This window comes from Trifolium pratense, linkage group LG3 (genome assembly GCF_020283565.1).
Source record: "Trifolium pratense cultivar HEN17-A07 linkage group LG3, ARS_RC_1.1, whole genome shotgun sequence".
Lineage (NCBI taxonomy): Eukaryota > Viridiplantae > Streptophyta > Magnoliopsida > Fabales > Fabaceae > Trifolium > Trifolium pratense.
Genome location: NC_060061.1, coordinates 25,536,785 through 25,608,873, shown reverse-complemented (window position 1 = coordinate 25,608,873; position 72,089 = coordinate 25,536,785). Strand labels below are relative to the sequence as shown.

Here is a 72,089-nt window from a genome sequence, read left to right as displayed (position 1 = left end):
TCCTCGGCTATTGAGAACGCCGTTTGCCCTAGTATAGTGGGCGCGAATTTGTCGCGCCCACTCAAGATAACCAGGAGAAGAGGCAGAAATTCTCCCCTCATTCTCATCTAACTCCCTCAAGATAACCATTTTCTAAACCTAAGAATTAGGGTTTCTCCTCAGGACAGACCTAATTAATGAAAGAAGGAAGGGTATGAAATAAAATACCTTACGGGTGAAGACTTCAAAGCAAGGAGATAAAGTCGTCTTAAAACGGAGACCGTTGAGAACCTTTATCAGAAGAATGAAGAAGCGAGCGTAACTGGATCGCGACGGGAGTAGAAGATTTTGTAGAAGAAGTAAAGGAAAAAGAAAGAGTAAAACCCCTATTTATAAGACTTTAGTCCTAACAGTTAATTTGAAGTTGTAAGGTTTGAACGAGTAGTACCGTATGCATCGTCGGATCGCATACGTGTCAAAGCGCGTATCTCGAGAGTAAACTATAGAAGATCTATCGTCAGATAATTAACTATAACGCCTACAGGCGGGGTGAGAGGCGCCTTTAAAGAAATCGCCGGAGAAAAGTTTGATTCGCCTTCTAGGGCGCAACAAAAATAGCCGGAACAGCGCCCAAAGAAAAGAAGTCAAAGACAAGGAAAAAGCAAAACACAAAAATAAAACATTCAACTCAAAACGGGAAAGGAAATCTTTATTAATGGCAGAAGATAAAAGTACAACGATGGGAAACCGAAGCTACAAAGAAAGGACTAATCCTAAATCCTATCAATCAGACTCCGAATCCTTCTGCGCAGGCGCAGGAAAAGTCATCTTGGACTCTGCAGTAGCGCGGGATCCCTCTTCCTCGCTCGATGAAGAAGCACGAAGCTCAGGAGGGATATAGGTCTCCAAGAACGAAGCATAATCCCTGTCTGTGCTATCAGAATCAGAGGTATCCGAAGAAAGAATGATAACCTCCACTTCCTTGACCTCTTTCGACCGACGGGAGCGAGTGGAGTTAGAGGTAGAGACCTCAACCCTTTTCTTCCTCCGCTGAGGTTAAGCCCTCTCTGCAACAGGTTTTTTCGCGTTGTTGTTTTCCATCGTAAGGATTCAAAATGAGTTGGTGAAAAGACGAGTGCTAACAGGTGATATTTATAGTCAAATTTTAACCTTAACATCGTTATTAACGATGGTAATTAATGCTTGGACGGTCGTAACCACCATGTTTTGATTGTCTTGAGAAAGAGCCACCTTTATGTTTCCGAGGAGTCAAAATTTGACCCATCGTAGCTATTGAAAACAGCAAAGGAAGGCGATACTAAAGGAAATAAAAGAACAACACATAAGAAAAGGAAATTGCTTAGAATTCAAAAGTTCATCAAGAAAATACAACGGAAACAAACGCACGAAAAGAAAATAACAAAAATCCCAAAGTACACAAGCAAATTACAAACATCGGAAACAAGACATAAACGGAAAGGTGAGCAAGTAAAGACTTCATGGTATAGTACAACTTCCTAATCCATCAGCATCAGCAACGGCGATACGATGCATCTCCTCCAATGCACGTTTCACCCTCTTCGCCTTCATCATGTTCTCCTCAATAGGCTTCAAATCCTCTTTCAGCTCGCCCTGCTTGTCCAAAAGGTCCACCAAAGAATGGCGCCTGGAAATTAACTTAGCAACATCATCCCTAATCTCGCCTTGAAGAGCCCTCTTCCTCTTCACAAGCGGCTTCATCTCCTTGTTCAGCATCGCCAAACGATCGTCCACTCTCCGCTCCTCATTAAAGCATATTCCTAAGATTTCCTCCTGCACACCCATGGTTTCCTTCGTGATCTCTATCTGGCTATCAACAGCTTCAGTAACTTCGGTATGACATTCCTTGACGTTTTCCACAGCAATCACAAAGGATGCACTATCCTTCAACTCTTTCTCCAGACGCAACACACTGTCAAGAAAACGCTTCTCCTCCTTGGTCAACCTCCAGCAATAATCATTCAGTTCTTTGACGAATTCCGAGAACTCACCAAAATCGTCCATTAAGTCCTCCGTACTCAGGGTCAACATACGCCGGAGCCGCTTGATGACGGGGGAAGCAGGGGATTGACCACATTCGAAGGGAGGATTTTTAGGAGACATACTGCGGAAACAGGACTTTCAAGCAAGCAGATGAGAAGTGATGGGTTGATCCTCTCATCGAATGCTTCATTTTATAGAGGAAAAATCCCATCGTGGCTGCAGGAAGTGGAGAGACGGTTATTAGATATGGAGCGTAAATAGACGAACGTGCACCAGAAAATGGGTAAGGACGTGACGAGATTTATCTCGCGCCAAAAAATTCTAGAGGGAAAATTTGAATCATATTCAAGCATTTCATTCCTACGGATTTCATGCTTGGGGGGCTGTGGACTGGGCAATGGGCTTAGAGGCAAATCCAACTAGCCCAATTAATATAAGAAAGAATATTAGGCCCAAATCCAGAAAGATCTAAAACGCCCCATTAGGCGATACGAGGCCAAGGCGTGATCAATAATCACGTGTCAATATCCAGAAAATAGATTTAGTATTATTGTAAATATCTCCTTCTTCCCTGTGTGAACAACTGACTTGAGAAGGAAGAAACCAACTTCCCATAACCGCCATAGCTTGGAGACCAAGGTTCTCATCCCTACTTTCACGCTGTGACACCAAAGAAGGCGCTGTAGACCGGATTTCTAGGAATCTTTGCTTGGAGAAGAAGACTAGATGCTCTATAAATAGCTCCATACTTTCATTTGTAAAGGGGGATTGGAATCTGACTTATAAAACTCCCAGGGTTGTTGGGATTGAACCAAGTGTAATCACACCATTTAATCAAAAATACAACCCCCCTTGTTTTTTACCAGAACACTTATTTACCATTTAACCATTAATACATATATTTATCAAATTACATTCATTCTATTTCTAAAAAAAACTTATAAATTTTAACATGTGTATATATTTTAGTGTAATATTGTTAATTTTTAAAAATTCATAATATTTTATAGGGTTAAATAAATTTTTCATTTATGAAAAATTACTAAATTTATTTATTCGTTTTCATAAAATAAATGTCATGTTTTCGTCCCTACAAAATCTTTATGAATGGTTGAACAAAAAAAAAATTTTATGAATCCAATTTTGCTCGTTTGTTAATTACTCATTTGGTAGCTAGGGAGGACCACGGTTCGATTAGACAGTTCAGTGAGCAGAATACTGGTGGTGAAAACAAAACAAAACAAAAAATATTTTTAGGTCAAAATATTTGTTAGTTTTCTCTCTTGATATTTTGAATTTAGAAAAATTCATATTTAATTCATCTCATTTTAAAAAATACTAAAGTTTTATAAAGGAATTTTTTATATTATTCTAGACATGCCTGAAAAGAGTTATTCAAAAATTTAAAAGTTTGAGGAAAATTAAATAATGTTTTTTAAAAAATCAACAAGGATTGCAAGTAATAATATTTTTATGAGATCGAAAAAGAGAATTTGAATTAATTACTTATACATAGTCGGTAAAAGTAGTTGGATATTTTCATTTAAACTAGGTTTCTTAATCACAATTAGTCTAGCCAGGTGATATTGAAATGTTTGATTGTCGAAATTTAAATTCATAACTATATATTGTTAGTATAATTAGGTGATATTGAACCACTTGATTTAGAAAAATTGAATTCCTTAATTAAAGTAGGCATAATTAGTTAGGTTTGCATATGAACTATGTTTCAAGTTGAAGGGTTTAATCTATAAATTTTGATTTCTCAGTCACAACCAACATAATTAGTTGAGACTTAATAGCTAGGTTTCATAGTCACAATCTAACCGGTCGATGTTGAACTTTTTTATTGTCGAAATAAAAATTCTTAAGTGTTTCCCATTTCAGTTTGGTCAAGTTCAACAGACTAGTTGAGAATATATGATCTCCTTAGTCTATTTCAATCTAGTTGGTTGAGACTTCACAATCCTTAGTCTCATTTCATTTTAATTACGTTTATTGAGTCATAATTAATCTAATACAATACACAATAAACAAAATAAATGTTAAGTCTCAACTAATTTTCCTAACTATGATTAAGGGAATCAATTCATCTTAGTCAATTTGTTCAACTTGACCTAATTGAAATGATAAACACTTAAGAAGTTGAATTTCCACAATCTAATGGTTAAATATCATATTGTTGGACTAACAATTACTCAGGAAACCTAATTATTAAGAAAAAAATTGTTAAGTTACAACCAACTATACTGAAAGGGACTATAAGAAGATCAAACGTTTCAATTTAGTTGTTCAATTTGACCAAATTGAAATGAGAAACACTTAAAAATTCAAACTTTCACAATCAAACAGTTAAATCTTAACTAGTTGGATTAACTATGACTTAAAAAACCTAATCCATATGAAATTACTATTAAGTCTCAACTAATAATGTCGAATGTGACTAATAAATCAAAATTTCTAGATCAAACCCTACAACTTGAAACATATATAGTTGATATCCAAACATAATTAATTATACTTACTTTCATTAAGGAATACAATTTTTCTCTATCAAGTCGTTCAATATCACCCAATTGAACTAAGAATAACTTATGAATTTAAATTTCGACGATCTAACACGTCTAGAACAATATAAAAAGTTCATTTACAAAACTTCAGTATTTTTTAAAATGAGATGAATTAATTATTAATTTTATAAATCAAAATATCAAGAGAAAACTATTGAATATTTTGACATAAAATTCAAATTTTGAGATTCTTATTTTTGGACAAATTTTTTATATTGCTCTATACATACGGATACTTGCAAAATCATCGTAAATACACATCGACTTAACAACATGACTAAAATTGCACGCATACAAATTTTGTAGGGATGAATAAATGACATTTTTTATGAAGACAAAAAATTAAATTTAATAATTTTGAAGAGACAAACAACTTATTTAACCCTATTAAATGTTACGAATCACTAAAAATTAACAATATTACAATAAAATATATATAAATATTAAGAATTATAAGTTTTTTTTTTTTTACAAAATAATAAATGTAAAAGCATAGTTAGATACAATAATAATAAAAACGTTAAAATCATGCGTTTTTTTTTTAAGAATATATCATATATGTTGTTAAAATACTACTAAAATAATATTATTTTATAGAATATTGTAATAATATTAAAATATTTGTTTTTTTTTGGCCTTCACCACCAGTTTAATCTGGTTCGGGGGTCAGTTCTGGCATCAAGTAGTTTCAGGCCCCTCCCGATCGCAGTTGCGGGGGATCAAACTGTGGTCCTCCCTACCAAATTCGACGTCAATAACCACTGAACCAACTAACGATTGGTAAAAAATATAAGTTGAAAATTGTTAAAACAAATAAAATTATAAGTTAAAAGATTTGATGCTGATTTGATTTTTATTGTGGAACATGATTGAAGATTATATATTATTTTTGAAGGAAAAAATAATAGTGAAAGATACTTTTGCAAAATATTTAAATATAGTGTTTAATTTGTAAAAACAAAAAGTAGTGTTTAATATAGAAAACTAAATAAAGAAACAAAATTTGCTTTAAATGCTTGACACTTGGTGACCACCTCAACAATGTACCGGTACACATCCACATAATATGTGTACCGAAGTGTTCACCTATGTTTTATTAGTGTAAATTAATTTTACACTAACATCCAATATGAATCAAACAATTATTTATGTCATCATACATTTAAAGTGGAATGTATTAAGTGATGGTGAACACTTCGGTACACATATTATGTGGATGTGTACCGATACACTGATGTGGTTAACAAATGGCAATCATTTATTGCAGATTTTATTTCTTTATTAGGTTTTCTACATATATTTTTTTTACACAAAATTTCTATATTAAACATTACTTTTTAATATTTACAAATGTATCCTTCACATAAATATAATCATCAATCATCTTCCACAATAAATCAAAGTATGCATCAAATCTTTCAACCTAGATTTTTCAACTTTTTTTTAACAAGATTCAAATAATGTAATATTATAATAATATTATAATATGATTTTAGTATTTTAAAAACATATGGTATTTTCTTAAAAAAAAATAACGTATGATTTTTTTTGTCAAGTATTATAATTATTGGATCTAACTAATGTTTTAATATTCTATAAAAAAAAAATATGATTTTAATATTTTAACTTGTTTAAAAGTTGTGCATTCGTATGAACTTTTTGATTTTTACTATGATTTTAATATGTTAATAAATTTAACTTATTGATTTTTGATAATTATATGTCTCGTGTTTGATTTTGTTAATAAATTATAATTATTAATGATAAATATTTATTCAATTTTTTTATGTATCAGTGATAAATATTTGTCTTGTGTGTTTTTTTATATTTATAATCACTAAGAACTTCTTCTTTTTTTCTTTTTTTTGTTATAAATTAAATGATTCTATATATCAAGGTAGGAATAGATATCCCAACAATGTTGGCACCCCTATCATTTTCTGTCTTCCACTTATAGCTCATTTTATTATTAAAAAGAAGAAAAATAAGATAATTACAAGTGGGGACTAGGTCTTACCCTAAGTAAATAAACGTAGAACAATGAAGCATACAAACTCTTATTGTAAGACCCCGCAGTTTCGAGGACGAAACTATTTGAGGTGGGTAGAATGTAAGACCCCGATGTTTTACTCTATTTTTATAATTAAGTATTTTATTGGTATTTGAAATGAAATTATTTTATAATTTTTATTACACGATAGAAATGATTAGGTAAGGATTAAGTTAACCTTGCTTAACAAGTATCAAAAGAAAAGAAAATAAAATAACGGTGCTTTGTTGCTATGAGAGTAGTGCAACATATAATTAGCTAGAATTTAGCAACTGCAAATAATATTAAGGGATTAGTGAGTCATAACCATAAGTATAGAGAAACAAGGCACGTAGTAAGTTTACTCCACTAGTGCTATTATTTAGGTAAAGAGGTTATTATTATAAGGATTATTGGTAATCGGTTCTCTCATTCGGTTTTCTCATTCTAATTTTCACGCTCGTAGAAAAATATATATAGAGAGAATACCCTAGGGAGAGAAAAAGGAAATTACATAAGGAGAATGAAGAAGAGATGAGAACAAAAGATCAACCTTAAAGAATTAGCAAATAGATTATGTCACCGGTAAGAATACTTAACTCTTGCTATTCATTCTTTTCCAATCACTATGTTGTTATTAGAAATCAGTTTTCTTCAATGAAAAAAATGAGGGGGATTGTAAACAAATTTTTGAAACTAGCATTAGCCTAGAATTGAATTAGACTATTGATATTGAAACTTAAGGAAAAACGAGGATATGATTCTAGAATTAGAATCAATATTTGATCATCTTAAAAGAAATTTTAGTTCTTGGAGTTCTTTCTTTTCTTGGTCTTTTGATCGATGGAAAATGTTGTGTTACGCCTTGTTCTAGTGTTTATTTCTAAAAGTATATTCATAGTTTCAAATAAAATTTGATTAGGATTGCTTATCTATCTAGCTTTCTTATGAACTTCTATTTTCTTAATGTGTCTGATTTTTATAGAAGGTTAACAATGAGACAAATTGGTCTATTACTTTTTAATAATCTTCAATTAATTAAATCTGCCCTTTTAAGATGTTAAACTAACATATTTAGTAAAATAAATTGCTCCTTTTGACGAACCGAAACCGATAATAGTAGAGTTGTTTTATAAGGTCTTATTTTTATAATAAAATGATTAAGTAGGATCTGGTTGTGAGTCATACTTTAATCAAACTCAAACCTTGGAGTAAGAATTAAGAGTAAGTAAAATTTGAAATCTAAAGATCAATAATTATTTCTCTGTGAAGGTGTGAGCTTTACATTGGACAAAGACTTTTGTTTGTGTGTTGATTAGGAGTTGCCGCTGCTAAGGTAAGAGGGTCCTCCGTTGTATGTTTATTTTAATTATACATATGCTTTTGTGATCTTTATGGTGTGCGTAAATGATATATGAATTCTTGTGATGCATGAGTTCCCTATTGTTAACCGTTGAGTTTAATTTCCTTGTTAACTGTTGATTTATTATGCCGTTGGATTTGATGATTGGGGTTAGCAATGGTGTCTTGGGTTTGTGATTGGGGTTATCATTGGGGAGATCTTATCTCTAAACCGGAGTTAGAATAAGATCGTTTTGATTAGTTACTCGGTGTGAGTAATTTCTGGTGTTGACTAACTTAGCGGTGATAGGACATTCATACATTTTTGGTGTGGTTTGGAATAATACCCAACGGTGGGGTACCGAACCTTAATACCCAATGGTGGGGTATTGTGTCCAATGGTGGGACACTGTCCAATGGTGGGACAATTTACTCTCCGGAGAGGTGATATCCGGATCATATAGGGTGCATTAAAATATCGTATAGACTAATCTTTAGGATTTGGTGAAACATCAGAGAGTGTAACTATGGTGTCGTGTGGTAAGTGGTTGATAACCACTTATTTTATTGTTGGTAATTTATGAGTTTTCCATATGTCTATATGCATGCTTAATTGATGTTTTCCTATTTTTTGGAGCGACCCTCATGTATAAATTTGGCCAGGTTACTAAATCAGTAGATCAGAGTTGCGCAGCAGAAACGTGGTGACATGTAGTTGAGGCTCCGAAATTCGTGGACATCGGTGCTAGTCTTGTCGAGAGAGATTCTCACAAGCCTCCGGAGTTATGACCAGCTATAGATTGAGTGTTTGGGTAGTAAAAGGGCAATAGTCTTGGTTTAGAAATTTATTTTGAGTTAAAGAGAACTTCAATCTTTGGAAATTTACATTACTCTAAATTATTAATTTGGAGAGATCTATTATTATAATATTTAATGTTTAGCATTATGAGTCTACTTTTATTCTTTAAAAAAAAATGGTTCATCGTTTCGGTTAAAATTTGGTTAATTAACGTCCCGAAAATTTGGGATGTTACACTTATCTAATCCTATAAGACAAAATAGAAGTCCCTAGTATCTATTAAGGCGATGAACCAACCGTCAGCATGGAACGACACACGTACCCACTACTCCCTACTACAAGCAACAAGTGATGATGACTTTTTCAAACTAAATAGTTTGAAATCATGAAATGATACAATTATTGAGATAGACCCGACAAAGTGGGAACTTTGCATCAACCTCTGACAAATCAAATATTGTTAAAGTAACCCAGAACTAATTGAACGCCGGATCAAGGGATGATCAGTCAATGGGGCCGAGTCCCACAAGCATAGGAAAGACCAAAAACACCAGCAACTACTACCATAAACACGGGGTATCTACGTACCTAATCCTTTCAAGTATATCAGACCAAATTGGGTCTTGATGAGTCTAGCTCGTGAGTAGCTTCAAACAAAACAGCGCATACATAAATGACATTAGGGAATAAAGTTAGGACGTTGTTTTAATATTAGGTTTTATGTTTTATTAAACAATATAAAACAAAACATTAATATAATATAAAGACAAACATATGTGATTAACAAGATGATCATTTTTCTTGTTGGTAAGATGTATGCTTTGTTAATGTATGACCATGGTTTCTAATCACTCATGGGCCAATTTTTATTTTACTTTTTATTTTTTCATAAATTTTTAATCTTTAGAAAATTTCGATCTTTTAAGGGCCTATTTAAATTAACTTATTTTTTTAGTTTATAAAAAATAACTCTTTTTTTTGTTTGTTTTTGAAACAAAATAAAAAATAACTTGTACAAATAAATAATGGTCAAATCTCAACCAACTGAACTAACCATTACTTAAGAATACCTCATGGACCAAATTTTATTTTGCTTTTATTTTTTAGCTTATAACAAATATTTTATACAAATAAGTAAACTTTTATATTAATTTATAAGTTTTACCTAACAAAAATTGTATCTTCATAAGTTATTTTTTCATAAATACTTTGACAAGCTTGTGAATAATACATAAGAGTTTATTTATTTGCGTAAGTGGTTCAACTTGACCTAATTGAAATAATACAAAAAGTTCATTTACAAAACTTTTGTATTTTTCAAAATGAGATGAATTAAATATGAATTTTCTAAATCAAAATATCAAAATAAAAGTAAAGAATATTTAATTTGACCTAAAAATCAAATTTTGAGCTCCTTATTTTTGGACAAACTTTTTATAATACTCTATATATAAATTTGTAAAATCATCATAACTATACATCAACTTAACAACATGACTAAAATTGCATGCATAGATATTTTGTAGGGATAAAAACATGATATTCATTTATGAAGAAGAAAAATTAAATTTAGTAATTTTGCAGAGACAAAAAACAATTATATACCTGCTAATCCGAATCTGATGCCCATATAGAGTATTACAAATGACTAAATATTAATAGTATTCCAATAAAATATATACACATTATAAATTATAAATTTTTTTGTGCAAAAAAAATAAATAAATGCATTTTAATAATTATATGTATTAATAACCAATAACATTAAAACAAAAATTGAAAGTTAATAATATTGAAATATATTAAAATCATAGTTGGATCCAACAACAACAACCACAACAACAACAACAATAATAATAATAATAATAATAATAATAATAATAATAATAATAATAATAATAATAATAATAATAATAATAATAAGTTGTTAAAATCTTACATGTTTTTGAAAAGAAAATAATACCATATGTTGTTAAAATACTAATATCATATTATTTGATAGGATATTATAATAATTTCAAAATATTTTAATCTTGTTAAAATAATTGTTTTAAAAAACGTGAAAATCTTGGTTAAAAGATTTGATTTATATTGTGGAACAAAATTGATTGTTATATTTATGTTAAGGATATATTAAGGATATATTTGCAAATATTATAAAATAGTGTTTAATATAGAAAATGTAATAAAGAAACAAAATCTGCATTAAATGTCTGCCACTTAACCACATCAGCGGTGTACCGTTACACATCCACATAATAAGTGTACCGAAGAATTCACCTAAGGGATTCGGTAGTCATTAAATTATAGTGTAATTTTTTTTTTGGTACAATTATAGTTTAAAATTAATTTACAAGTGTATAGAGAAATTCTTGTGTGAGTCCTCACCTAAACATTAATGGTTACACACAACCAATCAAATGATTACAAGTAATTAATAGAGTAGTAATTAAAATAAATCTCTACAAATTAAATAAGGAAAGAAAAAAAATGTTCACTTTTTTAATTTGCTACAAACTAATTAAGCTCTCTTTTTTAATTTTTTATTTATTTTTTTTTTGTTGTTTACAATGACATGAGAATCGAACCCAGTACCTATAGCGTATTACCAAAATCCCTCACTACTAGATCAAATTCAGTAGCTTTAATTTTTTATTTCTTTGTTCCAATTATTGTATACTATTATTGGAAATTTAGGGACTATTCAAACTATTATGGCCCTATTTTGTAAAAAAAAAATAGTGGGTAGTTAAACAAGCCATAAGTTATAAGTTCAAAATTTGACATACAAAGCATAGATATATGAATATGTATAAACTATAACCATAAGTTAAATTCAACTAACAACATCTAGTAAAACTCAATTTAACAAATATTACAAGAATAATATTGTGCCTCAAAAAAAAAAAAAGAAGAATATTGTATTATAAATTCGTCAAAAAAATATTGTAGTATAAATGTATCATTTTTTTTTGTTACAGTATAAATATATAATATAAATTAAAGTGGTACAATTTTATGGTATTAATTTAGAAAACCCTTTTATTGAATATTTTTTGTTACATAACCCTTTTACTGAAAGGACAAAACTTACATGTATTTCCATACATGTATTTCTTACTTTACCTCTCACAAAGAGGTAGTTGTTTTTTATTAAAAAATAATTTTCTTTTATTTTTTCAAAATGAAAAACACAAATAACCACCTCTTTGTGAGTGGAAAAGTAAGAAATGCATGTATGGAAATACATGTAAGTTTTGTCCTTAATGAAATTGAATTGGTAGTCGGTGGTTATCGGTGTACACAAAAATCAATAATTATTTTTTCTTTTTGGGTATGAACGAAAGAGTGGTTGTTGTGCAAAGAAGTTTTCATTGTTGAACAACATAAAGACCATCTTCTATTTTTGTTGATGGGGTTGAGAGGTGGATCAACTTCATGAGAAAAGAGAGCACGAGAGAGAGATGAATGAAAACACACGAATAGTAATGTTGGGAAGATTGAATAACAACAAATAGGGGTGCTCAAATTCAAACCAATTCAAAAAATAACCGCAAACCGATCCAAAAAAATCAAAAACCGCAAAAAACCGAATATTTTTGAATGTGTTTTGATGTCCTTTTGTGAAAACCGCTGGATCGGATCGGATAAAAAAATAACCGCAAACCGATCCAAAAAAATCGAACCAAACCACATACATAATTTTTAATAGTTATTTAACTTTTTAGTAGTATGATATATTACATTAACATATTAATTGTTGATTTTTAGTTTTCTCAATAACACATATTAGTTCAATTTCAGCTATTTATTTTTACTATTTCATAGATTTTAAATATATTTGATAATTGTCATTGCAAAATATTAATTTTTAACATATTATGTCTTATATTTTACATAAAATATATTATTTTATCATGTATTTATGACATTAATATTTAAATAAGTAAAATTTAATTTGTAATTTGGATATCCAAAAACCGATCCAAATTAAATCGCACAAAATTGGATCGGATTGGATCGGATTTTTTTAATTAGCCATCCAAAACTGAACCGAACTGCGAGTAATTTTAATTTTGGATCGGATGAATTTTTGCCACAAAACCGATCCAAACCGAACCGCGAGCACCCCTAACAACAAATCATTCTTTTATTAACAACAAATCAAATTTTTATGAGACCATAAAATAAGGAATCTCCTAAATAGATACACACATGAGTTAATATAGAAAATTATTATTAGCCTTTGATTAGAAAAATTAGACGGTTGAGATTTGGTGTCAATTTTTTTTTTGAACAAGCCAAAATGAGATATATTAACCAAATCAGTCTCCCTGGCACAAGATGTACCAAGGTAGACTACAAAAGTTTACAAGAAGAGTAAAAAACAATCAAAAAACATATACAACAGTCAAACAATGCCCAAACAAAGTTGAGGACTAGACTGAAGGTGTGAAAACACAAGAAGGGGGGGGGGGGGGGGGGGGTTGAATTGTGTTTTAGCCAAGTTAAACTTTTTCAAAGTTCTCAACTTAACTAAGTTAGCAGCGGATAAGTATCACAAATAATAACAAGAGAGAGAGAGAGAAAAACACACAAGCAATTTATACTGGTTCCTCTCACAAAACGAGAGTAGTCCAGTCCCCTTGCACTTCCAAGGGATTTCACTATAATCACACAAGATTACAAATGCTCAAGCACACAAGCAAGAGACTTCACCACAATGCTCAAGCACACAAGCAAGAGACTTCACCACAATGCTCAAGCACACAAGCAAGAGACTTCACCCTTAAGCACACAAGCTTAAGTTCCCTCAAGAATTAGAGATAATAAAGTAATTGAAAGAATACAACAGCTCTTAAGAGAACCTTAAAGAGCAAATACAATGAATACAAAGTATTTGGACTACGAGTGCAACAACACTAGTTCAGAGGTTCAGAGCTTGTATTCACGGTTCAGAGTTTGAGCGCAGTATGATCCTTAATGTAAATTGTTATTTTATACAACTGATCCTTCTAGTATATATATAACCAGAAAAAGAGTCGTTGCATAAAGATGACCGTTGAAGTAGATAACCTTTTGTCTTCAAGCAGCTTGTCTTGATGCAGTTGGTTATATCTAAAACTGAGTAAGAGTTTCAGGCACTTTGACCATGTGCAGAGAAGACTTTCCTTATTCAGCTAACAAGTCTGATGACCCACGTTCTCAAGAGTGGACAGACAAAACGAGAGTAGCTGTTCTGATCAAGCTTGAAAGGTCCTTTTCTTCATTGGTAGAAGAGTTGACTTGCAAAAGAGAATCTTCACAGACTTCAAGAAGATCTTCAGAGGTTGATGAAGCTTTAGACACTTAAGAAGTTCTGACGACTTCATCATCTGAAGATTGTAACTTCTGAAGATCAACATCTTCTGAGCGCTTGTAAACTTCTGAAAACTTATCTTCTGAGCTTCACTCAGAGCTTATCTTAAGCTTATATCTGCACACTTAAATTAAATTTTTAGTCCTTCCAATTGTTTATTAATACTTTGTTATCATCAAAACCTTAATAGATTTAGGGGCAAACATTTTCAAATCAATTTTGTTCCAACAATCTCCCCCTTTTTGATGATGACAAACATAAGTATTAATTGACAATTGTTGTTAAATTAACTTATCATGTTTCTCTTAGGTTTATGAGGTTTGCAAGCTCCCCCTAAGATTGATACTCCATAAAGCCTAAGCTTTAAGTTTTATCCATGAAAATTTAATTTAGTATAAGGCTTAAGTATTTAAAGTAAAACAAATTTCATATTTTTCTTCAGAGCGAGAGGTTTGCAAGCTCTCCCCCTGAGTCTCACAAGGCTAAGTTAAAATTGTACTTTTAACTTATCCTTACTTATGAAATTTAATTTCAGTTTTAAATTACTTAATCTCCGCATTGAAATACGTAAAACAAATAAAAGATAACTTTTAATAACTTAACAAACAAAAGTGGTTTCAGCTTTTTGAAACTTATCAACTTTCAATTAATGCGTAACTACTCCCCCTTTTGTCATTATCAAAAAGTAAAAAAAATTTAGATAACCAAGACAGTCAAAGAAGGAAATTGGTTGTTACAAAGGTGAATTTATTTAAAAAAAAAACGAAAACCAAAGCACCAAAAAAAGTTATAAAAGGAGAACGGTGTTAACAAACATTCTTCACACCAAAAATATAAACAAAGATAACAGAAGAATTAAGAAGAATGAGAAGATTTAGTTCACGTATTGCAGAGGTGCGTAGAAAGAAAGAAGAAGAAGAAGAACGCGAAAAAGAAGAAAAAGATAAAGAAGACAACAAGAAACCACAAGATGCTGAAATTATAATCATTTCATCAGACTCTGAAGCTGAAGAAAATGACGATGACGCTGACTACGTTGAGTTCTTGGCTGGCTATGTTCTAGAAGAAGAACAGGAAGAAGAAGAAGAGCAGAACCCAGAGCCTATAGAAATTTCATCAGAGGATGCTGAGGAGAAATCTGAGATTTCTTCTGAGTATTATCCATCTGACTAGGATTAGGTCGTCTTTTTCTTTTTACCAATGTACTCAGCATTGTTAGATTATCAATAAAAAAATTTTTAAATTCAGCTTGTGTTCTTATTTTCTTGTTTATCAAAAAAAATTAAACAATACACAAAAAAAATAATAAATCACATAACTAAGTTAAAATTCAAAAGAAGATTGTTCAGACGATAAATAACATAAAAAAAAAAGTGCATAGAATCCTAAGGTTTTTGGAGGAAGGCTAAGAGCTGGTCAAATTTATCGTTCAGAGAGCCCACGTTGGAAACTAGACCATCCACCTTAGATTCCAAATTGAGTTGAGCTGTCCTTTGCCTTTCCAAACCTTCTTGTTGTTCCCTCAGAGCTTCTTGAAGAATCTGCAGCTGATCTTCAACCAAAGGTGCCTTGCCTTTATCAGAGGAGGGTTCACCATCCTCTGGATAATCAATCATCAGAACATCAGCATCTGAAGCATCCTCTTGGTTCAGCTCAGGAATTTCTTCAGCAAGTCTGGCAGCAGCTTCAGCCAGACGTTCATTCTCAATCCTTTGATCCTCAAGACTCTTGAAAAGCTTGGAATCCACCCAGCACTCCTTAAAGGCAGTCATACGCCTTGCAGTAGCAGAAATAGCAGCCAGCTTAGCACACTCATTCTCTTCATGGCTATACACAGTCAATCTTTTCAAGCTAGCCCTTGCTAAGCCTTCCTTCATCAGATGCACCACTTCCAAATCCCGTTGTCCAATAACAGTCTTGATCTCAGCACCCATTGCATCCAGAGCATTGCAGATTTTAGCCTTAATTAGTGACACCTCCATATCCACATCAGAGGGACACACCAAGAACCTGTCCTTTATATGTGATAACCTAAGTAAATCATCATAAAGCTGATTGGAGAGGTCACCAAAAGGGTCAGAGGATGAGGGTGAGATATTGGGAATGGTAGAGTGTTTTGGTGATTCATTAGCAGGGTTGTCAATGATAACAACATCTGCTTCTGAAGGGTTAAGAGCACAAGTGTGAATACGTTCAGGAGAAACACGTTCAGCACTTGGGTTGGGATTGGGTTCAGGAGTTGATTCAGAAGATGTGTGGTCAGATGTTGATTCAGGATATTTGTGTTCAGAGGTTGGTTCAGGAGATTTTTCAGGTGAGGGTTGTTTGGTGTGAGAGGGTTGTTCAAAGGTAGGATTATCTGGTTGGGGTTCAGATGATGGAATGTCAGGTGAATCTTTTTGTGGTTGGGGTTGAGGTTGAGGTGATTTGGATTTAGGAGGTGATGAAGATTTGTTGGTTTCATGAGAAAAAGGTTGATTATTTAGAGGGTCTGGGCTAAGATGTTTTTCAAGTTCAGATAGGGGGTTACCAGAAGTTGAAATGTTAGTAGATTTGGGAAGAATGGTTCTAAGAGGTTTGGTAAACCCTATTCCAATCTCAGCTTCATTAAAAATGTACTTAGGAGACTTACCTTTAGGATCAGGGACTTGTCTCTTGCGAAGCTTTGCACCAAGAGTCTCTTCATCAGATTCAGTTTCATCATCAGAATCAGTCTCATCTGATGAGCTATCCTCCTCAACAATAATTGGCTTTTTAGATGATGCTTCAGCAGCCTTGTTAGCAACATCCTCATGTTTCTTCTTGGTTCTCTGTTCAGCCATAGATTGCTCAACCTTAACCTTCTTCTGAGCAAGAAGATCTGGCTTAACTTGTTCATCCTGAGAATCAGCTTTCCTCTTAGGTTTCCTCTTAGGCTTATACATGTTTATTGGAGCCTTTGGAACCATACTCCTATCAACAGTATAACCTTCATCCTTAAGAACTTTCAGATAATCTTGAATGATGTGCTCAGCATCCATTTCAGAGATTACTGGATATCCATCCACATACAGGCGATCTTCCAGACTAACTCTAAATTCTTGTTTAGGTTGAACCAGCTTGGTGTCGATTAAGTGCATCTTTGTTAAGAAGCTTGCATTCAGAACCTCTGGCGAGAGCTTCTGAGCCATAAGTTCTGGATAGAACTTCTTCAGATTCTGAACAATGTGACCTTGGAAGAGAAGATCTGAAAGCAGTCTAGGATAAACAATGGTTGTTTTCCTCTGAGACTTGCTTAAGAAGATGGCTTCACAGATCCTCTCAAAGAAGTATTTACCCAGATTTACTTTCCTTTCAGTCAGAAGAAAGTAAATCAGATGACGATGAGGCCATGAAATAGTATCAGTACCACCAACTCTTGGACTGATAATTGACAAAATAATCTTGAATAGAACCCTGCACTCATCTGTCAAACCTTTAACTTTTCCCTTCAACTTCATATCAATGCACATCCTGTGCAGAAGTTCTTCTCTGAATCTTGTATCCTTCTCAAAATCATCAAGAACTAACCCAGAGTTGTCCAAACCCAACAAAGCATTGAAGTGAATTGGAGAGAAGGTAAGATTGATACCACAGATGTTAGACCTAATCTGTGTGCCAGTGAACTCCAATAGACCCATCTCCTTCCTAGTTTTTCCTTTCAGACTAGGATCTCTTTCGATTGCGGCAAGTTCTTCTTGCTTAGCTTCAAACTTTGTAAAGACTCTTGCTTTCATCCAGAATTTCTTCAAAAGATCTGGATAAATAGGACCATTCAACATATCGAAATACTTATTCCATCCTTGAGCAAAGAAATACGGCTTCACATCATACCCATTTTCCTTTAGACTTTCAAAATCGACCATCTTCTCAGGTAGTAACGTCAGTTGAGATTCTGGGAATTCCATCTCGTTCCCAACAATCTGAAGATGTCTGAACATAAACGGAGGAATCTTTGTTGTTGAAGAAGACGAAGAACCAGCCATGATGGAGTTTAGGTAAGGGTAGGAACTAATGAGAGAGAAAGAAAATTTTGTTGAGGGTTTAGAGAGAAAAGAAAGTGTAGGTTGTGAAAGTGAAAAGTGTGCAAGTGTATTGTGTAAGTTTATTTAAAAGCGTACAGTTAACACAAAAATGGCAAATTTGGGAAGTTACGCTTATTGACAAATATTTGAATACTAAAAGTCATCATTAACCACCCACTACCTGACACACGTAGACCACGTGCAGAAGTTTACTCGGTAACTGCTATTTTAATGGACAACTGTTCAGCAGCGAATACTAAACGTTTCCCACTTAAATAGTTCAGAGCCTCTGAGTTTTAAAATAATCTATCAGAGTTAAGTATTTCAGAGCTTGTGTTTCAGATGTTCTGAATCATAAGTTCTGATATACATAACCTCTTACACTTTAATTGCCAAATAAAATTTTTCATTCAGAGATTGAAAACATGTTCAGATGTTTCTTTATAAAATCAAATCTTTCAACAGGTAAGGCTTTAGTAAATATGTCAGCCCATTGATTTTCAGTATCAACAAACTTAATATCTATTATACCTCTCTGAACATAATCTCTGATAAAATGGTGTTTAATTTCAATATGTTTGGCTCTAGAGTGTAGGATAGGATTTTTAGATAAATGAATGGCTGCAGTGTTATCACAATATAAAGGAATATTGTGACTGCTTACCTGATAATCTTCTAACTGATATTTTAACCATAGTAGTTGTGTGCAACACTTAGCTGCTGAAATGTATTCTGCTTCTGCTGTAGACAAAGCTATAGTAGTTTGTCTCTTACTAGCCCAGGAAATAAGGTTTTCACCAACAAATTGACAATTGCCACTTGTGGATTTTCTTTCAATTTTATCTCCAGCATAGTCAGCATCACAGAATCCATTTAGCACATAATCATTGGATTTCTTATAGAGAAGTCCAAGATTAGTTGTTCCTTTCAGATACCTAAAGATTCTCTTTACAACAGTAAGATGAGATTCTCTAGGATCTGACTGGAATCTTGCACATAAGCAAACACTGAATAAAATATCTGGCCTAGAGGCTGTCAGATAGAGTAAGGAACCAATCATACCTCTGTAGACCTTTTGGTCTACTTTTCCTTCATCTTCTGACTTGCTCATGTTGGTAGTTGAATGCATAGGAGTGTTCATTATTTTGCAATCATCCAGGTTGAACTTCTTCAGAAGTTCCTTGGTGTATTTTGATTGATGAACATAAGTTCCTTCCTTCTTCTGATTAATTTGAATTCCCAGAAAGAACTTCAATTCTCCCATCATGCTCATTTCAAATTCATCCTGCATTATCTTAGAGAAATTCTTGCACAAGGAAGCATTAGTTGAACCAAAAATAATATCATCAACATAAATTTGAATGATTAAAATATCTTCTTTGGTTGTTTTTCTAAAGAGTGTGCAGTCAACCTTCCCTTTCTCAAAACCCTTTTCAAGAAGGAAATTACTGAGTCTATCATACCAAGCTCTTGGAGCTTGTTTCAGACCATACAGTGATTTCTTCAATCTGAAAACATGTTCTGGGTTTGAGACATCTTCAAAACCAGGAGGTTGCTTAACATACACTTCTTCAGAAATAAAACCATTTAAGAAGGCACTTTTAACATCCATCTGATACAAGGTTATTCCATGATTAACAGCATAAGATAGAAGTAACCTGATTGCTTCAAGTCTAGCAACTGGTGCAAAGGTTTCAGTATAGTCAACCCCCTCTTGCTGACTATAACCTTGTGCAACCAATCTAGCCTTGTTTCTTACCACTTCACCTTGTTCATTCAACTTGTTTCTGAATACCCATTTTGTTCCAATAATGTTCTTGTGTGAAGGTTTAGGCACTAGAGTCCATACATCATTCCTTTGAAATTGATTCAGCTCTTCTTGCATTGCTACAATCCAAGCATCATCTTTCAGAGCTTCATCAATCTTTGACGGTTCCATCATTGAGATAAGACCAACTAAAGATTCCTCATTTCTCAGTTGAGATCTTGTCTTCCTTGGACTATCCTTGTTGCCTAGAATCAGTTCCTCTGGATGTGATGATTTGTATTTGAAAGTGTTTCTTGGGGGCTCATCATCTTCAGACTCATCATCAGCAGGTTCAGCAGTTGCTTCAGTTCTTTGTTGTTCAGAGTCTGTAGGAACTGTCATGTTCAGAGGTTCTTCAGAGAATGGATGTTCTGAGTAGTTTGGAATATCTGAATACTGATCCTCTGATACCTGAAATCTAGACAAACCTTCCACAAGCTCTGACACTTGGTCAGGCTCTTTGTCATCAAACTTGACATGCATAGTTTCTTCCACAGTGTGTGTTTCAGAAATATACAGTCTGTATGCTTTTGAGCGTTCAGAATATCCTATAAAGATACCCTTATAACCTCTAGCATCAAATTTCTTTAGATGGACTTTGTTGTTTAAGATGTAACAAGTACATCCAAACTGATGAAAATAAGAAATGTCAGGCTTTCTTCCCTTGAACAATTCATAAGCAGTTTTGTTCAATTTAGATCTGATATAGATTCTATTTTGAACATAACATGCTGTGTTTACAGCTTCTGCCCATAAAAATTTTGCTACATTAGTTTCATGCATCATGGTTCTGGCCATTTCTTGCAGAGTTCTATTCTTCCTTTCTTCAACCCCATTTTGTTGAGGAGTTCTAGGAGAAGAGAATTCATGCAAGATGCCATATTTTTCACAAAAGTTTTCAAAAGGTTCATTTTCAAATTCTCCACCATGATCACTTCTAACTTTTAAAATAGTGTAGCCTTTTTCATTTTGAATTTGTTTGCAGAAGATGCTAAACTCATCATAGGCTTCATCTTTTGTTCTTAGAAATTTTACCCAAGTCCATCTACTGTAATCATCAACAATCACTAATCCATACTTCTTTCCATTGATTGAGGCAGTGTTAACTGGTCCAAACAGATCAATGTGAAGAAGTTCCAATGGTCTTGAGGTAGAAATAATGCTCTTAGGTTTAAAAGAAGATTTTGTAATTTTTCCTTTTTGACAAGAACCACACAGAGTGTTTGAGTGATATTTGATTTTTGGTAAACCTCTGACAAGGTCAAGCTTGCTAAGCTTAGAGATTAACCTCCAGTTAGCATGGCCTAACCTCTTATGCCAGATCCATTTTTCTTCACTCAAGGTCAAAAGACACATCACTTTTTGTTCATTCAAATCAGAAAGATTAATTTTATAAACATTGTTCTTTCTCAGACCTTTGAATACCATGGAGTTATCAGATTGTTTAGACACAGTACATGATTCCTTATTAAAGACAACTACATAACCATTGTCGCAAAATTGACTTATGCTCAATAAGTTATGTTTGAGTCCATCTACTAACCAAACATCATTAATAGATAGGGAAGAATTACCTACTGTACCTGTACCTATTATCTTTCCTTTTTGATTACCTCCAAAGCCAACAGATCCTCCTTCTTTCATAGTCAGCTTAGAAAATAGTTGTTTGTCACCAGTCATATGCCTTGAACATCCACTATCCAGATACCATGAGTGATTCATGATACTTCTTTGAGTGGTAGGCTGTATGAGAAACAACTTTAATCATTGCGGTAGAACTCTTCATCATAGTTAATGATAAAGTCATCCCAGTATTCTTCCTCTTCATTTCTCAAGTTCTGATTGGTAACTTGAGAACTTGTCAGCCAATTGTCTAGGACATAAGCCCTTCTTCCTTTGCATAGGACTTGTTTCCATGCTCTAGGTAGGACATATCCTTTCCTAGTTGGTAAATCTGAATGGTACATTATTTCAGCTTTTGGTACCCATCTTCTGGGTCCACGCTTGTTAGTCCACAAATGCTTACTATGTTGTTTAGTGTTAGAGAAAGATCTTGGTTTGGAATCATAACCTTTTTGAAATTTTTTCTTTGTTTGAGATCTGTTATTATTCCAGGATTTGGATTGTTTATGATTCCAGGGTTTGTATTTATCACCAATCCTATGTTCTGATTGATTATATCTACTGACTCTAGAATCATAAATAATCTGAGTCCTGTACTGCATCTGAGGTTTGGAGTTAGAATTATTTCTTTTCAAAACTTCTGAGCTTTTAGATTGACTAGCCTCAGGTACTGAAGTTCCTTTGGTTCCAGAATTTGAAGTCTCAGATTTTGAAGTTTTCAGAACTTCTGAACTAATGTTCTCAGGTTCTGAACAACTTCTATCTTCTGAACTTTTCTTTCCAGATCCTGAGAGACTTGGTTCCTCTGAGCTGTCAGCTTCTAAATCACTCAGATCATCATCCTCATTTTCAAAAGTACCAGGATTCTTTCCTTCTTCACTTGGTGGAACAACATAATAAACCCAAGATTTTCCAACTTTTTTGGCAAAGGTCTTCAGCTTTGAATATGTTCTACCATATTCATAGCCAAGTCCTTCTCCTCTATGTCTCAAAACATTATAAATTCTATTAGCAGCTTTGCTCTTCCCAAGGTTGAGATGCACAAACTGTTGTAGAGCTATTTCCTGCTCATCAATAGGTTTGTGACAAACAGCACAACCCTTTTCAAAGTCATTCACTCTATTCAGAGTTTCTTGATATAGACCTTGAAAATGTTCTGCCTGTTCAGTCAGAGTGTTAAGCTTTTCTTGTAAAACTTTTTGTTTGCTTAACACTCTGAGATGTTTCTCAATGACCTTGTTAAGTGCAGTTATAAGTTGAGATTTAGAACAGTCAGAAAATACCTCATCTGTTACTTCTGAATCTGATTCTGATTCATCCTCTGAGTCTGCATCTGAGTCAGTTGAAGCCATCAGGGCTAGATTTGCCTCTTCCTCTTCCTCAACTTCTTCCTCAGATGATAGCTCTTCAAAAGTAGCCATCAGACTCTTTTTCAATTTGCTCTTAAATTGTTGCTTCTTTGAGCTGTATCTTTTGCTTTTGTCTTTAGCAGACATTTCTGGACAGTCAGCAATAAAGTGTCCTGGCTTCTTACAGTTGAAGCAGTTCTTCTGATCATCCTTTTTGCTGACAAAATTTCTGGAGCTGTTTCCTCTGAAATTTCTTTTGTTAAACCTGTTCCATTGCTGAAACTTGGTGAATAAAGCAAACTCATCTTCACCCATTTCCTCCTCTTGGCCATCTGCAGAAGATTCCTCTTCAAGGTCAAGATGCTGAGTCTTAAGAGCTTTAGAAGGAGTCCTAGTTGACTGTAAAGCCACAGACTTGGACTTCTTCTTAGCTTCTGAATCAGCATTCAGAACCATCTCATGGCTTCTGAGATTGCTTATCAGAGCCTCAAGACTCAGAGTCTTGAGATTTTGAGCTTCTTCTATTGCAGTGACCTTAGGTCTCCAAGCAATAGGAAGACTTCTCAGAATCTTCTGAACATGGTCATAGGTGGAATAACTCCTCTTAAGAGCTTTAAGACCAGATACAAGGATTTGAAACCTTGTAAACATAGTCTCAATGTTTTCATCTTGTTGCATAGTGAATAGTTCATATTGCCTTATCAAGAGACTAGCCTTAGCCTCTTGAACCTTTTCATTACCATCATAGGTAGCACACATAGAATCAAAGAAAGATTTAGCAGTAGACTTGTTTTCTATTCTGACATAATCTTCATGTCTAATAGCACCAACAACAATGTCCTTTACTCTATGATGCTTAGTGTAGATTTTTAAGTTAGCTGGTGTGAGTAACTTTCTATGCTCAATGGACAATCTTCCATGTTCATTTAAGTTTTCAAAAGTTACTCCCAACTCAACCAAATCCCACAACTCATGATCAATAGCAGTAATATTGCTATACAGTCTTTCCTTCCACCACTCAAATAATGATGCATCACCATTGAATATAGGGGCTTTTCTGTTGCCACTATGTTCATGTGATTCATTACTCAAGTAGTCAAAACCAAAAGCATTTCTAGGACCACCACCAGCACCACTGGCATCACCGGCTTCACCGGTTGTTCTAGTGCTACTATCGTCTCCTCCAGACATAGTGTTCTCACAAGATCTTTACTGTCTCACTGTTAAGTGAAAGTAACAGACCAGTGCTCTGATACCAATTGAAGGTGTGAAAACACAAGAAGGGGGGGGGGGGGGGGGGGGTTGAATTGTGTTTTAGCCAAGTTAAACTTTTTCAAAGTTCTCAACTTAACTAAGTTAGCAGCGGATAAGTATCACAAATAATAACAAGAGAGAGAGAGAGAAAAACACACAAGCAATTTATACTGGTTCCTCTCACAAAACGAGAGTAGTCCAGTCCCCTTGCACTTCCAAGGGATTTCACTATAATCACACAAGATTACAAATGCTCAAGCACACAAGCAAGAGACTTCACCACAATGCTCAAGCACACAAGCAAGAGACTTCACCCTTAAGCACACAAGCTTAAGTTCCCTCAAGAATTAGAGATAATAAAGTAATTGAAAGAATACAACAGCTCTTAAGAGAACCTTAAAGAGCAAATACAATGAATACAAAGTATTTGGACTACGAGTGCAACAACACTAGTTCAGAGGTTCAGAGCTTGTATTCACGGTTCAGAGTTTGAGCGCAGTATGATCCTTAATGTAAATTGTTATTTTATACAACTGATCCTTCTAGTATATATATAACCAGAAAAAGAGTCGTTGCATAAAGATGACCGTTGAAGTAGATAACCTTTTGTCTTCAAGCAGCTTGTCTTGATGCAGTTGGTTATATCTAAAACTGAGTAAGAATTTCAGGCACTTTGACCATGTGCAGAGAAGACTTTCCTTATTCAGCTAACAAGTCTGATGACCCACGTTCTCAAGAGTGGACAGACAAAACGAGAGTAGCTGTTCTGATCAAGCTTGAAAGGTCCTTTTCTTCATTGGTAGAAGAGTTGACTTGCAAAAGAGAATCTTCACAGACTTCAAGAAGATCTTCAGAGGTTGATGAAGCTTTAGACACTTAAGAAGTTCTGACGACTTCATCATCTGAAGATTGTAACTTCTGAAGATCAACATCTTCTGAGCGCTTGTAAACTTTTGAAAACTTATCTTCTGAGCTTCACTCAGAGCTTATCTTAAGCTTATATCTGCACACTTAAATTAAATTTTTAGTCCTTCCAATTGTTTATTAATACTTTGTTATCATCAAAACCTTAATAGATTTAGGGGCAAACATTTTCAAATCAATTTTGTTCCAACATAGACCACCAGCTATGGTAGTTTAAAGCTAACGTAATACTCGTCGACTTCAACCACCTAAATGAAAATAGCTTGATCTTGTCCAATAAAATATGGGGCATATCTGCTGAGCCTCTGAACAATCGGTGATTTCTCTCCGTCCACACAACCCAAACACAAGCAAGCCAAATGAGCTGTAGGAAAGAACGACGCGCCCGAGATCCACCTACTGAAGATGTGAACTGAATAAAATGATCCTGTTTGACACCTAGTGTCAACGGATCCTGACTATATATATATATATATATATATATATAATATATATATATATATATATATATGTCACAGGTCGCTTCCACATTTATTCTCAATATCTTTATTTTTTTTTTTGGCTTAATTAGTAAAATGGTCCCTTAAAGATATTTTTGGTTTCAGATTAGTCCCTTAAAGAAAAAAAGGTCTAAATAGGTCCTTAAAGAAAAAATGTCCGAATAGGTCCCTTAAAGACATCTCCGTTAATCAGTTTGGTCCTATTCGGACCTTTTTTTAGGGATCAAACTGATTAACGGAGATGTCTTTAAAGGTCCTATTCGGACATTTTTTTTAAGGGACCTATTTGGACCTTTTTTTCTCTAAGGGACCAATCTTAAACCAAAAATGTCTTTAATGGACTATTTTACTAATTAAGCCTAAATAATAATACTTAAACCGACTTCCGTAAACTTGGAGAGAAAGACTCGTTTTGGTTTGGCGCATAACAGAGCAAAATGGTCAAATTAAATCTTCCTTCGATTTGAAATAGAAATTCTTCGTAAAACAGAGCATCAATAATGATGTATGCGATGCTCTACAACATCTTGTCCAGCATCTGGCTAGAGTTGACTTTTGCAAAATGTAGCCAATATAAAAACCCAACATGAAGAAGTTAAGATGATGAAGAGATGACATTTCTAAGCAAATATTTCAATACTTGGCCAAGAAGAAAATATTCTCAAGAAATGTGGGCTTCAAGGGTTCAAGCTCAAAAGATAAGAAGGATGTTCAGAAGAATGACTTCAACTGCAACAAGCTTGAACACTTTATTTTATTTTTTTTAAGGAAGCTTGAACACTTTATGTTGATTGCCCTGAAATGGAAATGGACAACTCAAAGAAGGAGTCAAACCAATGTTTTAAGAACCGGACCGGAGATTGAACCGGTGAGACTTTCAGTTCATGGTTCAACCGGTTCAACCGGTTGGACCGTTATTGAACCGATTGAACCGGATAATTAATAAATAAATAAATATTTTTTTTTTAAGTATATAAGAGTATTTTTGAAAAAAAGGTATATGAGTGAAAATTGTATCACAACCCAATATACATTGAGCCCAATATATTGAATACTCTTAGAGCCCAAACTTTTCAATATATATAATACTCATAAACAAATTGTAAGCTTCTTCTAACCCTAATTTCAAACAACACAGCCGCACAACTTTTCACCTTAGTGAATATATGCCAAACTTTTTATTCTTGCTTACTTCCTTCTTTCTATTTCTTTTCACAATTTTCTTCTTCCTTCCTTAGATATTCCTTGTATTATTTTATTTTGTTTCTTCTCAATCTCATCCTTGCCTTTCCAATATTATCAATTATGTCACAAAATTTCTTCTTATTTAATTCATCATCGCCGCCTCAATATCAAGCACAACAACATAATCTGCACAGCAAAACAAAGCTCGTGCAAAAATAGCTTCATTGACGGTCGAATATGCAATCAAATATCAATTACTAGTAGACAATTGAACCTCATCTTCATCTTTACTATTACAAGATCTAGGATTACAAATGCAAATATCTGTATAATAAAAATAAAAAACAGTTTGTTTTTTTAACTGATGTTAGAGAACTGGAATCTGAAAAATTAAAAATCAATGCTTTTTAAGTTTCACGCGTTTCAATGTTTTTTTGAAAAATAATTCAGTTTTTTTTTAAACAAAGAGAAAACCGGCCGATTTTCCCGGTTCACCGGTTTTCCCGGTTCTCACCAGTTTATACCGGTTCACACCGGTTTTTTCCCGGTTCTACTGACTAGCGGTTCTGGCTAGTCGTTCGGACCACTGAGGGCACCGGTTCACGGGCGAACCGGTCGGACCGGCCGGTCCGGTCCGGTTTTTAAAACATTGAGTCAAACTTCAAGAAGAACAACTTCAGAAAGAAACAGAATCAAGAAGAGTCTCAAGTGTGTATTTTTAGTTTTTAAAAGTCTAAATTTATTAGTAAAAAAAAGGTCTCAATTTAAATTTCACTTTAAGTCTCAAAATTGAGACTTGAAAGCAAAATATATAATAGCCAATCATGTATATATTTATCAACATCATCTTTGACATGAGATTTCAATTTTGACATTTTCTACTGAGATAGAAACAGGGTATTAACAATATAAGAGATGATCTTCTTTCTTTTTATTCAATTCATTGTATAAATAGGAACCAGCAAACAACAACAACAACAACAACAACAACAACAACAACAGCAACAACAACATGTCCACATGCTAGCACAATTATTCTTACCTAGTAAATTATATTTAGCTATATATATATTTTTTTTTAAATTACCAATTTATTCAATTGAAACTTATTTGATATTTAGATGATTTGTCAGGATTGAAGAGACCAAAATGTTGTTCAGTTGCTGCACCATTCTTCTGATTTTCATCAAACATGGCAAACAAGTAAGTCTCAATTGTACCGGGCCTCTTCGGAGTCCCATTTCCACTCTTAACATGATTGATCAAATTAGACAAATATGTTTTAGCATTGTCAGTTGTGGCGCTATCTTCACCCGCGGATGGCCACCCACTCTCAGACACAATTATCTTCACATTCGAACCTCCTACTTTCTCAAGAGCGGCATATACCGAATCTAATTGTGCATCAAAGAGATTTTGGTACCCAACATCATTGTTTCCTTGTTGCTTAAAAAGAGCATAGTCAAGAGGAATGCTTTGTTTATCACCAATATAAGCAAAATATGGATACACATTAGCAAGAAGTGGTGCTCCATTGCTCACAAGGAAGTCAATTATTGGTTGAATATATGATTTTGCTTGGTCACTAAAAACACCATCACTAGGAGGATATGATTTACCAATCAAAGTCATGTCAATTGCTATTGACACCTTGATTTGGTCTTGTAAATTGGCTGATGAAATTGCATTTTGAATGTTATTTAAGGCAGGGAGAATGGATTGGGCCTCATTGTCACTAGGGTGAATTTCATTTCCAACAGTGATGTATTTGATTTTTACATCTTGTGCATAGGGTGTGACATATTTGGTAACCCAATTTGTGGCTTCATTGGCATTTGTTAGAGAAGAAAGAGTGTCCTTAGCAACATCAAGAATCAATTCTATGTTGGAACCTCTTAGGGCTTGGAGGGCTTGTTCATCTGGGTAGTATATGCGCATTTGGTTAATGCCATTTGATTTATATAAATCCACAACTTCTTGCCTTGATGGTAGATTATTGCCATTCACTCCATAGCAAACTCCTACGGATTCCACACCTGCATAATGATAATAGTGAACCACAAATTTTAGTGTTAGTTTCTTATAGGGGGATTTGTTAGCAAATTGAACATTGAATTTCATTTTAAGCTTGTGTTTGTTTTCAGGGGTGCATGCATAATTGGTTTTATAGGTGTATAATTGATTTTAATATGTATATATTGCTCTCTTTTTTCATCAACAATATTCGGCCCGTTGGACCGCCTAATCTGGTTCGGGATCAGTTCCGACATCAAGTGAACGCAGTTGCGGGAGATCGAACTGCGATCCTCCCTACCAAGTTCAGCGTCAATCACTAATGAACCAACTAATAAACATTATTGTAATCTTTAATTTGACATTGATTTAGTCCTTTTAAACATATTAAAATATATAATGCAAAAGAAATAATTAAAATCTATATAATGCAATACAAAGTATATAATATATACTAATATTAAGGAAGAGATCATGGACCTGTAAATTTTAGTCCAATGGACAATATACCAAGAAGCATAAAAATGATAGACATGATCAAAAGAGTTTCTTTTAAAGAATGTATGCTTTGATGAATATTATACCAAAATATAAATCAAGCATGCAAACTCTGACATATTTTATTGCATCTCCTTTTCCATATTTATATGCATAAGAAGAAGCCAATGCTAGTACTATATTATTTTTTATAAATTGCAAAGAGGTCCTCAAATAACCAAAGACTTTTAGCCCCGTCAATCACTCAAGGGAAATTAATGGTTATACTTATATGTACGTTGTTGAATTGGTTTCTAACCATTTTTTTGTTTGGTAAAAACACATGAGATGATAGCCATATGATATGCTTAAGGGAATGTTAATTAGTCAGTCTCCATTAAATATTTATGCATACTAGTCATATCTAGCTGCTTATAAGCTACGTGAAGGAAACGTTCAAAATTAGTATAGTATAACTTATTCAGTACGTCCAAAGATTGAAGTTTTTGTTGTTATTTTGTGAGAAATCTATGAAACTAATTAAGATGGCTTTTGAAAATTCATTTGTTGTTATTCAGTACGTCCAAAAATTGAAGATTTTTTAGGTTGTTATTTTGTAGGAAGTCTATGGAACTAATTAAGATGACATTTGATTTTGTACAGGCCTTGCAATTCATATGACTTGATTAAATGCATATTCCGCCATCAACCAGTTTATACGTACCAACTTGAATAATATATATTGATAAAAATAAAAATACAGCTGGTGGAGAGTCCAACGCAGACAAACTTATAACTATAGGGAGCCATCGTTATTCTATGGTACATTCCTTAGTTGGAATGTTTTGGTACATTCTAAAACTGGCCAATGAGGATGCAATGTTGACCAACTTTGAATAATATGGTACAACCTTTATGTATGATACTTACCATGGAACTTACCATTTTTTAATATTTCAACTAAGTCCCTTACATATTAAAACTTACACAATTACCCCAATATTATATTTTGTTAATTTTGTAAATTAATTAAAACTAAATTAAAACTAAATTTAAAACTAAAATTAAATAAAAAAACAACAACATGACAAAATAATCGTTGTAATTATTTTTGAATCAAAGTTCATTGTTTTACTTCTTCTGAACTTCATCGTCTTCATCGTCTTCATCACCAACATTGGTTTCGTTTTCCTGAACTTGTTTTCATCCCCAACAAAGTGTAAACAACAACATTAACCTCCAAAACAGTCGCCATTGCTGGACGAACAGACTTTGCTAGTTCATTGTTTTCCTTCACCTGAGTTTGAACGGAACTCCATTCGACGGCGAGTTTGTGAAAGAAGATTGCGTGTGCAGTTGCTAAGGTAAATACGAAACAGTAATAGTTATTAAGAATTAATTTGATTTCAATTTGGGAATTAGGGTTTATGCAGAAAATCAGTTTGATTTCGTTTGGGAGTTAGGGTTCATGCTGAAATTGAATTGCAGTTTTATTTGTAATTAGTTATTAAGAATTAATTTGATTTTCAATTTGGGAATTAGCTTTAATTTGTTTTCTGTATAAAATTAGTTGTGTGTGTATAAATTTGATTTTCAGTTGTGTTAGTTACCTTTCATTTTGTTTAGGAATTTTGGTGGTATTGTTATTGATGGTGACAATTGTTGTGTTTTAGGTTCACAACAATGGTAAAATTTGATGAATCTCTAGATGTTGATTCTAATGAAGTTAGTTCAACTGATAGTCATACATCTGATGATGAGAATTCCAGCTATTCGGCATCCAGTGGGCATGATAGGTCAGATGATGGCGATGATCATGGTGACCACCATGATGATGGTGATGATGATGATGATGATGATGATGATGATGGCAATGACCATGATTTTGCTGATGAAGCATCTATAGGTGAAAGAGCGGTACGTATTAATTCTATGACTGCTGATGAAATTCGTGGTATGGATTTTGGTAGTGTTGACGAAGCTTATGAATTTTATTATCAATACGGTAAATGTAAAGGTTTTTCCGTTAGGAAAAGTGATGATAAGAAAAAAATAGGGCCTGATGGTAGTAAAATAATAACAAACAAGCTTTTTGTATGCAGTAGACAAGGTTTACGAGATAAGAGACACATATCTAGGTTAGATAGGAAAAGAGAGCACCGACGTTTGACACGTACGAAATGCACGGCTAGGTTTCGTGTGACATACAAAGCCGATAAGGGTAGATTTGTAGTGTCTGTGTTTGAAGAGACTCATAACCATGAATTAACATCAGCTAGGTTTGTGCACTTACACCCGGTTTATCGTAAGATTAGCGAAGCAGATAGAGCTCAGGTTGATGGTATGCAGTCACGTGGAATTAGAACTTGTCATATTATGGGGTACATGGTTGCTCAGAAGGGTGGATATGGTGGTGTTGGGTTTACGAAGAAAGATCTTTATAATTATTTTGATAAAAAAATGCGTGATATTGTTAAAGATGGTGATGTTGCCGCATCGCTACATTATCTTAATGCAAAGTCAGCTACTGATCCCATGCTCTATGCTGAATATGCTGCTGACACTAGCAATGGACGGATGAAGTCTCTTTTTTGGGCTGATGGGACTAGTAGATCTGACTACTTCTGTTTTGGAGATGTGGTTGCATTTGACACAACATACAAGAGGAACAAATACAACCTCCCGCTGGTTATATTTTCAGGTTGTAACCACCATTCCCAAACAATAATTTTTGGCGCTGCGTTGGTATCAGATGAAACCACGGAGACGTATAAGTGGGTGTTGAATTGTTTTTTGGAGTGTATGGAAAATAAACGCCCAAAAGCTGTGGTGACAGATGGAGATGGGGCTATGAGAGAGGCTATAAAAGAGGTTTTCCCCGATTCGACTCATCGGTTATGTGCCTGGCATTTGAATAAGAATGCAGGTGAGAATGTGAAGAATTCAGGTTTTCTGAAGGGATTTAAAAAAGCCATGTTCTCAAATTTTTCAAAGGATGATTTTGAAGAGTATTGGTCAGAGATGATTAAAGAAAATGGAGTTGAAGGACATCCGTGGGTTATCAAAACCTACGAGAACAAGTTACTATGGGCAACTGCATACCTGCGGGATAAGTTTTTTGGACGTATAAGAACTACGTCCCAATGTGAAGCAATCAATGCAATAATAAAGAGTTATGTCAGAAAGAAAGGATGCATCTTTGAATTTATGCAAAATTTTGAGCAGGCTCTAAGAGGCTACAGAAACAATGAACTTGTTGAAGATTTTAAGTCAAAGTTTTCAGAACCTGTGTTGACAACTCAACTACGTTTGATTGAGAGCAATGCCGCTAAAATCTATACAGCGGAGATTTTCAAAGAAGTGAAAGAAGAAATTATGAAGGCCGGTGAATTGATTGTTAAGCATAAAAAGGAAATTGGAGATACAAAGTTTTATACTTTGACTAAATATTGTCGGGATGCGTATGAAAGAACAGTTGTTTACGATGGTGATACATTCCAATGTTCGTGCAGGTTGTTTGATTCTCGTGGACTTCCTTGTTCTCATATTTTTCATGTGATGAAGGAAGAACATGTTGATCACATTCCTAGCACTTTGGTATTGTCGCGATGGACCAAGGATGCTAAAATTGATTATTTGAACATGGTGGATGTTAATGATCCAGTTGATTCCGATGTGATTGAGCTTGCCCGTTTTGGTGCATATTGTTCTGTTCTGACATCATTTTGCAAAGAAGCTTCTAAAAAGAATGGTGTGTATGGTGACATTATGGATGACCTCATGAATTTAAAAAAAAAATATTGCAGTGTTGAGGATCCTATTGGAACACAAAAGTCAGTTGTTGGTGATCCTATCCCGGTTCAGAGTAAAGGTGCTCCAAAGAAAAAAAAGAATGACGCAAAAGCTCTCAGGCATTGTACTCATTGCAAGAGTACAACTCATAATGCGAGGACTTGTTCGGTAATTTTAATAATTCTTGATTGTTTATCTTTCGAATCATATAATATGTTTTATTAATTATATTGTTTTATATTTGTAGTAAAATTTCTTTTTTATTGTTATAAACAGGACAAAAAGAGAAAAAAAAGTTGCAACGCTGAAAGTAGTGTGCAAGACATAAATTCAGAGCTACCGGTTGACCTTGGTGAAAGTAGTGTGCGACAGAATAAGAAGAAATGTGTAGAGCAACCGAAAGACCTTTGCGAAAGTAGTGTGGCACCAAAAAAGAAGAAATGTTCAGAGCTACCGAAAGACCTTTGTGAAAGTATTGTGCAAAAGAGAAATAAATGTTCGGTGCAATTGAAAGAGCGTGGCGCTAATGTGTCAACACCAACACATATTGATGTTACTAGTGCGACCGGGCAATTCACTCCGATGTATGGATTTCAACATATGATTCCTATGTTACATCCGGTTATGCAACAGATGCACGTACCATCTGGACAACATGTTCCACCTGCACAACATGTAACTTCTGTACCACATGTACCACCTCTATACCAACTGTATGGAATGAATGTTGGTGCAAATTCAACTTCGTGTTATGGTCTGTTACAACAGGTGATGAAATCTGCTGATGGTAAACAATGAGGTTTTGTTTTATATATTAAATGTGTTGGATGTACTATGTGATCGAATTTGAGATTTGGGCTGTAATGTTTATGATATTTTGAAACTAAGTTTTTTGTTTTTAATGTACATTTACATTGAGATTTGGAAAGAATTGAACTAGAAATTATTTTTTTTTAAGGTATTGTTAAATTGTGATTGAATTTTGGGACATAATGTTTGTTAATACTATTACTGAAACCATTTGTTAAAGAGAAAAAAAAAAAAAAAAGAGAGCAAGGCATATGTTGAAGCAGGCTATCTAAGTATTTGTGTTATTTATATTTTGATGCGCGGAAGAATAACAAATTAATTGATTTGGTGCAGTGGTTAGGGTGTTTAACATGGAAAGACCTGGCAGGAGTTCGAATCCTGTTGGTGTCTTTTTTCACATTATTATTTCCAATTTTATGTTTTAATTATTTCATTTTGAATGATTTGTAAAGTTGTAGTTAATTTGATATTTAAATTTATTTTATATTAATAGACATATATCGGTGACTTTTAAATTTTAAATGAGTAATTAATTGAATATTCGAAATTTAACTCGTACTAAACTTCGGTTATCTATTAGGAAACGACAACCCTAACCTTAGACTTAGGTGCTTGGTCCGGTTTCGATATTGGACTACTAGCCTTATCGTTTGACCTAACTAACATATATCGGTGACTTTTAAATTTTAAATGAGTAATTAATTGAATATTCAAAATTTAACTCGTACTAAACTTCGGTTATCTATTAGGAAACGACAACCCTAACCTTAGACGTAGGTGCTTGGTCCGGTTTCGATATTGGACTACTCGCCTTATCGTTTGACCTAACTAACATATATCAGTGACTTTTAAATTTTAAATGAGTAATTATTTATTATTCAAAATTTAACTAGTACTAAACTTCGGTTATCTATTAGGAACCGACAACCCTAACCTTAGACTTAGGTGCTTGGTCCGGTTTCGATATTGGACTACTCGCCTTATCGTTTGACCTAACTAACATATATCGGTGACTTTTAAATTTTAAATGAGTAATTAATTGAATATTCGAAATTTAACTAGTACTAAACTTCGGTTATCTATTAGGAACCGACAACCCTAACCTTAGACTTAGGTGCTTGGTCCGGTTTCGATATTGGACTACTAGCCTTATCGTTTGACCTAACTAACATATATCGGTGACTTTTAAATTTTAAATGAGTAATTAATTGAATATTCGAAATTTAACTAGTACTAAACTTCGGTTATCTATTAGGAACCGACAACCCTAACCTTAGACTTAGGTGATTGGTCCGGTTTCGATATTGGACTACTCGCCTTATCGTTTGACCTAACTAACATATATCGGTGACTTTTAAATTTTAAATGAGTAATTAATTGAATATTCGAAATTTAACTCGTACTAAACTTCGGTTATCTATTAGGAACCGACAATACCTTAATTGGTTGCTTAATTGGGCCATGTTTATATTAATACCCCCGCTATAATGAATACACCAACTAATAGGCCCAGGCCCATTTGATAAGCAGTGTAAAGTTTTGTATTTCCCACAAATACAAACACACGTGGTTACGAAAGGTCACGCCTTTCTCCACTTTACTATTTCTCTCTTCCCCTTCCACACAACGTTTCACTCTCTTCACTTCCACTTTGCTTCAAATCGATTCGTTTTCGTCCCAAACGTATCTCCGATTCAAAGCTTGTTTTTCGACAACTATCAATGGCGTCTTCGTCGCAAAACAGGTACACCCTTTGCAACATACATTGGCGTTTTCGTTGCATGTGTTTGGCATTCTCTTATAATTAGTTTGCGTGTTCAGAGAGATCGAAGTGTTCTCTGATGCATGTAGTTGTTGTTGTTTAACATGTGTCTAGGGTTTGAATTTGTTTTTTTTTTTTTTGTTTACGGAAGAATAAAAAAGAATTCTTTTACCCAAAAATTAGTTTTTTTTTTAATTTTGTTTGATGGGTGAATATGTTCATGAAATATCTGTTAATGGTGATTTGATACTTCGGTTTTTATTAGTTTTTTTTTTTTTTTTGTATTACGAAGAATAAAAAAGTATTTCTATATATAAAAAGGAATATGTAATTTTTTTTTTAACTTGTTGTTTGATGGATGAACAAGTTAATGAAATATCTGTTAATGGTGATTTCATATGATGTTTTTTTAATAACTTAGAATAAGGAAAAATGCTGCTTAGATTCAATAAAGAAATTTAAGTTTGTTGTCTTCTATGTACATGTGTTAGGATTAAATTAACTATTTTTGGTTAAAACATGATAAAAGATGATGTTTATTCAAAATTTGTTTATGCTGAATTAGGAAACAATCCCTGAAAAGGGTAAAAATTGAGCCTGAGGATCTTATTTGCTTGAGTGATGACGACAAGGGTCCAATGGTTAAGGGTACTAGGAATGGAAGGATGCAGGGCAAGAGTGCTGCAGTACAGGGAATGAATGCTTCGGTTCAGGGCAAGAGTGCTGCGGTTCAGGGCAGTGGTAATAGTTGTTGTGAATGGGTATCTCCGGTTACCCGAGCTATTCAAAACTTGAAGAACAAACAAACACTGGTGAGTATTGGTGATTTGATTAGTTTAAAATTTATTTGTCTTAAGTTTATTAATAACATTGTTGTCCTAATTTTTTTTTTCAAATTTCGTCCAGCATCTTCCAGCTCGGGTTGTGGAGGTTTGTCTGCAGGCAAAGTCTGAGATTAAGCTGCGATCTCGACAGACCAACCGTATCTATAAATGTGCTATTTTGAATCCGGGACGAGGCAAGCATGAGAGATATATTGCTACTGGTTGGTATGATTATCTGAATGATCACAAGCCTAAAGTTGGTGACCTGCTGATTTTTGCTGTGGAAAACCCTCCAAATGTTATGGATGTTAACTTAATCCGCAAAGATCGCACCCGTTGAATGATGTTCTGTTTTCTGGATGTATTATGTTTAGTGTTTAATGACTGAATGAGTTCTAATAGATTAATGTTTTTATCTCCTGCTGTGATGTATATTATGTTATGTTTTTATGTTTTTGGTTTAAGTGTAACAATTGCTACTTTTAGTAGTAGCCGGACCGCATTTTGCAATCACTTATGTGGTTATCAACTTATTTTGGAATGACATATATGTGTCTTGTGTTTGATTTATTAGGTTTTGGATTACAATTCATAAAATTGTAAGGTTTTGGGAGTTTATTCCAAAATTTTAAGGTTTGTATCATTTAAGCAAAATTCTAAGGTTTGTATCATTTAATCATATTAGTACCGTAGCGTAGTCCGGATACCGGTACCGGTACGCATACGATATTCCGCTAGTACATACCCTCATAGAAATCATTTTTTATTTCTTCATGTGGGTATGCGCCTGGTACTTTGTAGTACGGTACTCGCACGTATGCAACATAACATATGAGTTGCCCTTGAATATGTCTACTTTTGTGTCTGATTTTTTTTAAAAAAAAAAAAAAATGTTAATGTTGTTACTGATGCTCAATAAATAGGACTACTTTCTCAATATTAGTCAGTTTTGGAAGTTGAAACATGCTATAATCACTCCATACACCTATAATCACGCAACATCCTATGACTTATGCCTATATTCACTCCACTAAACAATCTTATCCCTATGTTCATTTAAAAGTTGTTTTAACAAAGCAACCTTAAAAAAATTTAAATATTAAATTCATCAATTGATCATATCTTAAAAATTTAGAAATTACAATAAAACATCACACAAAACATGTAAAATAGAAATTAACTTAATTAAGCAAACATTTTCAAATATACATAGAACAAAATCCAGGAAAAAACCAGCAAGTTTCTAAACATCTTGGATGTCTTCCTCTCATTGTCTAGTTTCATCTTCATCTTCTCTCCCTTTTTGTGTTGAATTTCTTTAACCATTTCAACCACATTCCCTAACATATCTGAGCAGTTGCATCCACATCTTTTTGATCCACCATTTATGTCTGAATCGTGGTAACCCACACCATTTCTGGGTTCAGGTTCTCTTTGAGGAACATTTGGACGAACATAGGGGGGGTGGCCTTCAATTAGGTCATCCCAATCGAAAAGATTACAACTTCTGCCAGTCTATGAATGAATCCAACAACAGACACCATTGAAATGAAATTTCAATCATCAGAACCTTTTTTAACCAAAAATCAATCTAAACAGAATGCAAATTATTAATAAATAAAAATAAAACGTAAGTTGTATAAAATGATTTTGCAATGAAACCTACCCCAGCAGCTGCACATTTCCAAAACCTCCTTTTGGGATTTTCGTTTGAGTTTGATACGTACATCCTCATTGGTTTTCTACAGCCACATTCTGGGATTTGGACTGGCACGGAGTTTGCAACAGATGAGGAAGACATTGCTGAATTATTAACTCAAACAAACGGAGGTTGAAGGTGATGGTGTAAATCAGGTGAGGAAAATTTGGGAATTTAGGGTTTTGGTAATAGAAGAAGTGAGTCTTTCGTATTACACCTGGAGTTATAAAGGCCTGGATTAGTTGGGAGCATAATTTAATGCAGACCGTGCCTAAAAGGAGTAAACGAATCGTCCGTACGATTGAAATCAATAGTTCAGATTTGTTGGGGTAAGCTAAATCACGTCCTTCCCATATGGACCAATGGCTGTGATTGAATTACACGCGAAGATACCACTAACATTTTTATTTTTAATTTTTAAAATTTTATTATTTTTATTTAGGACAATTGGAAGTAACTTTTTTTTTTTAAGATGTAAGGGTTGACGGTAAGTCTATCAATAATAATGCACGAGTTTAATTAATTATTATTCAAAATTTAACTCGTACTAAACTTCGGTTTCAATTAGGAACCGACATCCCTAAACTTAGACTTAAGTGCTTGTTCCGGTTTCGATGAAGGACTACTAGCCTTATCTTTTGACCTAACTAGCATATATCGGTACTAAACTTTTAATAATCTTCCTAGTTAGTAGCAACAATTTTGAATGCTATTTACACGCAACTCCCAAAATAAATGAGTTTTTGTTTCTTTTCTACTCCCAAAATAAATGCAGTAAAATTTTAATTTTTGAACCATTTATTTGATGCGTTAAAATGAGTTTTTGTTTATTTGATGCGTAACCGTTTATTTGAATTTGTAACTCACCTCATTTTAACACTTTTCGTGCTTTTGGTTAATAAAACAAAGCAAAATGAATTTTGCGACGTTAACAAAGAAATTCGTTATTTCATTAAGCGAAATTATTAGGCCGGACTTCGTGACCCGGATTCGATAATATATTGATGTCATATTATATTAAGGAAAACTCCCTTATATTAATAGAAATACCATAATATATTGATAATTGTTCAACGGCAGGAGATTGTACGTAACAGTTAACAAAACCATAGACAAGCCAAAAAACAAGACATACAACCGACATCAAGTCGGACAACGTTACTTAATGCAAAATGATACCACCATAACTAAAGGTCAGAGCATTAGGACATAGCAAGAGGATGCGGACAGTCAACGACGATTTTCGCGACGGGTCAACTTCACCATCAAGCGCTTCATAGATTTCGATACCATGAAGTGCAGCTTATCTCCAATCCTTGGCTTCATGTCTTCCAAATAAGAGTACCACCCATCTACAATATATCTCACAAACATCCCTCTTTCAGGCGGCCTTGTAATACTACATGGATAAGTACATCCATTGTCGGCCGAGTCCAAAATAATACGAGTCTTATCATGCAACGCTTCTTGAACAATCCAGGATGGGACATGCTGTACACATTTGCAATATTCAGTTATAATCAACAACATTTTGCACCAATACTATTAACAACACAATTGTACTTTAATAACGAAAATAAATACATAATAGCTAAACTAACCAATGTTTGAGGCTTCCTCCAATTCCCAATGGCCGCGGTAACCTCCTTCGACCAGCCCCATCCACATAAAAACTCCTCAACCAGCTGAACCTCTTCTTCCTCGTCTGAGCTGATGTAGATTGTTTCAATATCTTTGTTGATTTCGGCAACCTTATGCATTTTGCTCCTATTTCATTACCCCAGAATACAGGTTATGTACTATTTTGGAAAAGGATTTAAAAAAATAAAAAAATACACCAAATCAAAATGCAATCACCATCTAAGCAACTTTACAATGACTATACATAATTTTTTTTTTAAAAAAGAAACATCAACTTACAGTGACTAGACTAATTTTGTTTCACTACTAACAAAAGTTTTAAAAAATGCAATCTTTTTTCTTTGTTATTACAGATCCAACAACGATCAACACTTTTTTCCCTTTTTAACAAATGATTGTTATAGATCAATAATAGAATTTGTAATGTTTTTTAAAACAAAAAAATAGTATCAACAGTCAAAAACGAACAATAAACCTGAATCAAAACGACAAAAACAACAATGGAAACGGCGATGATGAACAACAACGAACGATTGAAGACATGCGAAGAAGAAGAAATCAATACGCTTCGAACAACAACACAACCTGAGAAAAAAACATGCGTTTTTTGACTAAAAGGAATAAAAATCTAACCTGGGTTTCGACGATGAAGCCCTTGCTCTCTTCGATTTTGTCATTTTTCAAGTTTGGATTGGAAAGGATGGAACTGTGTGTAAGAGTTTTGTAGTGTTAATGATGAGAAGGAGAATATGCAGAGAGTTTTATGTTGGAAAACGAGATAGTAACAGCTCTCCACGCATATATCCGTTCCATCCAAACAACAATTTGGTTTACACGCGCGTACACATTATTATTTTTTATTTTTTTAAATTTCATTATTTTTATTTAGGACAATTGGAAGGAATTTTTTTTTTTTTAAGATATAAGGGTTTACGGTAAGTTTGGATGAATCGGAACATAATCCCAGGTAAAAGTCTATCGAAATTTAACTAGTACTAAACTTCGGTTATCTATTAGGAACCGACAACCCTAACCTTAGACTTAGGTGATTGGTCCGGTTTCGATATTGGACTACTCGCCTTATCGTTTGACCTAACTAACATATATCGGTGACTTTTAAATTTTAAATGAGTAATTAATTGAATATTCGAAATTTAACTCGTACTAAACTTCGGTTATCTATTAGGAACCGACAACCCTAACCTTAGACTTAGGTGCTTGGTCCGGTTTCGATATTGGACTACTAGCCTTATCGTTTGACCTAACTAACATATATCGGTGACTTTTAAATTTTAAATGAGTAATTAATTGAATATTCGAAATTTAACTCGTACTAAACTTCGGTTATCTATTAGGAACCGACAACCCTAACATTAGACTTAGGTGCTTGGTCCGGTTTCGATATTGGACTACTAGCCTTATCGTTTGACCTAACTAACATATATCGGTGACTTTTAAATTTTAAATGAGTAATTAATTGAATATTCGAAATTTAACTAGTACTAAACTTCGGTTATCTATTAGGAAACGACAACCCTAACCTTAGACTTAGGTGATTGGTCCGGTTTCGATATTGGACTACTCGCCTTATCGTTTGACCTAACTAACATATATCGGTGACTTTTAAATTTTAAATGAGTAATTAATTGAATATTCGAAATTTAACTCGTACTAAACTTCGGTTATCTATTAGGAACCGACAACCCTAACATTAGACTTAGGTGCTTGGTCCGGTTTCGATATTGGACTACTAGCCTTATCGTTTGACCTAACTAACATATATCGGTGACTTTTAAATTTTAAATGAGTAATTAATTGAATATTCGAAATTTAACTCGTACTAAACTTCGGTTATCTATTAGGAACCGACAACCCTAACCTTAGACTTAGGTGCTTGGTCCGGTTTCGATATTGGACTACTAGCCTTATCGTTTGACCTAACTAACATATATCGGTGACTTTTAAATTTTAAATGAGTAATTAATTGAATATTCAAAATTTAACTCGTACTAAACTTCGGTTATCTATTAGGAAACGACAACCCTAACCTTAGACGTAGGTGCTTGGTCCGGTTTCGATATTGGACTACTCGCCTTATCGTTTGACCTAACTAACATATATCAGTGACTTTTAAATTTTAAATGAGTAATTATTTATTATTCGAAATTTAACTAGTACTAAACTTCGGTTATCTATTAGGAACCGACAACCCTAACCTTAGACTTAGGTGCTTGGTCCGGTTTCGATATTGGACTACTCGCCTTATCGTTTGACCTAACTAACATATATCGGTGACTTTTAAATTTTAAATGAGTAATTAATTGAATATTCGAAATTTAACTCGTACTAAACTTCGGTTATCTATTAGGAACCGACAACCCTAACATTAGACTTAGGTGCTTGGTCCGGTTTCGATATTGGACTACTAGCCTTATCGTTTGACCTAACTAACATATATCGGTGACTTTTAAATTTTAAATGAGTAATTAATTGAATATTCGAATTTTAACTAGTACTAAACTTCGGTTATCTATTAGGAACCGACAACCCTAACCTTAGACTTAGGTGATTGGTCCGGTTTCGATATTGGACTACTAGCCTTATCGTTTGACCTAACTAACATATATCGGTGACTTTTAAATTTTAAATGAGTAATTAATTGAATATTCGAAATTTAACTAGTACTAAACTTCGGTTATCTATTAGGAAACGACAACCCTAACCTTAGACTTAGGTGATTGGTCCGGTTTCGATATTGGACTACTCGCCTTATCGTTTGACCTAACTAACATATATCGGTGACTTTTAAATTTTAAATGAGTAATTAATTGAATATTCGAAATTTAACTCGTACTAAACTTCGGTTATCTATTAGGAACCGACAACCCTAACATTAGACTTAGGTGCTTGGTCCGGTTTCGATATTGGACTACTAGCCTTATCGTTTGACCTAACTAACATATATCGGTGACTTTTAAATTTTAAATGAGTAATTAATTGAATATTCGAATTTTAACTAGTACTAAACTTCGGTTATCTATTAGGAACCGACAACCCTAACCTTAGACTTAGGTGATTGGTCCGGTTTCGATATTGGACTACTCGCCTTATCGTTTGACCTAACTAACATATATCGGTGACTTTTAAATTTTAAATGAGTAATTATTTATTATTCAAAATTTAACTAGTACTAAACTTCGGTTATCTATTAGGAACCGACAACCCTAACCTTAGACTTAGGTGCTTGGTCCGGTTTAACTCCTACTAAACTTCTTTTTATTTTCTCCTTTATAATTGATTTTTAATTTTTTTTTAAAAAAAACCAAACTATTTTTTTATTAGTTTAATGTATTTTTCGTTAAAATTGAATCTAAAATTGTGCAATAATTAAATTTCTTTTAATTTATAAAATTTAAAATTTAAATTTAATCTAAAATTTAATCTTTTTCTATATCTGCTACATTCAAGTTTTACATAGCCTGCACATGTTTGGTCCGGTTTCCATTAGGATGCAAGAACATGGATCTGACGGTTAGGTATGGTTGTAGTCAGTTTATATGTTGGGTAATCGCAACCATCAAAATCCATCGGACGGTGTTGATATGATGATGCATCACGAAATGAGTGTATATCATTTAACTCCAACCAAACGATACCACTTCCATTGAAACGATTACCACTGTGTAGTCTCACCGTTTCCAATCAAAGTTGATGCAATTACTTGTCCAAATTAATTCATTAGTCTTATCGATGTAAGCTTTGGTAAGTGAAGAAGCATTAATAAACAAAATTGCTTTTCATCTACCAACAAATACACCATTTCATTTGGTTTAAACATCATTCCTATTTTGTCAAAAAAAAACACCATTCCTATTCTTCGAAAAAAAAAAACACCATTCCTATTCCAACGAAAATCTCCATAGTTCACTTGCAACGAACATGGCGGAGACTCTTGGTGAACTTCTTCGAAACCAGTGATTGATTATTTCACTACGGTTCATGTTGAAGGCGAGGTAAAGTTTCAACTTTCTTTGTTGCTTTGTGGTTTCATGGGAAAAATAGTCAAAAATAATTTCTTTGTTGATTATGTCTTCTTCAATGAAGGAATGATTCAGTTATATTTACGTATAATCTTGCTATGTGTTTGAGTTCACAATAATCACATATTGCTATTTTTTATTTTGATATTTTTAAATGCAAATAGTGATAAGAAACATATCAAAAAGTGCGAAGAGAAACAGAGCATGCATCTTTGGAAAAGGATTTAAAAAAATGCTTCCTGGTTTAGCAGGTTTAGATCTATAAACAATATAATGCGGTATAGATTTGGTTATATGTAGTTTCGCTTAGTATATTCCACTTATTTTGATATTTTTAAAAGAAAACATTGATATGAAAAAACCAAATAACAGAGCAAAAAATGCGATTAGAAACAGAGCATGAAAAAATTGCTATTAGAAACAGAGCATGAACGTTTGGTTTTGATTCAGTGGTAATGTTTTCTGGCTTAGTAGGTTTAGATCTATAAACAATTTATTGCGGTATAGATTTTCAGATCTGATTGATTTTGACTGAATGTGAAACGTTAGGTTTTTGGTGAGATTGAACCGCAATTCTGTGAAGACTACAAAAGTGAATTGGGAAACATTTGGCACCTGTATGATAAGGATGGTCTTCAACTAAGAGTCACATTCGACAATGATGATGATGATGAAGATGGAGATGAAATCCCCAGAATCACAGATGGTTGGATGACAATAAGGGAGCACTACAAGTTCGAAGGTCATCACGAAATTTTCTTCAAATATTTAGGAACAAATCAATTCCAGATCATTCCTAACATGGACAGAACTGATCCTTCAAGATTCCCTACATGGCACACAAAAAGTAGATGTCTCCGAAAAGCTGTTTCCTTCAAGCTTACCATCACAGAGGATCCTAAAGTGGTTCCTGTTTTGGTTCGTCTCTAAATGTTAAATTTTAGTTATATTTATGTTAAATCTGCTTGTTTTTTATTAAATTTACTCATAGTTTTGTTTTTTATTAAATTTACTATTAAATTTCACTCTATGTAGACATTACCGAAAGATATGGGAGAGTATTTGTGGGACACAATGCTGGATCGAGTGTTTATTATTGGTGCCAATCTTGAAAAGCAACTGTGCGACTTGGAGTACCAACAGGATCCGTTCGTGGTTAGGATATCGAGCGGTTGGAGTGAGTGTGTTGGCATCCATGGATTTGAAGTTGGAGATCGTCTACTATTCAGCATGCGCAATATCTATGATTGCCATTTGATATGGGTTACGAAGTTGGACTAATGAGGGGCACCAAATGTTATTTTGAAGATGGTTGGTCATGAAGGGGTTGTTCTAAAACCTATCTATGTATCTATTTTTAATTTGTTTAAGAACTTGTGTTTTGCTTGTTTTTAATTTGTGTAAGCAGTTGTTGTGTTGTGCTTGTTTAAGTTGTGGTTGTTTAATTATTGACAATTGATAACTTGTAATCCAAGTTATTGAACTTGTAATATAATGGTTATTTTGGTCTTATGAATTGTGTGGCTAAATTGTTATCTATATACCTAATTTCTTTGGGACTAATAATCAAATTTGCGTAACCAAATATGAAAAAGAAAAAAAAAAAAAAAGGTTAGCACTAATTCTGAGACTTTACGTTTTATAAATAAATTGATTCAAAAAAAAAAGTTGTATAAATAAGTAAAAAAAACTTACGAATTTTTTAAAAAAAATGCTTGATTAGTTAACACTAATTCAGATTTTTGAGTGATTCATGATTTGGAATTTTAAAGACAAAAAGTATAATATTCAAATTAGGATAAAAAAAGAAGTATAATATTCAACTTAAATAACAAAGAAGGCAATTTACATTGTTTATATTTGGTTCGTTTCTGCATTTCCAAAACATTGAGGAAATACACATTGTCATAAAAAAACAAAAAAAAAAACATTGAGAAACATTGAGCACACCAAATATTAGTTGATGCTTGGCCTTCTAGCCAACATGCTAATAATTACAACTAAAGTATAGACTAGATGCAACTTCCAAGACCAAAGCACATCAAACCCTCCAAAACCTTTCAATTAACCTAAGCTACCCTAAGTACCATTACTCCACACTCAACTAAACACACAAACCGTCCAACATCCAAACACAAACATCTTCATCATCCAGCAAAAAGAACACCATGGAAAAACCAGATGCACCAAGTCCAACCAAAAAACGCACCATGCCAGAAAGCAAAGGAAAAACCAGTAACAGTAAGAGGGGAAAAGAATACGAAAACACTACTACAACTGAGAACATTACAACTGAGAAAATCAAAACTCACCAGCAAATCAACTCTACACAAGTCAGTGAGCAGTATTCTGAGACTACACAAAAGAACATCAAACATGAGATTATTTACATATCATCCAGGTATTTCTTATTGTGTACACACATGAAAAATGCTATCAACATTCATAAAGAAAGTTTCTTATTGATTCAACAAATTTCTAATGAAAGATCCTTCAACAAAATTATGATTTTTGTTTCATGAGCAGTCATATTTGTTTAAGCTATATGAATCTATGCTGAATGTAAACCCTTTATATGACAAGTGCATTCAACATTAATAAACAAACAGTCTTTGGAGTTGTATGTGCATGTGTTTTTGAATCTATCGTGAATTTCAAAACATGTGTGAGTGTGTGTTATTTTATATGATATTCAACAAATGTGTATGTAAAGTTATCTGTGAAGTTCAATTTTTGAGTAGGTTTTGTTGTTCCAAATTATTTGCAAATAACTCTAACTGGAAATCCCTAAATAATCTTAGCTTTCACTGTTTTAGTTAATAATTCCATATTTTATATGTCAGTTACTTCATATTATATGATTTAATCCTTGTATATAACAATAAATAATTTTATTTTATTTTGTTTATATGGTTTGAATAGTCACCACACTACCACCCAAGGCTGGAATGACCAGGAAGATTCTGCAGATTGTGATTCAACAGCATCAACCCCTAAGCAACCAAAAGATAAGGCGATAAAAAAACAATACCCTGCCACAGAGAGAAGGGCATGCAAGAAAAAACTGTGTGACAACTTGGGATCAACTTCGGCACCGCCGAGACTGAAGGAAATCAAGGAGTGGACTGCAATGCTTGAATCTAAGCAATATAAGAAGATTAACAAAATTCTGTTCTGTCAGCCAGAAGAGCAGGATGACAATGATTTTCAAATAAACTACCATCCAAAGAGTTCGATGGGATATGAATTTTTCGATACCGGAGTTCCTATTCCTGAAGTAAGTGGTACTATATTGCTATTTTTAAACCTAATACATAACTTTCATTTAGTACTAATAAGAATCTTTGTTTCACATATTTTTTATTACAGTGGATGCCTGTGAAATTTAGGCCACTACCAACCATGAATCTGAATGATATTTGCTCTTACACCATTGCATACATCTTTATGAGCGACAACGAGCATAAACATGAGTATGTGTTTTTAATATATCTTGCTAAACCATTTATTTAGTCTATTTAATTTGAATTCAACTAACAATTCATAAATCTACCTGTTGCAGTGATGAGGTTCTGATTAAAACTTCAACAGATGTTTATGGGGACAGAAAAGCAATTAAGTCGTTGATGCCTAGGTGTAATGTGGACCAAGAGGTTATATTTTGATCTAACATTGTAAATTTTTTGGCTATACAAGGTGAAAGTGAATTAAAATTTGATCTAACATTGTTTTCATTTGGCTATACAGATAATCAATCTGGTTGTTGCACGAAGCAATTGGCTAATAGATTCGTTAGGAAAACATAAATCTGTTTGGTATTTGCCTACGTATTTTGCGGTAATTACATGACCAACACTGAATTATGTTACATTTACATTTACATTAGTTGAGTAATAAATACTGACTTAAACTACATTACTTTTTAAGCAATATGCTCTGGATAACAAATACAAGGCTGATTATATCAGGAGCAAATTTCAAGACAAGTACATGCCACCAAACTCTATAGTTTCAAAGGTGAGTTTCCTATAAAATCTGCTTAGTGTGTAGCAACACATGTTTGGTTGATTCAGACTTGAAAAATCTGTTCTAATGGGTAATATGATTTCTATAACTACAGATTTTTATTCCTATGAATGATGAGGGAGCACATTGGTTTTTGGTGGTTGTTGATTTTTCTGAAAGAAAAGTTTATTGGTTGGACTCTTTACCTTCAGATGAAAGATATCATCCTAGGCGTCATTCAATTATTAGATTGGTATGCATGTGATCTATACTTTGTTTTACATTCAAATTTATTTTTTGCTTTTTTAATTCAAATTTTATATTTACTATTGTGGCAGATTGTCAAGCTTGAGGAAATCCTGCTTCTTCCTTGTTTTGTTAATGTTGCTAATCTAATTGGTCATGATAACCTAATCACAAACTTCACCAAGATTGAACCTACGTGCCTCCCGCATCAGCGACCTGGATCGTAAGTATTCTTAACCCCTATCTCTATTAATGATTTTACTTAAACTACATATTAGTGTGATACTAATGCAGTTTTATCAATAATCATAGGAATGATTGTGGAGTGTGGGTTGCTAAATGGATGATTGAATGTCCATTCAATAGTAACTACGGAGGCATAACTGTAAGTTGAATTAATGTCATAATTATTTGTAAAACATATCCCATCTAAGTAAATTTCTAATTCCTTGTTCAAAAAAAAGTAAATTTCTAATTCATCCACTGTTTGTTTCATTATATGTAGGTTGCCACTGCCACAAGGATGAAGCTTGCTCTATATCTTTGTCATTCCTCTAATAATGTGTTGTTACAATCACTGTTGTCAAAGTCTGCTCAATATTGGGATGATATGCACAAGAAAAGGAAGGCTTTGGTTGATGTCTGAAGTTTGAAGTTTGGTTCTTACACTATGGGATGGAAGCTTTGGTTGATGTCTGAAGTTTGAAATTTTATTTTGGATATTTTGGTTTATTTTCTGTTTTTATTTTTGGTACTGTTACCTTAACCAGTGGGTTTGTATTTTGCACAATATGGTGGTCTTATATTTTGGATATTCTGTTTTATTCGGTTTGAAGTTTTATTTTGGATATTCTGGTGAATTTAGTTGACAGTGTTCTATTCTGGTGGATATTGTGGTTTATTCGGTTTTAGGATTTATTATATGTTTGTCTTAAGCTGTAGGTATCTCATGCTATTATCCAATTTCATGCTATATGTTTTACTTAAATACATGACATAACTATTTTGATTTATTTGTTTGTTTCATACAATTTTCAAAACATTATATATATATATATGTTGGGAACATACCTCTTAGTTCTATGTCTATGTATAATTGATATGAATCACATTCTCCTTCTTAACATTTTTGACTTCAAGTCTAATCACCATGTTGAATGCATATTCATGTAACCTGTTTCAAATTGCAATAAAACTTAAGTTTCTGTAATTATCACCTAACAAACATACATTTAGCATTGTAACAAAATTTGGTATTGGAAATAGACATTTTCATGTATTTAATCAAAACTATTTAAAAATTGGATAATCAATATCAAAAATGTTATTGTCCAAAATTACACAACATTGTTCAATAAAAGTTGGATAATCTTCGTTTAAGTTACCAAAACTTATTAAAGTTACGCCTTTCTCATGATAACTTACAAAACTTATACATCTTTCACATCATGTACATTCAACAACCTTTAATTGGACTTGTGTGATCAGTTAATGTACATTGAGCAGATTACAAAAGTTGCATGTTTCTCATTACATGACATGAATAATACATTATGAATAGTTAACTTAAGCTTGGAGCAACCTTTAAAAGTTAATTGGAATTGTTTAAAAAATTTCATCTTTCTCATTACATTGCATAAATCATAGCTTATCAAAAATTAAGGTACATTGAACAGCCTCCAAAAGTTAATGTACCATGTTTTACTCAAGTAAAAAAGATTACAATATTCAATTTGAAAATTGTTACTGTACTACAGTTTAATGTAACACTGGGCATTAGCTAAAATATAGCACTGACTTCATATCATTAACTAGTGCTTATTCAACTCAAATACATATCACTAACTATAAACTTAACATTATAAAGCTTGATTTGTTTACCCTTCAAGCTCTTCTACATTGTCTGTTTTCCAGTTCAAACCTCTTAAACACAGGATTCCTTAACTGGGATCAGAGTGGATATATTACCATCCATTATTTAACTGCAGGAGATATGAACACTAATATCAGAATAGCACACTAATATCACATTCAAATTAACATAAGCACACTAATTAAGTGTGAATAACATCCCAGTCTAATTTCAACCCTAATCCCCAACTCAAATGACATCAAATTCATAATTATAAGATTTTGATAACACAGTATTCCTCAATTGGGATCAGAGTGAATATATTGTCATCCATTACTTAACTGCAGTATATATGAACAATAATTGATGCAATAATTCAGGAATATCACACTAATATCACAGTCAAATTCACAATAGCATACTTATTATTCCTATGAATCATACCAGTCTAATTTCACAATTAAAATGACTTACAAATCGTAATCCCCAATTCAAATGAAACCATAATTCCCAACCCATAAGTAACAGTATCAACATATACATTCAAAAATCAAATGAATTCAAATAAAATTGACAAGCAGAATTTAACAATTTGATAAATACAAAACCAAATCCCCAATTCCAAATGGATGGTTTATGCAGTAAGAATTCAAAGCAACTTCAATTAAAAATGCAACCCTAATCCCCAATTCGATCGTTTGAGGGTAACAATTTGAATCAACTTCAATTAACGTTGTAAACCCTAAATCGATAATTTCAGAGGCTAAAATATATATACGAACAATTACCTGTGAAGTACACTACGATGCTTTGAACAATAGAACAATCTTGCACTGAAAATAGTTTTTGGGTGAACACAGATACGAATTATGCTTTAGTTTTTGGCGAATTACAAACAACCAGGAACACAGATACGACATTGGGTGAAAAATCGATAATGCTTTACTTGGATATCAATGAAATGAAACGAATGAAAACAAAGTCTGAGAGAGGCATAAGACGATGGATGACGAAGATTAAGACGAAGAAGAAGAAGGGATGAACAATCGAAGAAGGAGAAGAAGGGATGAACAATCGAAGAAGGATAAGGTCGAAGAAGGATGAACAATCGAAGAAGAAGAAGGACGAAGAAGGATGAACAAAATGGAGAACAAGTGGGAATTTGGGATTTAGGGTTTTCACTCTCAATTTTAATTTGTTCAAATAATAATGTTAAAAATAATAATTTGTTCAATTTTATTGTAAATGATTTATGATTTTAAATTGAAATTAAAAATGTTTTTGATTTGTATTTTTAATTTGATGGAGGACTCATATGCAATAAATAAAAGTTTATTAAGAAAAAAGAGACTCACCATGGACCTTAGTTGATGTGGCAATTAAATTGAATTCTATTGGTTAAAATTTTGGAATGCACCCATACATTCCAAAGCTGGAATGCACCATAGAAGCTCCCTTTTTGAATAAGTAAATTGATCTGATCAAACTTATAACCAGAGGGAGCCGCTAGATTTAGTCTAGCAGTGAGGAGTATGGATAGAATACATGAGGTTGTAAGTTTGATTCCCATTAACTCTATTGTAAACCAAAAGAAAAAATATCTAATAAAACTTTTGGTCAAAGTCGTCAATATATTGTAAGGTTGTTAAAATTGCATGTTAACACAAAAAAATAAATTATGTTAGACTTGTTTTGGGGTAAATTCGTAAAAAAATTCGATTTTAAAGGTATTAACTTGAGGTTAATTAGAGTTTATTTAGGATTTAGTGTTATATGGATGAATTGTCTTTTCTTTGTGGGTGTCTCTTCTCCTACATTAAGTTTGGGTATTACTCGAGTCCATTTAGTTGGGCACGGGCAACTAACGATTTAAGTTTGAATATAGAGAGTTGGATCAGATTTGGCAAGTAAATGACTTCGGCATATTCACCCTTCTCAATCTAAGAACTCATAGTGGCACATAGCCCCTCAGCGGTGCTGTGACGAAGCTAAGAATTTTCAATATTGGGGGCACGGGCACCGAATATATAAATTTATAGCATAAAATATATACTTTGAAAAAAAAATCACAATGTAGAAAATAATGTTATATATTTTATTCTTCAACCCAAAGCTGATTTAAATAAAGATAATATAATTAATTCTCTCTTTGAATTAAGGAGAAAATAGTTACAAAGAAAATAATACAAATGTCTAGAATAGTCTAGAAATAATAAAACAAAAAATTAAATATTTGTGTATTTTTCAACACCCCTCATCAAGTTTGTAGGGTGCATATAGATATCTATCATGCCCAACTTATCAATCAAAGGTCTGTCTGGCCAACCTTTTGGTCAAGATATATTTAAAAACATCCGAACTGATTTAATGATTTATTGAAATATGAATCCTATTTTTATTCAGAAATATTGAAAAGTAAATGAATTTGTTGAATTATATGTTTTCATAAAAGAAAATGTTTTAATTGCCTTTTATATGCGACGTATGTTATGTATTAGGTTGAATTGAGCTTACTTTTAATTCATAATTGTTAAGAGTAGAAGAAGTAACATAATTCATAACAGAATTGTGAGAAAAATATTATTGAAGTGAAGAAATTGTTATTACACTTGAATAGAAAGAGATAACAAGTGAACTATTTAAACTACATAGGTGCTGTATATTAACTACTGTGTCTACTAGCACACTTAATCACACTTATGCAGTGAGTTAAAAACTAATAGACTAAATAATAGTTTCCTAGTTTTTATCTTCATTTTCTTCAATTCTCAACAGCCTTCCACAAGCTGGAGCTTGGTAAATATCTATCAAGCCGAGCTTGGTAAATATCTATGAAGCCAAGCTTGGACACAAGATTATTGAACTTTGAAGTTGATAAAGCTTTAGTAAGAAAATCTGTTAATTATTCTTGTGATGGAATGGGTAGTAACCTGAGAATCCCTTGTTGTAGCTTCTCCCTCACTAAGTGACAATCAATCTCAAGATGTTTAGTTCTCTCTCATGAAAAACTGGGTTAGAGGCTATATGCAAGACACTTTGATTATCACAATAGAGTATTGGTGGCCTTGTACTGTTTATGTTCAGATCTTGCAACAAGAATAAAATCCATATAAGCTCACAAGTGGTTGTGGATAGAGCTCTATACTCTGTTCATAGGGATGATCTTGAGACAGTGATTTGTTTCTTAGTGTGCGTTTGATTCGTAAAACAGTAAGAACTGGACAGAACAGCACGAGACAGAACAAGATAGTACAGGACAGGACAAAACTGTACCGGAGAGATATAAGGCGATAATATTTTTAATAGTTGTGTCGTGGACAAAAAGTTGTCCTGTGGTTTAGTGAGGGACAAAAAATCTTGTTTTTGTCCTGTTCCTTGCTACCTAATTTGTCCAGTCCCATAATCAGTTTCAAATCAAACAGAGTAAAATAAATGTTCTCCAGTCCAGTCCCCTATTTTTTAGCAGATCAAACGCCTAGCCTTCCATGACACAAGGGAGTTACCCAAGAAGAAAACATAGCCTGAAATTGATCTTCTGCTGTCAATACACCCAGCCCAGTTAGCATCTGAATATCCTAAAATTTGCATTTCTAATGTTCTAGGATACATCAATCCTCTACCAGGATCACTACAACAAAACTGCTCTGTAGCGTCAAAAAGTGTAGCGTCGGCCACGACACGGACGCTACAAGTGTCCCATTTGAGTCTGCTAGATAGACGCTAATCAGTTTCTATTATAAATCTTTATTTTAATTTAATAATTATAGGTAGCGTTTACTTTCAGAGACACTATAAAGACGTTAAGGAAAAATAAAGAACGAACTCATCTTAGCGTCTATTTAATGGGACTCAAACATTTTATATTTTTTTAATAAATTTATAAAGTCATGACGGACTCTAATGATCAATATAATAAATTAAATAAAAAAACTATTTGTTAAGCACCAAAAAATTTCTCAATTTTTCATTTTCCCAATTTTTTTTCATTTTCCCACTGATCAGTAATATTATAATATTATAATCATTATATTTATTATATGTCTTAAAACAATTTTTCTTTTCTTCCCAAATCCCAAATTGACTAAAACGAAAGAGATACAGAGCTAAGCAAACATGGTTTCTTAACCCTAATCCACTGTTCACTCTGCCGTTGAAGAATAATCCTCCGCCTTCTCCATCTGTCGTTCATTCCGCCGTCGAAGAACAATCCTCCATCAAGAACGTCAATCTCTTTGCTGTTATTCTTCGTTCTCGCGGTTCCAAGGTAAGTAACTTCATCTCTTCTTCAGCTCTCACAGTCACACTACCAAGTTAAATATTACTCGTTTTCAACAATGTTAAATTTAAACACTATTCGCACATATATATAAGAACCCTTTCGTTTTTTGAATCTTCATTTTCTGGTTCATTGCAGATACTCGAATTTAACGATACAAATTTCTTCGACTCCAAATCATATCCACTTTGTTGAAGGTAATGTCACCAAAAAATTTCTGTGTTTAGAGGCTTGTTAATTTTTCTTAGTTAGGGTTTTCGATTTTGTTAATTCAATTTTCATTTTTATTTTTTGAAATCGATTTGTTCATTTTTGTTTAATAGAAACTGTTTTTTGGTGTTAATTTTTGCACTTCATGTTCTAACAAGTGTGTTCCTTAATCTCTTGTCTTTTAATTTTGAGTTAGTTCATGTTTGGATTCACTTATAGTAATTTCACTTAATGGAAGATATAGTCACTTGTCTCAAGGAAATCAATGAAAATATAATGAATAATGTAGTGGACTATATATAGTGCTTAGGTCCAATAAAAGTGTGACCTTTTAGTTGTAGGCTTTTTAATTGTGATCAATGAAATTATCAAGAGACTACTAAAGACAATGTAACCGTAAAAGATGAAAGGAGGAAAAATCATACTTTTGATCAATGGAAATTATAGTAAAATTAAGTAACCGAAAATTGAGAGAAACAGTGAGTTGTAATGGTCAATTAAGTCCCTTGGGAGAGTCAAAAGTGATTCTTTAGGACTTACAATTGATTTTTGATATGTTTAGTGTCTCTAACAGTGATTAGAATTTGATTATATCTTCAAACTAGTATTTATAGTTTTTGTCTCTAAATGTGACTTTTACACTCAAATATATTGTTCACTTTCATGTGAATGTATCTTAGTATAAATAATTTTACCTAAAACATACTTTTAACTAAAATTAATTTACCTAAACTGATCTAAACATGCATTTTTCATTATCATTATACTAGAACATCGACCCGTGCGATGCACGAGTCTGATTAGCTGTAAGATATATAATGATTAAATAAGATATGATAATTCCAATAATGTAAGGTATATGAAAAAAGTTGAGTAACATTAAACGATAGTTCAACAATAATTTTGGATAAATATTCATACAAAGAAAATTATGTTATATTACGGAAGACTTCCTTATAGACCACATTCGAAGTCTTAGTCGTATCTTCACCGTCGTCATCGATGATCAATATTTTTAATCCTTTTCTAGAAGTAACTCTTGAAATTGCAACATACAACTGACCATGTGAAAATATTGGCGACGGAAGATATATCCCAACATGATTTAAAGATTGTCCTTGACTCTTATTAATAGTCATCACAAAAGAAATCATTATAGGAAATTGTCTTCGTTGAAATTTAAAAGGAATTCTCACGTCAGATGGTGTCAGAGAAAATCTAGGTATGAAAACCTAATCACCAATATTACTTCCTGAAATATTTTTTCCTTCAAGAGCACGTTTTCCCAATCTCGTAATAATAAGCCTTGTTCCATTGCATAATCCTAATTTTTTATTCAAATTCCTTAATAGCATAACTGGAACTCCAAATTTAAGTCTCAACTTGTGATTTGGAAGTCCCGACGTATCAATAGTGTTCAAAACTTCAGGAGTATGAACATCATCCACTGTTTGACCGTCTACATTTTGTGTGAGTGGAGTATCATAACTCAAATATGTTTTTTCTTCACCAGTAATTAAATCCAACATATTATAATTTATTGTGTCGACTATTGAATTTTTAGGAGCTAGTATAGCTCTATTTTGGAAATACGTTATATCGTTCATGTTTTGTAAAAGTTGGGGATAGGTGCTTTCAACGATAGAAGCAAGAAGATCACCTGAATTTGGAATCAATAATTCTGATGGAATGTCAAGTTCTAAATCATCGTCGTTGTCATCTCCAATTTCTCCATCGGCAACACCCAAAACCCATTCAGAAAATTCCTCTTTGTTCAACGTCTGCACTCGAAGCACCACCGAGAAGCCTCATGTTTTTACTCAATGTTAAAACTTCACAAAAATTCCAAAGAACCGAAGAATTAATAGTAGCATGAACAACTTCTGACCTTGTACCTTTGGGTATTATTGGTAGAATTTGTCTAAAATCTCCGCCAAAAACAATAATTTTTCCATCGAAAGGAATGTGTTTATTTTTTTCATCAACAGACTTGAGAATATCTTTTAAAGTTCGACCAACAACTTCAAAACAGTGTTTGTGGATCATTGGTGCTTCATCCATATAATGAGCTTTGCTTTTTGTATTAATAGCACCAAAGGGCTTTTAGGAACTATGGTACATGTTGAAAACTCATCAACATTTATAGAGGAATACAAAACCTTGAATGTGATGTTCTACCGCCAGGTATAAGCAATGCAGCGATCCCACTTGAGACAACTGTTAAAACTATCTCACCTTTTGAGCGTAATGCGGCTGACATGGCCCTCCAGATAAATGTCTTCCATGTACCGTCATAACCATAAAGAAAAAACACACCAGGTTTGTTTTCGTTAACTCTTGTCATGATTATGTCGTATACTTTACGTTGCTCTGAAGTCATAGTTGACATCAATCTAACATGTTCATCAGCTAATGATTATTTGTTATAATTTAATTCGTCGTGTATTAAACTATTTTGTATATCAGGAACTAATGATGTGTCTGCTCTAGGCATCTCAATATCTGCTAGTGCATATTGTATCAATTGATCATCGGTTAATATTAAATCTGCAATGTTAAAATCAAAATAATGAATGTGATTAGTGACATGACTATGGTTGTATTTGGTTGTATTGCAAAAAATTGATTTAGTAGAATTGAGTTTGATAATAACTTTCCAAATCTCACGTGACAATTATTCTCTAAATTTATGATCCGATAGAAAAAAAATCATTGATGAGGAAAGACATAAAAATATTTTGTGATGAATAATATAGTCAACAATAATTTTGATATGATATACTTTTAAAATTGATGGTGCTTATCAATTATTGCACATAATTTTAATCACATAATTTTAATCACAATTTATATACTTGCCATAGTGGTTGGAAATATTGCCTTGCATCGAAAGGTTGCAGGTTCAAATCCTAGTCAATACAAAATGGTATTATATTTTAATAAAAATTGCAAAATAAAATGGAGTGAAAAAGAGAAAACAAATTAGGGTTTAGGGTTTGCTTGTATATACAAGCTTATAATATAAAAACCATTTCATTAGAGAAAACAAATATAATGGTCCCAAACTCAAGTGAAAAAACCATTTCATTGAGGAGTTTGTTAGGATAGCCATAACAGATGACATATACAGTTCCAAAGACCACCCATCATTGAACATTTAATTACTAATTTCACATCCTTTAAATTTACAAAAAGCTAACAATCCAATTTAAATTTTCAAACTGCCATGTTCCTCTTGAGCTTGTTTCTTATTAGAAACAAAGATTCCCTATAGTTGGATTCAATTGTAAGTTTTTATATATTTAGTGTAAATACTAAATTTCAATAAAAGATCTTTTCTAAAAAAAAAAATCAATAAAAGATAAAATAGAGAAAAGTATGTTAGATGTGAAAAATACTGAAAAAAAACCTAAATATATAAAATTAAGGAAATTTAAACGTAGAAAATTATTCATTGCCTCATTGGTGCAAACATCTATATCCTTACTTATTGGCTATTGCAAGTTACATTGAGTTTATTATTGTACTAGTTTATTTTTAGAGTTTATATTATTTTTATTATCATACATAATCACCAACTATAAGTATTTCTCAATTGAAACTGATCTGATACTTTTGAGATTTGTCAGGTCTAAAGAGACCAAAGTGTCTCTCAATTTCATCACCAGTCTTCTGATTTTCATCAAACATAGCAAAAAGATATGTATCAATAGGTCCATTAGGCCTCTTAGGAGTTCCACCCTTAGCATGATTAATCAAATTTCCATAATATGTTTGAGCATTTCCAACACTAGCTGCAGTTCCACCTTCAGATGGCCATCCACTCTCAGACACAACAATTTTCACATTAGAACCTCCTACTTTCTCAAGAGCAGCATAAATTGAATCCAAAATTGCATCAAATAAATTTTGGTAACCAACTTCATTTTTCCCTTGTTTTGTAAACAAAGCATAGTCAAGACCAATGTTTTGTTGGTTACCAACATATGAGAAATAAGGGTACACATTAGCGAGAAGTGGTGAACCGTTGTTAACTAAGAAGTTAACAATAGGTCTTATGTAACCACTTGCACTATCGCTAAATGCACCGTCATTTGGTGGGTAAGATTTTCCAATTAGAGTTGTGTCTATCGCGGTAGACACTTTAATTTGGCCTTGTAAATTGGCTGCAGATATAGCTTTTTGAATGTTTTGCAATGCGGAAAGAACTGAATTGGCTTCGGCTGAACCTGGGTGAACTTCATTGCCAACGGAAATATATTTGATTTTGACGTTTGAATAGGCTTTTACATATTTGTTGACCCAATCGGTTGCGGCTTGGGCATTTGTGAGTGAGTTGAGATTGTTGTTTGGGACGCCGAGGATTACTTCTATGTTTGAACCTCTTAGGGCTTGGAGTATTCCTTCATCTGGATTATATAGACGGATTTTACCGATTCCTTTTGATTTGTATAAATCAACTACTGCTTGCTTTGTTGGTAGATTATTTCCATTTCCTCCGTAACAAACACCTATGGATTGTGCACCTGCATATGTTTGATTTATATTCGTATTAATAATAATAATTTAACCAAGGGAGTAATGCCTATAACTTGAAAATACTTGTATGATTAGTATAAAAATATATTTAGATATTAATGCTAAGTTATTATTCTCTCCTGTTATTAATATATTAATATAAGAGAAAATTTATATTTAAAATATATTAAGTAATTAGTGTATCTGACGTATAATATAAATTTGAAAACAAATTAAGAATCATATATGTATTGTTGGATTTAAACCGCATTTTACTTGTCCACGGGTAAAAAAGAGTGGCTTAAAAATGTTGAAAATGTTGTAACCTAAAAAAGGAGTGCCCTAAAAAGACCACATTTTACTTGTCCACATTTTTGGGTTTTAGCCACAATTTTTGAACTGTTGTCTATAGTTAAAAATGTTGTAGCATCTTTGTTGATATGAAAAAATACACTATTAAAAATATCTTTCAGTAAGATTTATACGGTGAAAAGATATATCTATTGATAAAAACATACTATTAAAAAATATCTTTTAATAAAAATTGCTTAAAAAATATCTTCAGTTAGAGGCATGGATATAAAGAAAATGAGAGAGAGAGAGAGAGAGAGAGAATAATCGACCCGTAAATTGTAATGCAATGGAAGATACTAATACTCCAATAAGCAACAAAATGGAAGACATGGCTCTTGAGAAATTATATATGAATGAAAACTATAAGTTCAAATTGATAAACTCAATCTTGAATACTAAATTATGAACTTACAACTTTATATATAGGCAATGGCATAGTGTTGGCAATAGGGGTGCTCAAATCCAAACAAATCCAAATAAAAACCGAAAACCGATCCAAAAAAACTGAAAACCGCAAAAAACCGAAGTTTTTTGGATGTGTTTGGATGTTCTTTTGTGAAAACCGCTGGATCGGATCGGATTTCGGATTGATTTCTTAAAACCGATCCAAACCAAACCAAACCGCATACATATATTTTAATATTTATTTATCTTTTTATTAGTATAAATATATATAGCATTAACCTTTTTTCATTTTAAATTTTGTTAATACTATAGGTTAGTTTAATTTAATCTATTTTAAATTTTGTTAATACTATATGTTAGTTTAATTTAATCTATTTTTTTTTTTACTTTTTGTATGTTTCGAATATAATTGGTAATTGTCATTCCAAAATATTAATTTTCAATATATTATATGTTATATTTTACATCAAACTTAATATTTATTTTGTCAAAAATGTCAAACTATTATTTTGTAGTGTTTTTTATAATATTTATATTTATTAAAAAAATTATAATTTATAATTTGGATATCCAAAAACCGATCCAAATTAAACCGCGTAATATTGGATCGGATTGGATCGGATTTTTTTTATTTGTCATCCAAAACCGAACCAAACCGCAAATGAATTTATTTTTGGATCGGATGAGTTTTTGCCTCAAAACTGATCCAAACCGAACCGCGAGCACCCCTAGTTGGCAAGACTTGGCTCACTATATGCCAATGACATTATTTACCCCGTCAATCACTCCATAGAAAAAAATGTATTCATCAATTAATCCCTTCAAACGAATATATCACACACAACACCGATGGCTTTGAATAAGTAACTAGCTAGCTGCCACCAAAGACAAGTCCAATGTGCCATTCAGCCTAATTAACATGACCAAAATGTCATGATCATTCTAAATATAGCCATAAAATCAACTTCAAACGTCACTCTTTTCTGTTTGCATAATTATTAAAATGACTAACGTTTGTAAGTCACGAGCTACGAGGTCGAATAGTCGCATGCCGTATGTAATAAGTTAATAGAGTTACGGTCTCTCTCAAAACATTATGTTTTCAATAATATTTAGCTGTAGCTTCAATATAAATCGAAGGGTTGAATTGAAACTACTTAATGTCATAACTGATCCCGAAGTAGATTATGAGGTCCAGCGGACCGAATACTGATAATGAAAACCAAAATAAATATAATAAAATGAAAGTGTTTTGATACTGGATGTAACATTTGAATAGAGCTGTAAAAAGGGCCTTAAGGGGCCGGCCCTTTAAGGGGCGGACCCACTTATTCCTAATTATTAATTTTATTTAAATTTTAAACACAGTTTTTTTAGGGTGCCGATCGTGGACAGTGCTGATTGAAGAAAAAGAGAATAAGTTCACGACACTAGAAAAATTGTTTAAAATTTAAATAAAATTAATAATCAGGAATAAGTGGGTCCGCCGCTTAAAGGGCCGGCCCCTTAAGGCCCTTTTTACAGCTCTACATTTGAATAATGTTACGGCGTTGAATAACGTTTTAACAAATACAAATTTTACAAAATCTACCCTTGAGAGTTTATATCATATAGATAGATTATTTATGTTAAATTTTCACCATTGAAATAAAAATCGTTTGATATGTTTGATTCATCCTCTCTCTCTCTCTCTCTCTCTCTCTCTCTCTCTCTCTCTCTCTCTCTCTCTCTCTCTCTCTCTCTCTCTCTCTCTCTCTCTCTATATATATATATATATATATATATATATATATATATCTTTCTTTTTTTTTGGAACTGCAAAAATTTATTAAGGGTGATCTAGTCACAAGGAGTGCTAGATACACAACAAGAAAAAGTCTGATACGAGTATATATATATATATATATATATATATATATATATAGAGGATAAATTAAACGATTTTCAAAATTCTGATCATGGAGAATTTGCAGTAATGATCACAAATAAAATGATTATAAAATGTTTTTCAAAGCAATTTTAGATTTTGCGATTTGAAATACTTGAATTTTTAAAAAAAGTTCTTCGAAGTAGTTAACTTTTTAGAAATTAAATCTGAAACACTAGAATGTGAATGTACAAAAATAGATCTAAAAACTACATTTAAGTATATTTTGGAAAATCGATTAAAAAAATATGAATTTTGAAAAACGTTTTTTGAAACTATTTATAAGGACAAAATTGGAATCACAGGGGGTCGAAAGAAACATGGTGGGAGAGAAAAATTCTCGAAGCAGTGTGTCATTAGAAAGTGATAGATGATATTTGGGCTCAAATATATTAGCGTGTGTTGGGCTTTAGATATATTCATTTCATGAGAATTTCTTTTGGTTCCCCCGATACTTCTCATGCACCCTGCTAGTTTCTAATTCGATTATTCCTTTATTTAAATAGTGGATCTTATAAAAATGAGTAATTTTGGAGAAATTTTGAAACCACTATCCTCTACTTATGTAGCGGATCAGTCAGTAGTCAAGTCTTCCGAACTAATCAGGCCTGCCAAGTGATCAATTTTGATTGGCCACATGTGCGGCCATGACACACAACATTCACTTCTCTCTTCTTTCTTCTGTTTTTTTTTTTTTTTTTCATTTTAGTTTGTTTAGTTTTTGTCATTTCGTGTGTAAACTACCGCATAGTCCGTCTTCGAATAATCATATTCCTTCCATCGGTGTTCTTTAGTCACTACTAGCTGGACACCCGTGCATCCGCACGGGAGTCGCGGCGTTGTCTCTCCTCACTTGGTAACATGAAATAATAATTTATCGGAAAGTAATTCAAAAGATAAAAAAAAATAAGAAAGGATATAATATTTGGTAAAAAAATATAGAAAAAGAACAATGGTAAAACCATCACAAAAAAACCTCATATATCTGTATTAGTATAATATAAATTTTGTTCAAAAAAAATATATAAATATAGATAATGGAGAATTCATGAAAAAAATAGGCTACCTTATTAATATATTAGTAAAAACATCGTCTTGTAAAAATAACCAAAAACTTATGTCTGTGTATTCAATATATGAGTATAAATACAGTCCCGTAAAAATTATTAGAAAATAGGCAACCTTATTAATATGTTAGTGAAAATATAGGTCTCACAAAAATCATCAAAATAATTAGGTCACCGTATTAAATATTAAATATGAGTATAACCTGTAAAATTGTAAAAAAAAATAGACAACATAAAAATTAAGTTTTTATGTTAATATATGAGTATAAATATAGGTTCCGCATATATTATAAAAGAACGTGCAAGCTTATTAATATGAGTAAAAAACATAGGTCCCACAAAACATTAGGTCATTGTATTAACATATGAGTATCAATATAGATCTCACAAAAAATAGTAAAAAACTGGAAACTTTATTAATAAGAGTAAAAACATATAGCCCTGCAGAAATCACACAAATGATTAAATTCTTGTGTTAATATATGGCGTATAAATTCTTGTGTGTGTGTGTGTGTGTGTGTGTGTATGTGTCATGTTTCAATTGGTCACAGTCAAAACCATTTCTATGGTTGTACAAAAAAAAAAGTTTTTATGGAACTGTTTATAAGTTTTGTTCTTAAATATATTTAGTTGAATTAAAAATTAACTTAATTGAATATTGGCTTGAAGTCCATAAATAAAGTTGATATTAAAAAAAATATAAAAAAAAATTCAAAAAAAATATGTGTAGACAAATATAAAATAAACGGACAAATATAACATTAATATTTTATTCTTTTTAGGTAATTAGTATTGTTGGCTTATTGATGAAAACTTTCCATATAAAACTTTTCAGAAAATAAAAAAACGGAAATATAAAATAAAAGGACAACTATTTTTGTTTTAAGTAAGATTAAAAAAAAAATGTGTAGACAAATATAGCATTAATATTTTATTTTTTTAGGTAATTAAAAAAAATGGATTTGTAATAAAAAAGAAAAAAAATTAATGTGGGAGAAGAGGTAATTTAGATTAAAAAATAAATAAAAATAAAGTGACGTAATTTAATTTGGGTTACATACAAAAAATTGGATTTGTAGGTAAAAAGAAAAAAAAGTGTAATCTACCTATATTAACAAAAACGTGGGAGATTGGTGGATATGCCCAGTTAATAAATATGTATAGGATATATCGATGCCCAGTTAATAATTGATTTTTATTTTCTAAAAAATTGAATTTTTATAAAGTGAGGTATTTGAATTTTGGTTACATACAAAAAATTGGATTTTTAGATAAAAAGAAAAAAATCGTGGAAGAAGTAACAAATAAAGTGGAATTTTGTGGTTACAATTGGTCATTTAACTCATATTGATTATATGTTGGTTCCAAAAATATAACAAATTAATTCATATGCCTTAGTGGTAAATGTAATAAGAAGTGTAACTAAAAGGTTAATGGTTCGAATCCTACTAAGAAATGAATTGATTATGTGTCAAAAAATGAAAAATGGGCGAATTGGGAATTTCATTAGTATCTTCTTTTCTTATATAGTAGATGTTTGGGAGTGATATGGTGACGATGAGGGATGTTTTGTGACCAAATTGAGAACGATATGACTAATCGAAAGAGATGTCAACCAAATGGGGCTTTCCCATTAGGGTTGGGAGCAGGCCAGGCCAGGCCAGGACTAGATAGGCCTGAGCCTGGCCTACGATTTTTCTTCAGGCCTGAGCTTGGCCTGTAGCCTATCAAATGTTATTTTTTTTGGCCTGGCCTGAGCCTTTTAAAAGTCTGGCCTAGCATAGCCTATTTAAAAGTCTGTGTTACATTAAAGCTTCTCTATATAGTCTTTTTAAATAGACTAAACAGGCCTTAAAAAGTTCACATTTAAATTTTTATAATTTCTACAACATTAAGAAAAAGCTAATAATATGATTAGCACAATAATTAAAAAATAATAAAATAACAAATACGATTACGACAAAGTCGCCATAATACAAATTGTTTGCTAAGTGTAGTCAGCAACAAGCCAACAACCAAAATATAGGATGAGTTGTTACTTGCTCGAGAGAATGAGAGATGGAATGGAGGTAGGGTTTCTATTTTTAATTTATATGCGTGAAATATAAAAACAAATATATTTTCTCTGTTTTGTTAAAAAAAAATATCTCTGATATTTTGTATTTATATAAATAATATTTTTTTTATAAGATATAAATAATAATTATTATAAACAGGCCGGCCTATCAGGCTTCGTAGGCCTTTTTAGAAGCCTAAGTCTGGCCTATTTATATAAATAGGCCGTTTTCAAAGCCTAAGCCTGGTATTTTTAATAATCAGGCCAGACCGAAGGCCCCTGTAGGCCGTCTGGCCTATTCCCAACCCTATTTCCCATGCACAAATGCAACCGTCTCATGCTACTAAACTGATAGGTGGTAGTAGATAAGTGGAAGGCTGGAGGATCGAAAATGAAACTCGGGCCTTCTACGTGCAAACCTATAGAGGACGATGAAGAATCTAGCTCTGTTCTTCTCGATTAAGGGGACAAAAAATCACAAGAGGAACATGCGCCTTGTTTATCCATAAGGAAGATTTCATTCACGATCTCTGTTGTTATATTAATTTTGAAGTTGAAATACTTGACGGAGTGACTAAGTTGATGTAATTTTTCTGTCTAATTTATAAAATTAATTTGCTTTATATTGTAACAAATTTATTTCAATGAAATTTTGTTTTCAATTGTAATGAGAATAGTAATTTTTTATTTTTGTTTCAATTTCGATCTGCCTTTCGTGCTATGAATTTTGTTTCCTAGCACATCCGCTACTTAAGTAGTGGGCGACACCTGAACATAACTTGAAAGTAGTACAAAAAACACGATAACGAAATATTTGATAAAAACAACAACATATTACATTGAGATGAAGAGCAAAGATTAAAAACATAAATTTAATACAAACAATTACGCTTTTCCCGATCTCTGCTCATCTTGTGCAAAGACCGGTTATTAATAATAATTTATTTTGCCGTTCAAAAAAAACTAATACAAACAAAATTAACTACTTCGACTTCGTCGTCCTCGGGTTCAACCATGCAAGCCGTGATTTCAACAAAGGTCCTTAGACGGATCATGCTTGAACATATATCTTGAAAGGATCTCACCAATGTCGTGTCTAGCTCGATCAGTTTATTCGTACTATATTGAGAGAAAATAGAGAACATGGTTCTCACATCACCGTCGTTTTAAAGTTTTATGTTTGTGAACAAGACGCTTCCTACGTTTAAAAAAATATTGACGTGACCGTTAATTTTTGTCATTTCCCAGTTTAGTGAAAATCGATTTTTGAAAATAGGCAAGAAGATATTACTGGCCAAGTCGCGGTTCGATACGCTCTCTTTAAGACGTTTCACGGCACTACCCAAAATTGTGCAAGGTAGACTATTAACCGTGAAGTCCCCAGGATAAAACAGTCAATTCAATAATATACCGTTTTCTACTGCACTGTAGAAACGGGCAGAAAAATACCTTCGATGGTTACGACGAACCAGTCTAATATTGATATATGAATATCAATTCAAAGTGGCATCAACCACTCTCTAAAACAACAAGAAACAAAAATTATTTGAAGTAAGAACGTGAGAGAGAGAGAGAAGGAGATTTCGACTTGCTGAAATCAGTTGTTTTGAATTCTGAGAACTGAAGAGTATTTATAGATCAACAAAATAACTGAAGTGGAGGATTTCGTGGGATACAAATTCGGCCAGCATAGCAAAAAACGTGATCACCTTTTTAGCGAATCAGTTATTGCATATCGGATAGAATTATTCTGTTTCTGACTTGGTCTCGATCTGTTATTGCTTAACGGATAAGAATGCACACTAATAGTGAAAATAATAATTAATAATTTTTTTTTTCTCACTTCTGATTAAAAAAAATTAGTATATCACCAAGCCCAAGCCCGAGTCGACCGGATGGGCAACGGCAGCGCACGCGTGTGTGTGTGATACTCAACATGGTGTTCCCCATTTACAAAACTGGTGACCTTTCAATATATAAACATTACTCATGTGTGTGTTCCAACCAATGTGAGACTAATTGAAGCTTTTTTCAATTCACACATAGTTCTTCTTTTGTGTTCATTTCTATACCAACTTTTCTTCTACAAGTTACACACTTGTTCCAACAATTTTGATGTTATCCTTGGTGCATTTGAGGACCAATCTGATGTGAATTACGAGGTCAAGACAATTAAGGCTCAACTGAAAGGGATGATAACCGGAAGAAGGGTAATCGTACCACAAGTTAGAAATTTAAATAACCGTTTTGTTAGCTAAAAAAACTTGGACTTATTTGTTACCTATGTTTGGATTGATGAAATGAGATGAGATGAAATGGAATGGAAGGAGATGTAGTAGAATAATGTTTCATTGTTTGGATTTATAAAATAATAATCGAATAGAATAGGATGAAATGAATTTCATCCAATATCACTACTTACCTTCAATTTTGTTCCTCTCCTTTTTAAAATATCAAAACAATAGAATGTAAGATTTATTTTATTCCATTCCATTTCACTAAACTTTATTCCGTTTCACTCCATTTATTCCATCAATCCAAAAATAGTCTAAAAAATTTAAAACCTAACTATTATAAACATGAAACTTAAAACGTAGGAAAACTCCTTAACCTAATTTTAATTTATTACTGCTATTACCATTTTTTTTATTCTTTGCGTGTGTGTATTGTTATGAAATCTATAATATGTAAAAAGCCAATGTTATTTGTCTTTCTCTCTCCTCTCCTCATTCAACCTCATTTCTCATGCATTTGTCATTTAATGTGGTTATTACAATTAATGAATCTACTAATATTCTACAACAAATCTGTCTACAGTTGTCCAGCCCATATGCACATTGTTACAAGAACTGTTCAGTCCATTAACAGTCTCAATATGGTCCATTGCTTCAGCTGAATAATTATACAGTCTACATCCAACTAACCCTCAACAATAGTCATTAATCTTTCACACATTTTTTCTGCACACAATAACATAATAAAAAAAAAACAATACATTTAGTCAATAAATTTTTAATATTGATTTATATTTTAAATTCAATATATATATTTAATGAATTTTTTGGAGACCATTCATGCCCGTAAAATAAATAATTTTTTTATATTGATTTATATTTACCAACAATATAGATATTTTTCCTTTAAAAAAACAATATAGATATCTAATGAGCTTTTTTTACACCATTCATACATGTAAAATAAACATTCTCACACCTTTCATTCTTGGGAGACCACATGTTTGTTTGGTTATAAGCCACTATTTGACTTTTCCTTAATTTAAGCTTAAACATTCTCACAGGTTTTATTACTTTTTATTCTTGAAAGTTGACATTAAATTGCAAATGTTTACTTCCAAAACCGATTTCTACCCAATGGTAACAATTTGAATTTGCTGTAAAGAATTTGCTGTATTTAAGTTGACATTAAAATTGATTTGTGCCAACCATAAAGATGTGTTCTGGATTAAAAAAGAAATATCGAAAGTTTCTGTTTTTGTTTTCAAGGTAGGAAATCATGTACAATTATTTAAAATCAAGACAAACAAAATTAATTAAGGTAGTATCATTCTTATAAAAAAAAATTTAAGGTAGTATCATCAAAATAAATAATTAATGTGATATTCATTTTTTGTCACGAATTATTTTTGTCAAATGTGATATACATATTAAGTCAAGAATTATTTTTAAATTTTTTTAATGTGATATACATTTTTTGTCACGAAAAAAATATATATATACTCTGAATTTTATCTTTGTTTGATGCACGCATGAATGGATTCCAACGCGGCAAAAAGATTTTTATTGTGATCTATAAATATGATAAAGCCAGACTTATTTGTCTTTCTCTCTCCTCTTCTCATTCATTCTCAATCCTCATGCATTTGATATTAAATGCTATTATTACAATAATTAATAATTAAATTAATATATTTTATAAACAATTCATATTTGATTAGTGAAAAAATAATTTGTACTACATTTTTTTTTTTGAACAAGCTAAAATGAGATATATATTAATAAACAGTCTTCCCAGTACAAGGTATATTGAGAACGACTAAAAATATTTACAAAGAGTCACGAAAAGAACCATACAAATCATACAAGGCCCAAACAAAGTAAATGATCAGACCACCAGCTATGGTAATTTGAGACTAAAGTCACACTCGTCGTCTTCAACCACCTATAGGAGAACAGCTTGATCAATAATTTGTATTACATTAAATGAATTTATTGCTAAATCATAAACAAAATCAATATATTGCCAAAATATGGAGCCCTTTTTATTTGAAACACGCCGGTCACTCCTCACAAATTTATTACTTTTATGAATATTTATGAATATTATTATATTATCCATCATTTTATAGAAACAAAGTTTAAAGCACTAATAATATGGTAATATTCTTTTTAACCAGTAATAATTTCCTTTCTTAGCAACAATGTTTAAAGCAATATAAGAAAGAATAAATTTTTAATAAAAACGTGTGCATCAAGATTTTTTTTGGTTCCAATTACAAGCTTAAATTAAGGGAATAATTGATAATGTTATTTGCTCTCTTTGGCTATAAATATTGTTTTTGAGTTTTACGATTTTCACACCATTATGAAATTCTGAAATTCTTCTCAAAATCTTTGTCTTTCTTTTTATTGAAACGATTTTTTTATTCTTATTTGTTACATGACTCTGATTCCAAAAACTAATTCAAGTTATGTATTATATTTTAATATCTTAGTTATATATTTTTGTCAACATGATATTATGAGTTGAATTTAGTCATTTTTTATAATATTTTATTTGCAGACATGTGAGAATTTGGCACATGCGCGTGTAGAAGAAATATATGACGTTAACGATTTTGAGACAAAAGATGAGCAATTAAATCCATTTATGATGGAATAGTGTTACATGATTTGTATTTTTAAATATAGATATGTATTACCTAGGTTTCACTTTTTTCCTTTTAACCGATCAAAAAACACATGTAATATATCAATGTTGTTTCCATTATTTATTTGTAGAAGAACTAATGTAGATTTGTTAAATGTTTTTTTTACAGCAATACGTATTATAAGACAAACTTCCTTTCACAAGATCAAGTCCATAGGGGGTGCCAAGAAAATAATAATAATAGTGGCAAAAAAATCATATATTCAATTAAATGTGGCAAAAATAGTAGTTTTTTTAGGTTTCATTTCATGTTGCTAAGTGTTGCCAAAAAAAATCAAATCAAAGTGAAAATTACTCGATCTTTTTTTGCTTTAAGTCAAAAAATTAACTAAACCAAAAAAACTAAACTGAATTTGTTTGTTTTTTTTATTTTTATTTTAATTAACCAAGTAATTGCACTAATACATTTATTAAGCTTACGAATTTCACTTTGACTTTGCCTACGAGGTAACACTCAAACAATACGAGTTAACATGCTCATGTTTCAGACTCAACAAAACAATATGAGTCAACAACCTAAAATTTATCATTATCTTCATCATTAAGTTCAACAAAACCATCATTCTTATCTTCATGTTTCAAATTCTTTGTGTTTCAAGTTCTCTTGAATAGTTTGCTATCTGTGTTTTCATTTCTTTAAATCCATTGCATGTATCAAGTTCTCTCGGGTACAAGGGCAGATCCAAACCTGACATATTGGTGTGGCTAAAAAAAACACGTTCACAAATTTCATAGTTGAAAAAACATGTTTGATGCTTGCAGTTGCTACCAGCAAGACCAAAGCCAACTTCAGAAGCTTATAAACCATATCAAATGTGTTGCACTTATTTGTTTTCACAAGTTTTGCACAAAGATCTTATGTTCTTTTAACTTTGCAAATTTTGAGTCACATCTGATGACAATTTTAGCAAGTGTACTAAATTCGTCGTTAAGTAATAAAATTTATAAGATTCGTATCCACATGGATTGTTCTTATTTCAACGAAACAATTCAATGAATTTAAGATTAATAAATAAATTGCAAAGGGGGGTTTTTAGATTGATTTGTAGTAACAATGACAATAATTAAAATTGCAAGAAAGTTGAAAAGTGAACTTTTATGAGAGAAAGACGATTATGAATTATTTTGAATCCTCTCTTTGTCCCTATCTGGTACTCTAGGTTCTAGCCCTCAACAATGAAATTCTTATAATTACGACAATATAACAAAATAGACCGAGTCCAATTCCTTGGCTCATCGATCCCATTTATCTAATAAAGTATCCTAATTCCTTAGGCGAAACTAATATTATCAAAAGCTTTAACGAACGTTATATTAACAATCATGCCAATTAATTCTATATTCATGTAGCAATTAGGATTGACAAACAATTAATCTAGTTCCAGTATAAACCCTAGGGTCAATAGTGATTTATAACTTAAAATCAATTCGAAAGTGATCAATTAACGAAAAGCAATAAACACGAGATTAACTGAATAATTATAAGTTTTCATTGAATAAACTAGAACACGTAGTTACATGGCTCAGATAGTTTCAAAGAGAATCATCTATAATTCCTAATCTAATGAGATTAGTTACTCATAATAATAATTGACATAACACAAGAGTTAAGAAAATTATACATGAATAACCGATGAAGACCGCAACGGCGAAACCCTTGAATTTTCTTCTCTTCACTGCCGCTGCCGCACGTATTTTCTCTCCCAGAAGTAATAATCCTATTTCTCATAAGAAATAATATTTATATGCTGTCCATAAAGCAGATTAATTGTGCCACTATATATATGCAAGTAAATCGCGTCCCTGTTGGCAACAAATGTGAGTCCCTCCAAGCTGGCTGTGTGGCTGATGTCATTAAAAGTGGGGATGACGTAATGTGAAAGCACAAAGCAAAATTGTGCCGCGATTGAATCAGGCTGGGGCGCGAGAAAAACAGAACTGCAAGCTTTGAATCAGTACAAACTCTTGAAATATTTTCCAAGTCTTTTTCTTTCTCCTTATTCTTCAAACTCTTTTATATATCAATTTCTTCATAAATTCTTCTCTTTTATCTTGCAATACTCCTAAAAATTAACTAAAATACTATAAAATAATAATTAAAAATACTCAAATGACTGAATGTCATCAACATCGAACATAATTTTGAAGTTGATGTTAGGATTATAGCTTGAAATTTGAGACGTAATTTCTAGATGTGTTTCCAACTATTCATAATCAATAACTTTAACACTTTCATTGTTGAGTTTGGTAGAATTTCAGCATAGTATTAGTGCATCCTGCAGGATATGAAGTAAACAAATTATACAATTACAATTTATGCAAAATCAGAATTTACATAATTTGTTTGGGGCTTAAATATGCAAAAGGTCCATGTACTTACGGGT

The 72,089-nt window shown here is 32.5% G+C and overlaps 3 protein-coding genes and 1 long non-coding RNA gene across 4 annotated transcripts; 1 reads left to right on the top strand and 3 right to left on the bottom strand.

Annotated features, from left to right (window-relative positions):
* Window positions 1–27,684: 27,684 nt before the first annotated feature.
* LOC123917651 (glucan endo-1,3-beta-glucosidase-like) lies at window positions 27,685–29,639 on the bottom strand. The gene is made up of 2 exons (XM_045969422.1): window positions 29,278–29,639; window positions 27,685–28,820 (listed from the first exon to the last, which is right to left on the bottom strand). The coding sequence occupies exons 1-2, from the start codon at window positions 29,330–29,332 to the stop codon at window positions 27,880–27,882; spliced, it is 996 nt and encodes a 331-aa protein (XP_045825378.1). The 5' UTR covers window positions 29,333–29,639; the 3' UTR covers window positions 27,685–27,879.
* Window positions 29,640–30,558: 919 nt separating this feature from the next.
* Window positions 30,559–33,919, top strand: LOC123917650 (protein FAR1-RELATED SEQUENCE 5-like). The gene is made up of 3 exons (XM_045969421.1): window positions 30,559–30,638; window positions 30,948–33,234; window positions 33,343–33,919. The coding sequence occupies exons 2-3, from the start codon at window positions 30,958–30,960 to the stop codon at window positions 33,862–33,864; spliced, it is 2,799 nt and encodes a 932-aa protein (XP_045825377.1). The 5' UTR covers window positions 30,559–30,638; window positions 30,948–30,957; the 3' UTR covers window positions 33,865–33,919.
* An 11,767-nt stretch (window positions 33,920–45,686) lies between these two features.
* Window positions 45,687–51,404, bottom strand: LOC123917649. The gene is made up of 5 exons (XR_006812511.1): window positions 51,301–51,404; window positions 49,975–50,075; window positions 49,165–49,267; window positions 46,155–46,197; window positions 45,687–45,984 (listed from the first exon to the last, which is right to left on the bottom strand). It is a non-coding gene; the product is annotated as an uncharacterized LOC123917649 (long non-coding RNA).
* A 6,459-nt stretch (window positions 51,405–57,863) lies between these two features.
* On the bottom strand, window positions 57,864–59,697 carry LOC123917648 (glucan endo-1,3-beta-glucosidase-like). The gene is made up of 2 exons (XM_045969420.1): window positions 59,573–59,697; window positions 57,864–58,957 (listed from the first exon to the last, which is right to left on the bottom strand). Exons 1-2 carry the CDS (start codon window positions 59,631–59,633, stop codon window positions 58,023–58,025), a joined length of 996 nt encoding a protein of 331 aa, XP_045825376.1. The 5' UTR covers window positions 59,634–59,697; the 3' UTR covers window positions 57,864–58,022.
* Window positions 59,698–72,089: the final 12,392 nt, after the last annotated feature.

Bases quoted from the DNA above. Each gene is read 5' to 3' on its own strand.
- LOC123917650 (XM_045969421.1), top strand. From the start codon at position 30,958: ATGGTAAAATTTGATGAATCTCTAGATGTTGATTCTAATGAAGTTAGT. The intron at 33,235-33,342 runs GTAATTTTAATA...TGTTATAAACAG, and splicing joins ATAATGCGAGGACTTGTTCG to GACAAAAAGAGAAAAAAAAG.
- LOC123917648 (XM_045969420.1), bottom strand. From the start codon at position 59,633: ATGTCTTCCATTTTGTTGCTTATTGGAGTATTAGTATCTTCCATTGCA. The intron at 58,958-59,572 runs GTCGATTATTCT...AAACATATGCAG, and splicing joins CATTGCATTACAATTTACGG to GTGCACAATCCATAGGTGTT.
- LOC123917651 (XM_045969422.1), bottom strand. From the start codon at position 29,332: ATGTCTATCATTTTTATGCTTCTTGGTATATTGTCCATTGGACTAAAA. The intron at 28,821-29,277 runs GTCCATGATCTC...ATCATTATGCAG, and splicing joins CATTGGACTAAAATTTACAG to GTGTGGAATCCGTAGGAGTT.